The sequence below is a fragment of the Ceratotherium simum genome, chromosome 26 (genome assembly GCF_057802395.1).
Source record: "Ceratotherium simum simum isolate JZ-2026a chromosome 26, ASM5780239v1, whole genome shotgun sequence".
NCBI classification, from domain to species: domain Eukaryota; kingdom Metazoa; phylum Chordata; class Mammalia; order Perissodactyla; family Rhinocerotidae; genus Ceratotherium; species Ceratotherium simum.
In genome coordinates this window covers 43,509,409-43,562,394 of record NC_141925.1, presented here as the reverse complement: position 1 = coordinate 43,562,394, position 52,986 = coordinate 43,509,409, and the positions used below count along the sequence as shown (strand labels likewise).

Genomic DNA, 52,986 nt, shown 5'->3' with positions numbered 1-52,986 from the left:
AAAATTATATGTGTTTAAGTTGTGCAATATGATGTTATTATATACATATACGTTGTGAAATGATTACCACAATGAAAGTAATTAAGGTTTCAGCCATCTGACATAGTTGCTTTTTTTTTTTTTGTGGTGAGAACACTTAAGGTCGACTCTCAGAAAATTTCAAGTATACGATACAGTATTTTTTTTTAATAATTTTTATTTATTTATTTATTTTTCCCCCAAAGCCCCAGTAGATAGTTGTATGTCATAGTTGCACATCCTTTTCTAGTTGCTGTATGTGGGACGCGGCCTTAGCATGGCTGGAGAAGCGGTGTGTCGTTGCGCGCCCGGGATCCGAACCCGGGCTGCCAGCATTGGAGTGCGAGCACTTAACCACTAAGCCACGGGGCTGGCCGACGATACAGTATTATTAACTACAGTCACCATGCTACACATGAGATCTCCAGAACTTACTCATCCTGCATAACCAAAACTTTGTACTCTTTGACTAACATCTCCCCATTTCTCCTACCCTCCAGCCCCTGGCAACCACCATTCTACTCTCTGCTTCTATTAGTTTGACTTTTTTAGATGCCACATGTAAGTGATATCATGCAATATTTGTCTTCCTGTGTCAGGCTTATTTTACTTGATATAATGTCCTCCAGGTTCATCCATGTTGTTGCAAGTGGCAGGATTTCCTTCTTTTTTAAGGCCGAATAATATCCCATTGTATATATACCACACATTTTCTTTATCCATTCATCTGTTGATAGATACTTAGGTTTTTTCTATACCTTGTCTATTGTGGATAATGCTGCAGTGAACACAGGAGTGCAAATGTCCCTTCTAGATACTGATTTTATTTCCTTTGGATGTATACCCAGAAGGAATGGAATGGCTTGAAAACTTTTGCCAGGGACTCTCAACCCCAGTGTTGGGATCCCCGGCCCCCAGCCGCTCGAGGCTTTGGCCTCTTGCCTCCCTGGCTTGCTTTGTGCTGGCTCAGGGACTTAGTGCCCGGGCTGAGTGGGACTTGACTAAATCTTATAGCTATATTGACGCCCACAGTTGGGCTCTGCACCCTTCTCCAGGCCCCTGTCAGCGGGACACCGGCTTTACCACCATGGGGAACGCCCCAAGCATCCCCGGAGACTCACCCCTCGGGTACATTTTAACTGATTGGAAACAATTTCTGTTAGATGCATTATGCCCCAGAAACTTCATCTTGGGGATAACTTGAGTGGTTTCTCTGTTCCTTTGTGATGAAGTTGGACAGGTAGATCCACCTATAATGTCATTTGAGTTACAACCCAATTTCTGAGAAATTAAGAGCAATTGTCCTTAAAAAAATCCTTGTAAGACTGGAAAAGCAGCTCTAGAGGCAGTCCAGATTCCAGCCAGTTCCTTTATCTCGGAAAGGATTATCGCCTCACCTCCCTGGGAGGTGTTATCTAGCTCATCACCAATTCCTAAGACTGAAGAGAAAAAAAAGAGTAAAAAGGCCAGACATGGCCATAAGAGCACCCTGGCCAAAAATCTAGCATCTCGAGTGTCTGCTCCACAAATATTAGTAAAAAGGCTTAAAACAAAAATTTGGATTCATAACTAGGGAGCCTTGCACCTGATTCATGGCAGTAATAGCTGTGCAGTCTCTGTGTATGTGTCTATATGTATGTTACATGTGTGATATTTTACCTCCGGATGGTATGGTCAAAATTAAGAGCTCTATTCAATTAACTTGAAGTAAGCGCTTACAAAAATTATTTCTAAATACAGTTAACCCAAATGTCTTTCAAGTGAACATGATATAAATTAATCTTTGGTAAATTAAAGCTGGTTTAAGTTTGTTGGTTTGATTGACCATTGTTGGAAACAAATGATTTAGATGGATGAAAAATAAGTAAAAGTTTTTGGGTATAATAATTATGTTTTATAGTCCGTATACCTGGAAAAAAAAAACAGCTTCCAAATTCCTTTTGGTAACTTAAAACTTCAGAGTTTTTGATAAAAGTTCGTTGAGTATCTGGGTCATTTTCAAATAAGATAAAATACTGAAACATTATTGCTAAACATATCTAAGTTTATCTACTTCTGGCTTATTACAGAAAAACTAAAGAGTATTTTGGGTCTATTAGTAAACATGTCTTGTGTTTTATTAAAAGACTATACTATAAAGCAACATGTTTCCAGAAATTATAAAAAGTGTTTGCCAATAATTTGCCAAGGAATAAATTTGCCAAGCCACAGAATGCTGATGTAAAGGAAAGTTTATAACTGCTTACTTCGTTTTTACTTAGAAGTCAAAGTCTATAAGGGTTAAAAAATTCTAATTAATATATGTGATTAAAGTTACTAAAAATTAATAAGGAAAACAGCTCTGTATACAGGGAAAGTAAGATGTATATTTTCTGTAAAAAAGGTACAAAAAATAAAATGATTGGTTAAAAAAGATAAATTTGTCCCAAAGTACTAGAAGGGAAGAAATGAAGGCATAGGACAAATTCTAAATGTAAAAAGAAAGTTATAGAAGGTTTGTAGAAGAGGAATTCTAGAAAAAGAGTTTTGTACATGGTCAAATTGGCTGGGATTAGAGTAAATCCACTGAGTAAATGAGTTTTAATATCAAAAGTAAGCTGGTACAAAATTGAAATTTGGTTTTCTTTCTCTTAAAAGGATAATCTTGAACTTAACAAAGAGGTTAGAAAAGATTTTTCTTCACCTTTGAGTAAGTCTACCTAAAAGACAGAAAAACTGTTAAAATAATTTCCTATGTTCAAAAGACTAAGGTCTCTCTATTAAGGCTTTTTAGACTGTTAATGCCCTGTTTGCCCTTGACTGTTTACATTTTTGACAAGCTTCTCAAAATTCATATCTTTCTTTAAATTTTTTATTTTATTTTTTTGTGAAGAAGATCAGCCCTGAGCTAACATCCATGCTAATCCTCCTCTTTTTGCTGAGGAAAACCGGCTCTGAGCTAACATCTCTTGCCAATCCTCCCCCGTTTTTTTCCCCAAAGCCCCAGTAGATAGCTGTATGTCATAGTTGCACATCCTTCTAGTTGCTGTATGTGGGACGCGGCCTCAGCATGGCCAGACAAGCGGTGCGTCGGTGCGTGCCCGGGATCCGAACCCAGGCCGCCAGTAGTGGAGTGTGCGCACTTAACTGGTAAGCCACGGGGTTGGCCCTCAAAATTCATATCTTAAATAAAGTCTTTTTTTGACTTTTTTTCTTTGAGAATTTTCAAAGGTCCCTGGGATTTCTCAAAGAAATTTACTCTCTTCCTATAAGGAAGAAGATACTAAACTTATTAGGCTTATTTGTTATGTTAAATTACACGGGAAATATTTTCAGAGTGATGTTAAACCTTCTTAGGTGGTATTATGTGGGTGAATGTTATTGATATAGGTGTTTTGAAATTGTATAACATTACTGAAATTCTTATCTGTCCTGGTTATCAGTCTGGTTCTGGTTATTATTTTAAAGTGTTGTATGTCACAAAATTAACCACATTTCTTTGTCAATTGCCATTTTGAGGCCTTGTTGTTTATAGACAGTTATTGTTTGATGCTTTTGCAAAATATGTTTCCTCTTCAGAGACATTCATAGAAAGGACTCTGGCGCTTACTCTAGAATACAGGTTTCTGATAAACTTTCAGATTATAAAACTAAACTGGGTAAGAAATAACAGAACTCTAACAGAGAAACTGCTAACAGAAGATTAAGATCAAGAATCAGTTTCACAGGACTAAATGAACTGATGGGGATGATTATAATTTTCATTTGAAATATTGCTGATTTTTGAAATGTTTTGGTTTTTCAGATTTAAGGAAAACTTTTTCTCTTTTCTGCTGAGCTAGCTAAGACGTACGGCAATCTGGTAAATTATACCTTTATAAGCAGAATTAAAACATTTATTTTTTTCTCCCTACCTGATCTCCAAGATTTAGAAACTCTTAGTGAGTAAATATTGTTATTTTCATGGCAATATAGTTATTTGCATAAGTTCAATAAGAACCTGTTCTTCTTATAGCAGGACACAATTAGAAACTGGTTATATTACCAAAGCTTTGACTAGAATGTGACAAGACAGCTTTTGAGAGACAAAGATTGGACTTTATAGAATAAAGCCACGTGGAAATATTGACCTGGTACCTTATGTTCAGCATTCCAAGCAGCATTTACAGGATAAGTAAGGAATGTCACTTATCTGGCAGGTGCAAGCAACCTCAAAATATTTTGGGGAACCTCAAAAAGAGAGGAATTCACCCAAATCTGTAGGTATTGCAGGTGAAGTCTGATGACAAAATCCTTGGCTTGGCTTTCCTGGCCTTAAGAGGCCTTTGAAGTTCAATCTGCGATTCCTTATAATGAGTTCCAGCAGAGCGGAATTAAAAGAGCCCATATGATTAATGGCTATTCTTGCTGTACTTAAGTAAATAATTGGGCCAAATTTATTGAAACTAAACTTATTTTGCAAACCAGTTAGTTTTAATTTGGCTATCTTTTATAAAATGAGGGTGATTTTAGAAGGAAAAATATATGTTTAACAGAAACAATAGTACACATTCATAGATATTAGCTTCTAGTTTTGATAATTGTCTTTGAGGTTTCTGTTTTATATCTGTTAACTGGACTGGATCCTGAATTCTTCTAGTCTCCTGAAATATCTGGCTACAAATCTCCAAACTAATGTTTTTGATTTTTTCCATCATTTTCATTTGGAATCACTGAGAACCGAACCTGCCCTTTTTCCTGAAGCCTTGCAGACTGAAGCTGGTGGACTTGATATAAACTTAAGAGAGATTCATGTCTGTTACTGTGTAAGCCGCTCAGAGAGATACCTTAAATCCTGATGACATCATCAGAGACATTTCAAACTGCAAAAGATGCTTTGACTCTGACATCTAAAAATCTTTTTGACTGGCTGTCCCCTGGACTCAGAAACTGGTTTATAATTTGCTCCCACCATTAACTTTTTCTTTTTGTCTTATTAATTACCTGGTTGCTTGCTTCCACAATATAGGCATAACTTTCGGAGGCCACCTGCATCACCGTCTTACTAAGAGACTGGTTCAAGAAGGTAGACCAAGAGGATGTCCCTCAAGATTGAGGGTTTAAACAGCAAAGGGGGGAATTGATACTGGCTCAAGACAAAGTTGATATGAGGGAAGCCATGTTGTAAAAAAGAAACCCTACTGTAACTTTGAATGACCTCTGACAAACTAACCCAGCTGGATCTGCCCCCTCCAGGAGATCTAACTGCTCTGTGGATTTTACGACGCCTGCTTGTGCAGGTACCTCCCAGCTGTGGTGAGATGATAACTTTGTTCTTTTGAGTTCCTTAGGAATGTGATGACCCCCGAACAGAGAGTCTATGCTGATAGCCGTCATCAATGAAAAGTAAAAGATCTGGTGTGGCACTCCCAGTCTGTAACACCAGAGGGTCAACATTCCTGACTCCCTCCCCAATAACCCATCGGCCTATATAACTGCTGTAAGATTTTGTGCCCCTTAAGATGTTTTTTTTCAGACATTAGTCAGCCATCTTCCCTCTTGCTAGCAAGCTGTAATAAAAAAGTCCTTTTACTCCTACCACCTTGCCTCTTGACTATTGGCATGTCTTGCGGCAGGCAGAAGGCCCCACATTGTGTGGTAACAATAACGGCCCAGTTTCATTCTTCTGCACCTGGATATCCCGTTTTCCTGGCACCACTTGTTGAAGAGACTGTCCTTACCTCCTCACGTACTCTTGGTACCCTTGTCCCAGGTCAGTTGGCTGTAAATGTGTGGATTTGTTTCTGGGTTCTCTATTCTGTCCCGTTTGTCTATATGTCTGTTTTTATTATTGTAGCTGATGCATGACCTGTAATATATTTTGAAATCAGGAAGTGTGATGCCTCCAGCTTTGTTCTTCCTGTTCAAGACTGCTTTGGCTATTCAGGGTCTTTTGTGGTTCCATGTGAATTTTGGGATTGTTTCTATGGGGAATGTGGGCTGAAGACCTCCCATTCTGCCATTTTGCTGATGTCACTTCTCTGTAGTTTCTTCTTCTTGCAGTGTCTTTGTCTGGCTTTGATATCAGGGTAATGCTGGCCTCTTAGAATGAACTCGGGAGTGTTCCCTCCTCTTCAATTTTTTGGAAGAGTTTCAGGAAGATTGGTGTTAATTCTTTAAATATATGGTAGAATTCACCAGTGAAGCCATCTGGTCCTGGCTTTTTGTTGGGAGATTTTTGATTTCTGATTCAATCTCCTTTTTTGTTATTCGTCTGTTCAGATTTTCTATTTCTTCATGATTCAGTCTTAGTAGTTTGTGTTTTTAGGAATTTATCCATTTCTTGTAGGTTATCCAATTTGTTGGCATACAATTCTTCTAGCTTCTAATAAGGATACTTGTGATGGCATTTAGGGCCCACTGGGATGATTTCCCACCCTCAAGATCCTTAACCTAATCACATCTGCAAAGACTCTTTTTCCATAGAAGTGAATGGTTATAGGTTGAATTGCATCCCCCCTAAAATTCATATGTTGAAGTCCTAACCCCCAGGACATCAGAATGTGACTGTCTGGAGATAGAATCTTTAAAGAGGCAATTAGGTTAAAATGAGATCATTAGAATGGGCCCTAATCCAATATGACTGGTGTCCTTATAAGAAGAGATTAGGACACAGATACCCAGAGGGAAGACCATGTGAAGACACAGGGAGAAGGGGGCCATCTACAAGCGAAGGAGAGAGGCCTCAGGAGAAACCAACCCTGCCCACTCCTTGATCTTGGACTCCAGCCTCCAGAGCTGTGAGAAAATAAATGTCTGTTGTTTAAGCCCCCCAGTCTGTGGTCCTTTGCTATGGCAGCCTGCACAGACTAATACAGTAATATTTATGAGGTTCCAGGGATTAGGACCTGGCTATCTTTGGGGCTACTATCAGCCTAGCACGTTTGTTACCATTTTGCTCCCAGAGTGTGTAACTAATGGAAGCAGAGAGTTTCTCTGTTTTGTTCTTAAAACACTGTCTCTCCACAGGGAGTGTGCAGTGTGGTAGGGAGAGTCAGACAATAAACAAAGAAGTGAAGTGTACTGTGCCCTGATGACAGGTTCTCTGGAGAGAAGAAAGGCAGGGGCAGAGGAGGGAGCGCTGTGCGGGGAGGTGGGGACACTTTGCAATTTTAGAAAGGGGGTCGAGGTGGGACCTTCTGAGAAGGTGACCTTTGAGTCAAGACCTGGAGGAGACGAGGGAGCCAAGCACGTTGATGGCTGAGGGAAGAGCATTCTGGGCAGGAGAGACGGCAGATGTGGAGGCCTGCAGTGGGGCGGCCTGGCACCTGCAAGGAGAGGGAAGAGGGCCTGGTGGAGGCTGAGTAAAAGGATATGAGGTCAGAACAGCTAGTGCAGCTCAGGGAGGGGCTTTTAGGCTGCTGAAAGGCCTGTGGCTTTGGCCCTGAGCAAGACGGGAGCCACCGCAGGATTCTGAGCAGACGCGTGACCCGAGCTGACTTATGTTTTAAAAGGATTGTTTTGGCTGCTGCATGGAGAGAAGGCTGCAGGGGAGCCGGGGCAGAGTCAGGGAGCCCAGGTAGGAAGCTGTGTCAGCAATCCAGGCAGGAGCTGCTGCTGGAGCAGGCGTAGCCCCTGGGGGTTGTGAGCCGTGGCCGGACTCTGGGTGAATCTGCTGTGGGGAGCAGGAGAGGAGTCAAAGATGGCTCCAGTTACTGAGGTGCGGAGGGTGTGTGTGTGGGGGGACACATTCTGTTGGGGAGGAGGGAAGCCCTGCTGTGCAGGCATGCCAGTGAGACTTCCAGGTGGGTGTTAAGAACTGGCCCTGGGCGTGCAGGTCTGGAGCTCACGGAGAGGTCTGTCCTGTGGCTGTCAGTTTGGAGGTGCCAATGCATAGGTGGTATTTAAAACCGAGAACTATGAGAAGCCCAAGGGCTGAATGCTGGGGCTGGCCAACTTTTGGAGGCCGGAGAGCTGAGGAGGGAACAGCAAGGATGTTTTTGTTGAATGAATAAATGAAAGAATGAATCTCCTTTGCCACTACTCTTGGGCAGGCTGTCACTCTTCACTGTTTGTCACAGCAGCCCCCTTGTGGGTCTCCGTGAACCCACCCCTTACCCTCTTCTGATCCATCCTCCATCTTTTCTTGGCTCTGCCCCCTCCCACCAGGCACTCTCGCTGTCCTGCCCTCTGGGCCTTTACAGGGGCTGCTCTCCAGCCTGAAAGGCCTGATTCTCCTCCCTGCTCTAGGCTTTGCCTGGTAAATGGTGTTTTGTGCTCTATTCTCCTCTGGGAAGCTCTCCCTGAGCATCATCCCCGTCACTTTCTCTTTCCATCCCAGTTTCTTCTGGCACTGTGAGCGTCCTTGTGCGAAAATGCCCAGCTTCGGCAGTCTGCCTGGCAAACCCCACCCACACTCCCAGCAAACAGCTCCCTCGCCAGCCTTCTGGCTTAGGGGTGTGCCCACTGGCCATGGGTTTGCTTTCAGGAGGACAGACACAGGCATGAGGCCATGTGGGCCCTGGAAGTGGACTTGATGGTCTGGGGAGAGAATTCCAGAATCTGGTACCCAGAGCGTGGTCTAGAAGGGAGTTGCGGGCTCCAGGTGGGCATGTCCACAGGCCCCAAGGATTTCTGGCCCTGAGGGGAGGGGGCTGGCCCTGGGGATGGGGGCATCTAAGGATGGTAGTGAGTCTCCCAGTGCCACCTGCAGGATTTAATTTGTTACATTTTATACAGAACTGAAGCAGTGTCATGTGTGAGAGTGGGTCTTCCCTAGATGGGATGGTTCAGAGGGAAGTACGTCTTCTAGTTTGCACAGATGGGGCCATTTCTCCCCTCGCTGCATGGCTGTTCACCAAGGCCAAAGGTTTGGTCTGGACAGAAGGGTCAGTTTCATTTCTTCCACCCCTCCAGCTGCACCCTCAGCATATGGAGGCTGCCCACCAGGCCCTGTGCTCAAGGTCTTGGACCTAAGGGGCGAGAGGACTGGGGAAGGTGTGGCTGGGCAGGTGAGCCCACCTCCATGGAGGAGACCCATCGTTGGCGGATGTGTGTGGGGCTGGCCGGCCCTGCTTCCCCTGCCAAGGGGCTTTCATTGTTAAAGGACACGCTGAACTTGGAGAAGGATCTATGCGCCAGAAGCCAACGGCAGGTGATTTTGGTAAGTAGCCCCGTATACACCTTGAACAGTGGCGGTCCCCAAGGCTGAGCCCTGTTCCCTACCTGCGCCAGGAGCTGGAGGCAGATGCGAGAGCATCAAGGAGGCCAAAACAGTTTCCTTTAAAAGATTTTCATTTATTAGTCTTTTCTGAAGCAGTTAATTCTCTTTTCTTATTTAAAAAAATGTGTTTCATCCAGAGTTATACCAAAGTGATTAAAATGAAGTTTCTACTGGGGATATAGTTCCCCAGAGCAGAAAAAAAAATTTTTTTTTTCAATGAACCACAAAAATAAAACCAAAAGAGAACATCAACAATCAAAAATAATCCTCAAATATCCAGGACAAAAAATAAAATATTTATTGATCTATCACAGCGAGACACAAAGAGATGGGCAGGGCAGGGCAGGGGGTAAATGCTCTGAAGTACAGTGGCTCGAGGGAGGGACTGGGGATACAGTACTGCGTGGGGGGAGACCCAGGTTGGGGGAGGAGATTCCTGCCACCCTAGCCCCTCACACCCTGGGCTCAGGGCCCCTTCTTAGGCGTGTGTGTGGTGGGCGGAGGCAGGGCACAGGCTGCCATGACAGGTCAACCAGGTTGATGGTGGGGGCGCCTGGCCAGCTAGTGGTGCCAGGCGGTCAACTGGGGACAAGGATGGATGGACGGATGGACTGATGGGCGGATGGGTTCCACAAGAGCAAGGGGACTATTCCCGATGGGGGTCTTCTGCCACGAAGGTACCCCAGACATGGGGAATAGCAGTTGGTGGGGGAGAGGGAACAAAGGGGACCAAGAGATGGTGTGACCGAACCCAGCTTGAGGCTTTCTGGGCTTGGGTACCAACTGGACCGCAGCCAGAGGTGGGTCCTGGTGGGCAGCGGGAGGTGGGGCTGCCTGGGAAGTGTCGGCACCATCTTCAGAGGAGCCCCAGGGAGGGGGTTCCCCGGGGGCTGCCCTTCCCTCCTCCCTCCCCCAGGAAGATGAGAGCACCAGCACGTAGCACCAAGGTCCCCTGGAGATGGAGAGTGTGTGGAGGGGGAGCTCCTGGGTGGGAAGGGGGTGGGGGCAGGGGGCCAAGCCCCCCACCCCTCGCCTCTGAAGTCGGGGGCCTCCTGGGGCCCGCTTGGCCACCGGTCTCTTGTTTCCTTGCCCCGGGGATTTCCAAGTCCGCCCGGCCCGGCCTGCCCTGTCCCCTCCCGGGTGGGACTTAGGAGGGCATGGGGTGGGGTCACAGAGGGTGTACATTCTCCACCAAGCAGTAGCACCAACGTTGATGAGGTCGCGAGTCAGGGGTCCGGGGAAGCTCACTTTCTCTTCCGGCCGCAGGCTTTCCCCAGGCAGGCCCCACCTGCGGGGGCACAGCCGTCAGTCCGGCCCTCCTGGGTGCTGCGCAAGCCCCGCCCTCTCTGACCAACCCCGGGCTGTTCTCACACCCACGTCATCGCGGGGGGACAGGGCTCCCAGAAGCACGGGAAGCCTGGCCGGACCTCAGGCCGAATCTGAGCCGTTCTGCTGCGCAGACTCCCACTGCGCGGGCGGCTGGGGGCAGCGCCCGAAACGCGGACGGGGCCAAGGCTCAGAGAGGGCAAGGGGCCCCGGCATGGGCAAGGTCTCCACGCTCTGAGTCCACTGCCTCTGGGAAGCCTTTAGCAAGCGGCTCAGAGCAGCCCCCTCCAGGGAAACAGGGTGAAGGGAGAGTTGACAGTGTCTGGAGGAGATGGCCTTCCTGGGAAAGATCTACAAACGTGCAAGCGCATCGGATAAATAAACTGAGGCCCAGAGAGGGAGGGTCTTACTCCGCCACAGTCGGTGGCTGAGCTGGGCCTCAAACCCAGGACTCCTGCCCTCTCCTGGGAACTGACTGGAAAACCTTGTTTCAAATCAAGGCACCATTGTCGGGGAGGAGGGCCTGGTGTGGCTCCTACCCCTGCAGGAGCTAGACGTGGCTCATCACCGCCACCTGGCGGCGGCGAGCAGGCGAGTGGGGCAGGGACAGGCATCCCTGTGAAGCTCGTCGAGGGTGTTTTGAAAGCAGGGCCACCAGCATCAGCTGGTGCCTGACTAAGCGCTGGGCACCCCGGAAAGGGTCAGCCTGGTTTGCCTCTGCCTGTCCCCGCCCTGGCCTCGGCTGCCTGATTTATGTAGTGGGCAGCAGGTGGGAGTGCAAGGGAACCCACAGCCTGAGCGACCACGGGGAGGAGCGAGGCTCTTCCCCTCTCCTTCTGGCATGGGCATTGTTGGGAGGGGCCTGGGGGGGTGGTGATCAGGACTCACACCACACACTCCCAGAGGCGTGTCTGCATCTTTGAGCAAGGGTGTGGCTCCATGCCAGGTGGTGGCCTCTGCCTGCCCTGCCCAGCCCGGACACCTTGAGTCGCCTTGCCCAGCCCTCAAATTTCTCTAACTCTAGGGCTCCTGTTGTCTTATCCATTCTCTCTCTCTGTCTCTGGCCCTCTGAGTTCTTCTCTTCTCATCCCTTCTCTTCCCCCTGTCTCCTGCCTGCAGGGCGTGTGGGCCCAGGCTAAGGGACTTCGGCAGGGACAGCCAGGCCTGGCCCGGGTGAGCGTGGAGGGTCCTGGGCCCACCCCCAGCTCTGGGCGTCTGTGTCGGAGGTAGAAGAAGGAACGGTGAGGTGTCCAGCTCCCCCCACCTCCCCACTCCATGCCAGGCCTGGTCCAAACATGCTGCCCCTCTGCCAGGCCCAGGCTGATGGGCCCCCTCCCTCTGCCTCTGTCTTTGCCCCTCCCTCCCCTGCCCTCTTCCAGGGGCGAAATCTCTGCTCACCTGGGAATCCCAGGGCTCCCAGGGCCCCTCCGTAGGGCTTGGGAGGTTTGCCTGTGGAGGGAAGGTGTGGACTGGGGAGGGGCCAGGCTTTCCCGCCTCTCTCAGTGCCTCCCATATATACCGCCTCAATCCTGTCACAGCAGCGCCAAAGGCCTCCCTGCCCTCGCTGCCCTTGAGCCCCACCCCGCCTGACCCCTCCCATCCAGTCACCATCCTTGCAGATCCATCCTGCCTGTGGAGGTCTGAGCAGCTGTGTGGGCGCCCCTTCCATGGTCAGATTCTGGCCTTGCTTCCCGCTTCCCGGGCGCAGCCCTGCTCCTGCCAACCTGCTCCCGCTAACCTGCTCCCACTAATCTGCTCTGGCTTCGGCCTCCCTGACCACCTGCTTGAAGGGACCTTGCTCTTCTCTTAGTTTCTTCCCTTTTCTGTGGGACCTTGTCAGTCTCTCCACTTATTTCCCAAGCCCCGTGGTGACCCAGGTCCCTATCTTGATCCTGGTGCCCCGTCAAGTGCCAGGCTGGGAGCCCCAGGAGTTGGGATCCTTGCCCCCTGTCCCCACATCCCAGGGCTGAACTTTCAGCTTCCGGATTCCCCTGGGGGCCCCTCAAGCCCCTGCCCCCCAGGGCAGCCCAGGGCCGTGGGCACACCAGCCACTCCCTCAACAGGACTTTGCCCCACTAGGAAAGGCGCTCAGGGCCCTGCTCGAAGCAGGGCCCCCTGCCCGCATTTAGGCGCCCTCTTCTTGCAGACTCACCACCAACTCCCAGGCCCCCAGCTCCGGCACCTGCAAGGCAAGGAGAGGGGCTGTGAGCGCTAGCTTCTGGGGGCCCCGCCAAGCCCTCCCCGGCAGCGTGGGCCTCGCCTGAGAGGGGCCAAGTTCCCGGCTTGGGGATCGGGAGGCCTGGGCTCTGCCTCCCTCACTGTGTGACCTCGGACAGGTCCCTGGCACTCTCTGAACCTCAGTTTGCCTCATCTGGAACACGGCATTTTGGGAAAGCTGATGCCCCCTGCCCTTGCAAGGGAGGCAGAGAAGAGTGAGGGGAGGCCCAGCCTCGTGTAATCTGAGGTCATGGGGTCCCTGCCCAGGCCTGGCTCAGACATTCTGAGCCTGAGATGAAGCAGGGGCGGAGGGAGGACGGGCCCAGAGCTCCGGGGGGGCCGAGGGGCAGAGCGCCTGGGCATACCCGGGAAGATGGGAGACAATCCGAGGCCAGGTCTCGCTGCAACTCCTGCGGGAGGGATTTGGGTTGGCGTGGGGCAGGCCCCACTCCCGCCTGGCCCCCTCTCGCCCCTCTGCCCAGGACTACCTCCCCCCGCCCACTCCCATATCCCCTGTCGTCGGAGCAGCTTTCTTACCAACCGTGTCCCCCCTGGCATCCTGGGCTGGGCCCTACAGCCTCAGCCTGGGGTCTGAGGCCCATGGTGCGACCCCCAATCCCAAGGCCTGCTCCTTTGCCCAGGGTGTTTGTTTCCTTCCCTGGACTGTCCCCTCCACCCTTGCTCTTGTCGTTGCGCTAGCCGCAGCTCCAGGACTCTGCCGGCTAGCCCGACAGTCTTCCTCTAGACTGGGCAGAGCTGAGCGCTTCACAGCAGAGATGGCCCCTACCTGCACCTGGGAATGGCCTGGTGACCCCTAGGACACCTCCAAGGCCAGCGGCACCTGAGAAGTGGGCAGATGGGGGCAGGACAAGGCACAGTTTAAGGGGCCCTCTGGGTCCTGGGGTCAGGGATATCCTGCACAGATCTTCAGGGGTACTGTGAGCATGCCTGAGGCCTGAGCCGGTGGGGGGATCTAATGCCGGGATAAGCAGCCTACAGGCCTGGGCAGAGGGGGCGCCTCAGGGTGTAACTCACCATATTTGGCTGCTTTAGCGGCCACAGCTGGAGACACACCTGGGGAGATGGGAGCATGAGGGCTCAGGACTGTCACCTCCCTCCCAGAGTCATGTCCCCTCCTGACCTGCTTGCCACTTACCATCTGCCCACAGACTCATCCTTCCACCATCCCTCCACCCCTCCTCCATCTGTCCATCTTTCCAAAAGCCTTTATTAAGCTCCTACTGTGTGTCCTGTCTTGTGGAGCACACAGGAAGATTTTGGGCCATTTTAGGTACAGAGACACGATGACCCAGAGAAGAGTCAACACAAGGCCTGCCAGGATGGCAGAGAATTTGGGAAAGTAATTTCCCTTCAAGCTTTGGTTTTCTTCTCTGGAAAATGGGCATAACCGTCATTATCCTAATAAGCTCCCACTCGAAGTGGTTGGGTGGATTCAAAGAGAGAGGAGAGGGAGAAGATGGGGATGCCCATCTGTCCAGCTGCCAGAGGCAGTCCTGGATTCCGCTTGCTCAAGCCCCCTCTAAATGCTTCAGGAGCCTGGAGAAGGGGCGGGGCCCACTACAGCCCTGAGTTGCAGATGAAGTGGGGTGGGGTCCAGGCAGAGAGGACAGCTTGAGCAAGGTGTGGCAGGGCGGGCAAGAAAGTCTCTCTCTCTCTCTTTCTCTCTCTCATATGCATACACACACACACACACACACACACACACACACACACTCACACCACGCACACATGGATCCCAGAGGAGTCCTTTACCTCCAAGGCCCACGGCCCCCGGGACAGCCCCAAGCCCTCCAACTCCCAGATCTCCAGCTCCGAGCCCTGCGACGCCCCCCAGGCCTGTGGAGAGAGCTGTGCATTAGTCCCCCGCTGGTCTGTCTACAGGGGGGTGGAGGGGTCAGCCTGGGACCCAGGTGAGAGTGCAGTGGGACCAGGAGGTGGGTGGGCCCTGGGGAGAAGATGCCCTGGAGGGTCTCAGGGGCAGGTCAGGGAATACATGCTTCATGGCACACGGTCAGAGTGCCCCCAAACCCCGGGGCCTTGGCGGCCCCCAAACCCAGTGCTCACCATACTGGGCAGCTTTGGCAGCAGCTTTGGCAGCAGCAGCCAAGGCAGCAGGTCCGGCTCCTGGGGACACAGAGGAGCTCAGGGAGGAGCTCTCCACCAGTTAGTCTCCCTCCCTGCCCAGCCCATCCTGGGGTTTCAACTCACCTGCCACACCGCCAGGGACCCCTACTCCGCCAAGAGCCCCGGCATCTCCAAGGACCCCGGGCCCTGCTGCTCCTGTGGAGAGATGATGGGAAGTCAGTCCCCCCATTCCTGAAGGACGGGGTCTTTCTGCCCCAGGGACACTAGGCAAGCAGACAGGTAGCAGAGGCCATGCGACCCAGTGCAAGGAGGTCTCAGTCTCGATGAATCTGAGGCCTGACTCTGCCCTGGTCCTTGAGCCCTGGCTGGCCCACCTCCTCTCTTTCCCTGCGGGCCAGCACTGGGAGCCGCAGGTGGCCACAGTGGTGGCTACAAGCTCCTGAGGTTGGAAGACTAGTCTCAGGTTCTGACAGCCTTGAGTTCAAATCCTGGTTTCTCCACTCATTATAGCTGTCACCACTGAGCCCCAGGGCCCCATCTCCCTAAAGGGGATGATGATCCTTACCCTGCCCACCCTACGGGTGTTTGGAGAGTAAAGACCTGCCCTCTGAGACTGTCTGCTGAGCTCTGAACCATGGCCCGGACAGAGCTGCTGGGAGCAGCAGTAGAACAGCTGACACGTGTCGGAAGCTTACAGTGCGCAGTGCTCCACACGCATTAGGATGCCCATTACTCATCGCAACAGGAAAGGTAGGTACTATCATCCTCACCATTTTCCACGTAAGAAAACCGAGGCACAGCAGAGGTTAAGCAATGTGCCTCAGGTGCCACGGGCAGGAAAGGGCTCCAGAGCCCACACCTTTAACTGCTTTGTTTCCCTGGCAACATCTGTCAGACTCTGGCGGCAGAGCAGCCAGCAAGGAACAGGAGAGGGCCGTGGGTCACCGGCCCGCCGGGGGTGGGAGCTCAGGAAGCTGAGATTTTCCGAGTGGAAACTGGCCCCAAGTGGACCGGCCAGAGCCGGTTGGCGGTTCCCTGATGGAGGCCCCGGCCCAGCTCCCAGGAGGCCAGGAACAAGGGGCCACAGACAGAGTGGGTCTGGCCAGGCGGGCTCCCTGAGCGCCACGTGCAGGGCCAGGCAGCTCTGCCACGTCCTTGCAGCTCGTGGCGGGCGCTGGCATGCTGACAGGGCGTGTGCGGGGGCTGGGCCCGGACCAGGAGTCCCTACTCTGCTGGGGAGGAGGCAGAAGCCACCCGCGGACAGCAGCCCCAGCCCCTCCCTGGCCTCAGGTTCCACAAAACTGTCAGGGCCAGAGGGGCCTTAGGGGTCATGGTCCTCACTGAGGTGGAACTGCCCCCAGGGGGGCTGGAAATGTGAGGGCGTTTTGGTTGTCCCCGGTTGGAGGCACAATAGGTATTTAGCTGGCAGGAGCTAAGTCTGCTAAACTTTCACTAATGTGTCCTAGAAACTGCCTTTTCCCACCCTGACCACCCCAGCCCTGTGCTGCAGGCTCCAGAGACCGGGGCTCAGCAAGGGAACCAACAATGGGGGGGCCCAGTGTATGGGGTGTACTCACCATATTTGGCTGCTTTAGCTGCAGCCAGGGGTCCAGGTACTAGAGTAAAGGGAAAAATGGGGTGGTCAGCAGCTGAGCTCTGTACCTGGAGGTTCTGCTTCCTCCTCCAGGGAGCCCTCCCTGACTTCCTCCACATGCTTTGCTCCTCTCAGGGCCCGGAAGCTGTGGTTCCCCAGCAAGGAGTTCACCCGGCCGGGTGCAGAGCTCTGGTATCTAACTGTGATTCTGCCACTCTGATCTGGGGGTGCTTGAGGCTGAACTGTGCCTCCTCCTCCCATCTGTCCCCTCTCAGCCCCTCCAGGCTCAGTGTGGTCTGCCTGAGGCTGCACACAGGGCACTCGGTGAAGAACCGGAGCTCCTCGTGGCCCCCTTGCCACAGCGCACTGACGAAGGGGAGCCAGGCTGGCCCCACCCATGCCCGCTGACCCCAGGGGTCTCCAGCCTCCTTCCCTGGGTGGTGGGCTTTTTCTCAGTTTGGAGCCCTGTCCCCTCTACACTGAGGAGGTAGAAACTCTGAAATCTGGCAGCCCGGGGCCCCCTTCGCCTGGCCTGCCCCCATCTGTTACCCCAGTCGTCTCTAACTGCTCAGGAGAACCTAATGGGCAATTTACTATGGGCCCCTGAGTGAGGCTGCTGGGGGGTGTGCTGGGAGGAGAAGAGGTCTCCCTCCTCTGAGCTCGGGGGGGAATTCCTGCCCAGCTCCTAGAAGGCCGCTCACCCGCACCTGCCCCGAAGCCAGGAACACCGACTCCAAGTCCGGGAACGCCAGCAGGAAGCCCGGCTGCAACCCCTGGGGGAAGTGGGCAGTGGGGTGGCTGTAGCAGGCAGGGGACACACCCCTGTGGGAGTGTCACGCCTAGGAAACTGAGGCAGGCCCCGAGGGAAGGGGCCCAGATCCACGGGGCCTCCTCCGCTTCATCTGCCCACTATGCCGCCACCAGAGTGGTCTTCCCAGGACTCCTGCTGACCACCAAGCCCAGCCCCTCTCTGCGCTGACATACAGGGCTGCACGTTGTGGACACCACTGCCCTTTCCAGCCTAACCTCCAGCTCTTCCCTCTTGGATGAGCTCACTTAAATCTCCTCACAACCTTCTGCGGCAGGTGCCATCAGCACCCACATGTCACACACGAGGTCAGGAAACTCAGAGGTGTGGGGCCCAGGACTTGAACTCGGGTCTCCCTCACACCCAATCTGCACTTCCAACCCCTCTGCCCGCTGCCTTGGGGATCTGATGAGGCCACAGGGCGGGTCTGAGAGGCTGCATTTCCTGGGGTCCAGCTCAGGCCTGGGTCACCCAGCCTGAGCTCGGTGGGGGTGAGAAGGCAGCAGGGCACTCACAGGACTGGGCTTTAGGGCCGCCTCAGCAGCAGTTTTGGCTGCAGCGGGGGCCCCTGCTCCTGGGGGGAGATGGAGGGGTTCAGGGACGGCCCCCATGGAGGATTCCGAGGCCCATCAGTCCACTTACTCACACGGCTCACCTGTGACACCGCCAGGGCCGAGGCCAATGCCGGGAGCCACACCAACACCGGGCCCTAACCCTGCAAGAGTGGAAAGAGCTCATTCTTAACCCGAATCAATTAGTCCTGACCAAGGAGGACAGAAGCTATTGGAAAGAGCAGTGGGCTGGGGGTCGGGAGCCTGGGGTTCTCATTCCACCCTGGACACAGACTTGCTGTGTGACCTTAGACAAGTCACTCTCCCTTGATGGGCCTCAGCTTCCTCATCCCTAATATGAGGTATGTGCTCGATCAGGAGTTCTTAACCTTTGGGGGGACAAGGACCCCTCTGAGACTTCTGAGGGTGATGGAGGCAGAGTCACGTAGTGAAAGGAGCTCTGCAGGACAGGCAGACCAGGCTTCAGAGCGCAGCTCAGCCACCATCTAGCTGTGTGACTGTGGGCAAGTGACGTAAGGTCTTGGAACCTCAGTTTCCACATCCGTAAAATGGGAATAACGGTACCAACTTCATAAGGTTGGTGTAAGGATGACCTCAGCAAACGGTAGTTTTATGGAAAAGGGTCATTTGTCATATGTGCGTTTTGGGGTCAGCAGACCTGAAGTTCAGATTTCTCTGGCCTAGACAGCCCTAGATTTTCTGCTCTGACTCCCGCTGCAGGCAGGCACAGGTCCCTAAAGCCCAGGCATACAGAGCCCCTCGCCCAGGGCCTGGCATACAGGTGGGCTCTGCAGTGGAACCACTGTGATTTGCCATTTTCAGGAAGATGTAGGTGCCTGGGGCTGCCGGGGGGGCCCTGAGAGGTAGCAAGAGATGGAGCGCCTTGTCAAGGAGCAAGAACACTGCTGGCGCTGGAACTGGGATGTGGCGGGGGCTTTGGGAAGGATGGGGAGTCCTGGAGGGCTCGCCAGGGCCTGTTCTCACTTTGTTCTCCTAATCAGAAACTTCCCTACAACCCTCAAAGTGGTCAGATGGGCCAAATGCTGTGAGGAAGGCCCACGCCCAGAATGTGACAGCCTAAGGGGGCTGCTGGACCCCAGAGCAGGGGCGTTGAGGGAGCAGCGCTCTAGGACACGGGTTGGAGGCAGGAGTGGGGGCGGGGGGGCGCTTACCAAACTGAGCGGCCTTGGCGGCGGCTTTGGCGGCGGCAGCTGCTGGGACCCCCACTCCTGGAGAGGTGAGGAGGGGCGTCAGGGAGCAGTCCCCAGCACCACTCCCCACTCTTCCCCACCCCCACTGTAGAAAGAGCTCTCAGAGTCCACCTCTAGGGACCTGTCCCCTCTCCCTAAAGACCTTCTCCCTCCTCACGCCAGAAACAGAGGGGGACGCACGCGGAGCCCAGCCCGCGGCTGGCCGCCTGGGCTCCAGGCCCAGGTGCCTGGGTTCCCACTGGCCGCTCTGGGCACGTCCCTTCCCGAGAGGCTGCTCTGAGGCTGTGACATTCTAGCTCTGCCTGTGATGGAGGAGCCCAAAGCTGTGACTGGTGGGGTCACGGGCCCCCTCTCCTAAACCTCAGTCTAGAAGATATGTGGGGCTTTCTGCAGAAGGTGATGTTAATTTAAAAAAATTCTAATCGTGCCCGTATCCAAAAATATTGGAGGAAACAGCTCATTTCTTGGGGAAACTCAAAAGGGGAATTTTCTCCCAGAAAGAAGAAGGAATGCAGAAGAGAAATATTCTGGTGGGAAAAACAACCAAGGAAGGTTGTAACTTAATCTCATTGTGACTCTTCATCTCCTCCCTTTGGGCTCTGACTGGAGGAGAAAGAGTTCAGGAGAACCAGAGGCTGGCCCGGCCCTCCCACCTCATCGGGGACTAGACAGGCCTTGCAGGGAGTGAGTGAGGCCACCCGACTCTGGCACAGCAGAGCTCTGGCCACCTGGCCAGCTGACACCCTGAGCGTCCCGGACAGAGAGGGACTCGAGGGGTTCACTCAGCAACCTGGAATCCCACGGAGGGCTCCTCCCTCCAAACTGAGGGAAATTGGTTTCTCTCCTCCCATCTCTGGGCTCCGTCTTGCCGTCTGTAAAATGATGCCCTTGACCTGGGTCGACTCCAGGGCCCCTTCCACGAGACAAACCAAACGCGCCCTTGGGTTGGGGCCACAGCTCACCTGGCACCCCCACAGTGCCCGGCACCCCTGGTACTGGGACTCCGGCACCCGGCACCAGCCCTCCCAGGGCTCCTGCTCCTGCAGGACCTGGAGGAGAGAAGAGTGTCCAGCCTGCCCCTCAAAGCTCCCCGTCTTGGGGTGCAGAGGGTAGAGGTGGGGAGGGGGCAGAATGGGTGCATGGGCATCTTCAACTTGCTGGTTTGGGGTGGGAGTGATAAGCAGGGCACCAATAACCCTAACGGTGGGCATCTGAAAAGTGCAGAAAAGTGCAGTGTGGCATTGGAGGATGGGGCCAGGGACTAGGGGCCTTGGCCCAGGCCATTTCTACCCCAGAGGCCTAAGTGTGAGGTTGCTCTGCCCTCATGCTGGAGAATTGCTCTGAGCTCGGAGCCTGGGCCCTAGAGGAGAGCAAGGCCGGGGTGGGGAGGAGAGGCAGCGGTCCTGGGTGTGGGGACAGGCGGGGCAGGAGCACTTACCGTACTTGGCTGCCTTGGCGGCGGCTGCTGCCTGGGCTGCAGCTATGAGGAAACGAGAAAGAAAGAGACTCTCAGAAACCTTGCTGGATCCCAGCCGGGCTGTGCTGCCAGCTGACCTGCTCCAGAGGCACTGAAGGCCCAGCCTGAGCTCTCCTCCAACTCCTCCCTGAGCACACAGGAGCCCAGTCTACACTCCCCACTCCCCTGGATAGCCCTACACTCCTTCTCCCGGTTTCCCCAGATGGAAGGAAGGCTCACGGGAAAGGCCAACTCCAGGAACACCGACACCGAAGCCGGGAAAGCCCCCAGCACCGACCCCGTAAGTGGGAATGCCTCCAACTCCCACTCCGGCTGTGACCCCTGCAGAGGGAAGAGAATCGAGTGGAAAAGAATCTCAGTGAGAGACGCTGGGGAGGGCTCTGGGGGATGCTGGTTGGCGGGGAAAGAGGATGCAAACCTCCCCGAAGTCTGGTCCATGAAGGACAGGAAACCGTGGAATGCCTGGGCCCCCTGCCAGCCTCCTCCAGGAAGCCTTTACTGACACCCTCCAGCGCCCCCCCACTCCCTCTCTTCTCTGAGCACGCTGGAAGGGCCCAGGCTGTGGAGGGACTGTGGGCAGGTCCCATTTCCCTAGCCAGGCTTGGGCTTCTCGAAGAGAGCCCTGGCCAAGGCAGGGAGGGTCAGGGACACTGTCCCCACTGGGAATGCCATACTGGGACTCTCTCATCACTCAGCCCCATGGCCTCATGGTGGGAGACAACTGGAGGAGACATCATCCTGGGGCCCAACAGGTCCAAGTCCCAACTCTGCCAGTGACTTGCTGCGTGACCCTGGGCAAATCACTCCCCTTCTCTGGGCTGTACAATTGGGGAGTAGAAGATGAGGGTTCTTTAGTTCTGGCAAGTAAAAGCCAGAACAGGGTGGGGCAGAGCTACTAGCACAGCACTTACCAAATTTGGCTGCTTTGGCAGCTGCTTTAGCAGCTGCAGCTGGTGACACAGCCCCTGGAGAGACCAAGGGGGACACAAATGCTCAGGAGAGAATGGAGAGGAGAGTCTCAACATATATCCCTCTGTCCACCCATCTGTCTTTTGGTCCATCTTCTATCTATTGAGTCAATGTAGAGTTGTCCATCCATTCACCCACTCATATCTCCATCTACCCATCTATCCATCTGTCTACTCAGCCACCCGTTCATTCACCCACTGACCTACCCATGTCTGTCCATTTTTCTGTCTATCCTTGGACTTTGATCCACCCACTCAACCACTTATCTCTCTGTCCACCCATGCACCCATTTATCCATACACTTATCCACTGATATGTCTATCTATCCATTCATCTATCTATCTATCCAACCATCAATTTTGCATTTGCCTTCTACCTACCCTTAGAAGGTGCTCATCCTATTCAGCTGCTCATCCAACCATGTGCTTATCCATCCATCATCCATCCATCCATCCATCCATACATCCATCATTCTAACCACTTATCTAGTCCCCCACATGCCTATCTGTCTGTCTTTCCATCTACCCATTTACCTCTCCATCCACCATTTTACCCATTTATCTATCTATCCATGTATCCACGCATCCTTGTATCTTTCCATTCATCCAAACACCACCCACTTCCTCATCCACCAATTTGTTTACTCATCCACATGGCCATTCACCTACTTACCCAGTTGTCCATCTCCCCATCCGTCCATCCATCAGTCTATCCATCCATCCATCCACCCACCTACTCACCCATCTATCCACCATTTACTGAGCACCTACTCAGCTAAGGGTTGGGAACATAGAGATAAAAAAGATATGGCTCCTGCCCCCAGTAGCACATTGACAGCCAGAAGGTGAGCTGGAGAAGATGATGCTGGCAGTAGCTAATTAGGAAGTGGTTATAGCCCAAGGGAGAGAAGACGAAGCATGGCCAAGGGTATGAAGAGAAGAGGATAGAGAGGAGAGGTATTAGGGAGAATCCAAAAGTCTTGGCAACGGTTTCAATATTTCTCTTTTACGCACACATACACACACACAGCCCAGCTCACCTGGGACTCCAACACCTGGGACTCCAACACCTGGGACTCCAACACCTGGGACCCCAACACCTGGGACCCCAACACCAGGGACCCCAACACCAGGGACCCCAACACCAGGGACTCCAACTCCTGGGCCAAAGCCTGGTGCCCCAGGCACCAGGCCTGCAGCAGCTCCTGTGGAAAGGAAGGATTGTTCTCCTGGCCTGGCCTCCAAGGGCATGGCTCTGGGGAGCTGTGGGATGGCAGGTCTTGAGTGCAGAGTCCCAGGTGGGCTGGCATTGCCTCTGCATGGATCCAGCTCATCCGAGAGATGGGAAGGGACTGGGAGAACCCCCACAGAGCTCTAAGGGTTTGGATCTGTGGGTGGGAAGAAATGGTCTGCGTCTAAAGCAAAGTCAGGACTCTCACTACTGGGCACCCAGGCAGTTGGTGCAGCAGCTGTGGGCCGGCCTTGGGGGTAGGTGGGAGGAGCCAGATGCTCCACAGGCCCCGCCCCCACTCTGCTGGGCCAATCAGTGGAGAGAACATTGGAGATGGCCTCCCAGGCAGCTTGGCCACAACCAGCAAAGGCAAGGAGGCAAGCACAAGGCATGTTTGGGAGGGGAGGGAGGCTGCCACAGATGGATGAAGGCAAAACCCATCCAGCCTCATAGGATTGGGGTCTCCAAAGCCCATACAGAGGCCAGGGCAGGCCCCGAGGGTCTGGGCAGGCTGGAGCCCTGGGTCTACCACTCCTGGGGGCACTCACCATATTTGGCCGCCTTAGCGGCCGCCTTTGCAGCAGCAGCTGGAGCCCCGACCCCTGGAGAGACAGCCACAGAGAGTGAGGACCTTTCCCTGTGGCCCTCTCCAGGACACCCCTACCCCCTGCTGGAACAGACGTTACCTGCGATGCCTCCAATCCCGGGAATTGCACCGGGAATGCCGCCAGCTCCAACACCAACGCCAGGGAGAACTCCGGCTCCTCCAACACCTGCTGGGATGGAGACAGTGCAGAGGTGGCTCCCAGGGCCCTTCTGAGGCCAGGAAGGAAGGCCTCTGGGAGGCCAGCATTTTCACCAGCACAATCTCCTTGGTGAATGAGGCGCCAGCGCCCCCGGCTGGGTCTGCCTGGGAATGCCCCCACCCCACTGTTCTTGACTCACCCCCAAAGTGTCCATTTCAACACGCTCATTAAGAGACTTGTATGTTTTCAGACAAATCTCCTTCTAATCACTGCCGCATACTGAGAAACCACAAGCGGCCGCTCCCCGTGCCAGAGGGGCCCCTGCAGGAATGTTCAAGGCTTCCTCTCCCTGTGTTCCGAAGACGCAGCCAAGTTTGTAATCCAAGCGCCTGGCGGCCTGGCTCTGGCAGCCCCTCGCCGCCCCACTCTCCTGCTCCCACATTCCAGCCAGCCCCTCCAGCCTTGGGGGCCTGCAGGGAGGGCCTGTGGGGCCTCCATGGAGCAGGCCTCCAGCTCGGTGCTTCTTCCCACATGCTCACCCCCTTGGGCTGGTGGGGAGATGTCTTCTGTCCCACCAGGGCTATGGGAGGGGCTCCTTTGGGACTGAGGATGAAGGTAAGGACATCAGCCCCAATGATCTGACTCTGAACTGGAGGGTTACCTGGGGGGGGGGGCAGATGCCCACTCTGCCCACCGCATGGGCACAAGGAAGGCCATGCCACATCTGTGAGCCAAGGGATCATGGGCTTGAGGAGCTAGTTAAAATTTTTATAGTATACTTTAAATTGATACTAAACTATTAAATTGTTTAAGTGCTCATATATGTACCACTTAAAATTATCATCCTAACCACCATAGTACCCATTCCCTCTGCCTGGGCTCCTCCTTCTTGTTATAACCACATGGCAAACTCCACCTGTATTTTCAGGCCTGAATCAAATGTCATTTTGTCTGAGAAGCCTTCTTGATTTTCCCCAGGCAGAAATAATATCTCCCTCTTCTCGATTCCCACAACAGTACCTACATTTTCCAGCAGAGCTCCTATCTGTCCCTGGTCTCTGACATGGATGGATGGATGGAGGAAGAGAAGGAGGGAGGGAGGGAGGGATGGATGGATGGATGGAGGGAGGGAGGGATAGATGGAGGAATAGAGGGAGAAATGAATGGACGGAGGGAGGGAGGAAGGGAGGAAGAGAATTGTGGAGGGAGGGAGAGAGGGAGGAATGAACAGATGGATTGAGGGAGGGATAGATGAATGGATGGAGGGAGGAGGAGGGTGGAGAGAGGGAGAAATGAATAGATGGCTGGATGGATGAAGGGATGGAGGGAGGAATGAACAGTTGGAGGGATGGAAGGAGAAGGGATTGACGGATGGATGGATAGATGGAGAGCTGGATGGAGGGATGGGTGGGTAGATGGAAGGAGGGATGGATGGAAAGAGGGATGGAGGGAGAATAAATGAATGGATGGGGGAGGGAGGGAGGGGAGAGGGAAGGATGGTGTTGAAAATGGTGGATAATGGGAGTGGGGCGGGCCTGGGTTAGTTACCTGTGAGGCGGGCTCTCAGTGTGATAGGGATGAGGGGTTAGCGGGCTGAGGGCGGGCAGGTGAGGCCTCCAGAGGTACTCACCAAACTTTGCTGCTTTAGCTGCCGCGGCTGCTGCTGCAGCTGTGCCAACCCCTGGGGGAAGGGGAGGGGGAGAGACTCTGAAAACTGTGCCCCTGCATCTCCAGAGCCCACCTGTTCCAGCCCCAAGAGAACCGACCCTTTCACATATGGCTGTGGGTGGGGGGCTTCATAGCAAGCAGAGGCGGATAGAGCCGGCCCTGCCCAGATCCTTCTCCAGGCTCTGAGGGGTCTGGGTTCAGAGTGGGCTGGCCTGCTTTCCGGAGAGACCCTGGCCAGCCCCAGGGCTCTGGAGCCTGGAGGATTAGTGTTCCTTAGGCTGGCAGTGGGGTGAGGCTTTCTTTACCTGTCCCCGTTGGGTACCCGGCCTTGCCTGCTGCACCAGCCACTCCTCCGGGCCCATAGCCTGTGAGACAGAGAGGCTCAGTGGGCGTCTGTGTAGATGGCACCAAGGCTGTCCTCCTTCGAGGCCCGGGCTGCCCCGAGTCTCCACTCGGTCCCCCCAGCCAGAGTTAACACAAAGACAAACACGTGCGTGGGATGGCTATTCTCGTTTTACAAAGGAAGACACTGAGGCTCAGAGAAGAAACGGGTTCGCCCAAGGCCTGGTGATAAGCCTGAGGGCCAGGATTGAGAACCAAGCTGTCTGAGTGGAGTTCCCTCTTCCTTCCTTAAGGGATTCCCACTCCAAGACTCCACCCCGCCCCAGCAGGGGGCTCTCCTAGCCCAGGGCGAGGGCCACAGCTCCCTTGTTAGCACTCTGCAGCTGGAAAGAGCCAGAAGCCCAGCAGTCTAGGAGGGCCTTACTCACCATAGGGCAGCTTCCCAGTGGTGTAGGGCAGTCCATAGCCACCTGAGGAGGGGGCAGGTGGGCTCAGGGGCTGCTTCATGGCAGCCCTCTGCCTTGCTGGGCTCCCACTACCTGGGTAGATAGACCTACTCCCCCAGCTACTGAGGCCTAAGACCCATTTGAGGGTCCTGAGCTGCTCACAGAGGCTCTCAGGAGAGCAGAGGCCCGGGGTGGAGGAGGGAGAGGGCACCCCTGCCCTTGGGGCCCGATGGGACACCCATCCCCCTATTGCTGCAGGCCCTGCCACAGCCCTAGAGTCCAGTGTCTTCCTTACTACCCTCCCCAACAGGAAACATCTCCTGCGTGAGCTGATTGCAGGGGTGTGTTGACGTCAGAGGGGTCTTTCCCATGAATGGTGTTTCTCGCCATCAACACAAATGGTTTCCCATCTGGGCTATGGGTCTCTGTGTGTGTGCATGTATATGCATGTGTGTGCATGCGAGTCAGGTCAACTCCTGCAGGAGGGCTTCCCCATGCTTTCCTTTGCTGATGACCAGAAGTGGGCTGCAAGACCCAGGTTTCTTGGCCTGCCCCCCAGGGATACCAGTAGCCAAACAAGTGCCCCCCACAAGCTGGTTTCTTAGCAGTGAGGCCTGGTGGGTGGTGCCTCTTGGATCCTCCTTCTGACTTACCTGGCAGCTTGGGTGCCTTGATGGGGTACCCCAGAGGGACTCCAGGCTGCTGAACCCCAAAGGGACCAACTCCTGTGGGAACAAGGAGAGCAGAATCAGGCCCTGGCAACTTGGGCCTGCAGCTCCTGCTAAGCCGACAGCCTCACACTCCAGTTTCTGCTCAGACAGCATGACCTCCCACTGTGTCCGGAATCCATCCTGCCTGCGGGGCCTTCCTGCCTCTCTGTCAGCATCAGCTGAGCCCTCCCCAGTGGGGCCACTTCCTCTGGGACGCTGTGGGACTCTCTCCCTCCTGGGGCTTGGGCCACAGTTGGGGCCTGTAGCCCTCACCGCATTTGGCACAGACAGGTGGGTTTTCTGGGCATTTTTCTGCTAGACAGAGGGGCGGGGGAGGGGGGAGCAGGCCTGTGAGTGATGCCACTTTGTGCTGAAGCCAGTCCAAGGCCGGAGCAGCAGGCGTGAGGGAAATTAGACAGGCCTTGCTGGGGTCCCCAGCCCCGCCCAGGAGCCTCTGCCTGGCTGGCCACCCTCTGGCCTGCCCACCCCCCTGAGGGGACCCAGCTTTGCCTCACCTGGGATTCCAGCAAAAGCTCCTGCTGCACCTGCAATGACGAGGAGCAGTGCTGCAGCCCTGCCACCCTGGGCACAGGGCACAGGGGCACCACTGGTCGGCGCCAGGCAGCACTGAGGGGCGGGCAGGCCTGAGAGTGGCCGTTCTGCCCGGACCTCCCAGCTCACACTGCCCTCACATGCACTCGGGGATTTCTGAGAAGCGTGCTGCCCATCTTGGCCGGCTATACCAGGGCTGCAGCACAAGAGGGGCCCACCTGGAGGGCCCTGAGCCCAGGGTCCCCACCCCCCACCCCCACCCCAGGCCAGAGGGCCTGAAGGTGGGTGGAGATTCCCACTGTGGGCCCCCAGCCCAGCCAGTGCATACCTGGGGCCTTGGCCTTGACTCCTGCTCCAGTGGGAACCCCAGGGAGCACCCCTACACCCGGGAACCGAGCTCCTGAGGGGGAAAGGGGGGCCAGGCAGTGAGGGAGGGAGGGCAGGCCTTGCAGACCCAACCTGGCACCCGCACTCCCCTTGGGTCACACAGCTGGTCTCCTGCACTGCCCCTCAGTGATGAGCATGGCTCATGTGGTGAGGGAGGGCCCCTTTGGTGGTAACTTTCCTTTCCTGTCCGACCCAAGGCCAGAAGACCTGAGTTTTGATCTCATGTCCTAGCCACGTGGGCTTGTGCTCTGTTGGCCTCATCTCTAAACTGGGGTTCATTTCAAGCCGCCCTGCCCACACCCCCAGAGCAGGTGGACAGTGAACGCCTGCATGAGTGGGAAGCCCGTGCCCTCGGGGGCTCTCTCTCGATGTCGTTCCCAACCACACCAGCAGCCTTCCGCTATGGCTGGGAAGCTCCACTGCCGGCGTCTGGTGTTCCCGTCCCTCCTGCCTCCCCTGGGGCTGGGCCGTCGCGGCGGGAGGGACAGGGGGAGGGACACTCTGTCAACAAATCCTGCACAGCAGCCAGAATCTGGGCTTTTGGGGGAATTCGGGAGGTCACATGTTGGGTGGGGTGGCCGGGCCCTGGCAGGGAGAGGAGGATGAGAGGGCAGCTCAGAGGGTCTCCTGCAGGGCGGATGCGCTGGGCGGGCCCCCTGGTGACTCATGGCTTTTGGGAAACAGCTGGCCACACTGGGGACTTGGTGTGTCCTTGGGGGCCCACCTCGGGCTGTGACGATGGTCTGGGCCTGGGCCTGGGGTCAGGCCTTGGGTGGGGTTGGGAGGAAGCTGACTGGCCTTCATGGGGAAAGATGACCAGGGGCCTTTTGTCTGCTAGCCTGAGCTTTGATGCTGGTCAGGACCCAAGGTCCCTGGTGGCCTTGGCTTGGGGGGAGGTGAGGGGCCACCAGAGAGGCTGCCAGGGATGCTGTCCTCACTATGGGGTCCCCTTCTCCTCCTTGCCCTCACCTGCGCCTGGGAGCACTCCACCTGGGTATACACCTGGTAGCCCCACACCTGTGGCCAAAGAAGAAGGAGGAGCCATGAGCAGCAACAGCCTCTGGAAACCCCTCCCTGGCCCTCTTCCTCAGTGGATCCAGGGCTCCCGGACCAGTCCCTGGGTGCCCGGCAGGAACAGCCAGGGACACATGTGGTGGCTGCAGCCCTCCTCCCACGAGTCTCAGAAGGCATCTGCAAACCCTCCTGTGTCTCCTGGAGCCTGTTTACATGGCCGATCCAGCCCACCTCTGGGCTAACAGCTTCCAGATGTTCCCTCCCTACTGTGTGGCCAGCCTTTTGTTTAACCTGAAGTCACTTCCTCAAGGGCCTGGTGCAGAGGAATGAGGCCCAGATGGGGAGTCAGTGCCCCTTGGGCACACCCCAGCCCCGCCGTGATCATTGAGGGCCCTTCTGCACTGAGCCTCAGTGTCCCCACCTGTCACCTGAATGCCTGCCACAGAGCCTGCCTCTGAGGTCTCTTTCTGCTCCAAGATCCCAGAAGAAGGGCATGGAAGGTAGGCCAGGGCCCCTCTCCCCAATTTTAGACATGGCACCTCCCTCTGGGCCTGGCTGTCTTCCCTGCCCTGCTGCAGCCAGGCCCTGCCCTTCCTGCCCAGTGTGGAGCTGCGGGCCTCTGCCCCTCCCTGACCTCCGCCCTCCAGCCGCAGGGACTCCACACTGACCGGGCACTTTCCCAGGCTTCCCTACAGCTCCGGCTCCGACTCCGACTCCTACTCCAGGCTGAGGCACCACCGCACCTGTATGGAAGGGGCCGCGTCAGGCCCCGGTTCCACTCGGGCTTGCAGCCTTCACCTGGGCCATTCAGAACTAGCCACCATACCTGGAGACACTCCTAAGCCGCCAACACCGGCAACACCACCAAGCCCGGCGCCTACAGGGCCAGGAGTGGGAGAGGCGAGGGGTCATACAAGGAACAGTGGGAGGCAGGAGGGCCCTGGGCTGCACGCTGAGGGCCCAGCCTTGAGGTCTGGTGTTGCCACCACCTCACTTTGAGACTTGGGCATAGCCGGTTGCCTCCCCAAAGCCCAGGAGATTAGAGCTGAGGATTCTGCCCACCTGCCTCCCAGGAAAGGTTCTTTGCAAACTGGAGAGCCCAGGAAGGCCAGAGAGCTTATGGCACGCCCCAAGAGCAACACTCACCAGCCTTGGCGGCTTTATAGGCTGCAGCAGCACCAGCCACTCCGCCGGGCACCGGAGCCCCTGGGTAGATGCCTGCAGGAAAGGCCCCAAGCCCTGCAGAAGGGAGGACGGGATGAGGTCCTGAGCCCCAGCCCGCCCAACCCTGCCTGGCCCGGGAGGCCCATTTGAGGCTCTCCTGCTGTCTGCAGGACTTCCATGCCAAGCAGCAACTATCGCTCCCAGGACTGAGTTCGATGTTGGGGAGCAATATGTACCAGGCTGCTCTGCTCAGCCTGACAAAACTGCAGGGATCTTTCCGGGTCAAACTTCTGCACCCCCCTCCTCCAGAAAGCCTTCTGGAAGCCCCTCTGAGTTGAGCGACTCCTCTGGACTCCTGGGGCCTCTTCCATCCAGCCCTCATCACTTCGTTACAACAGCACCCAGGACCCAGCAGTGATTCCCTCGTGCCCTGGGCAGCTGCTCCAGGCAGGTGGTCTCAGCATCACCCCCACACCAGTACCCAGGACAGGCCTGGCCTGCACCTCTGTACCCCAACTTCCCTCCATAGTAGGCAGATGCCCTGGGCTTGGCTCTGGCCCCCAGAGGGGCATCTCGCCTGGATGTCAACACTAACCTGCCCCAGGGCCAACGCCTGCGAGCCCTCCGACACCTGCAGGGAGAAGGAGACAGAGCCAGGTGAGGAGAGGCTGGTGTGGAGCATCCTTCCTGGGTCCAGGCTGGGAAGGGTCTCGGGGAGTGGGGGCAGGAACCTCGCAATGCTGTGGCCACTCAGGCCCCTAAGCTGGACTCAAGCCTTCAGTACTTGGGGGCCAATCCTGATAAAATAGCAGCCACCGTTTAGTGACCAACTACTATGTGCCAACTACATGTGATTGCGTTGAGCCCCCCCCCCCATGACAAGCCTGGACCAGGCCTTGCTTCCCCTAGAAGGCCCACCAGCTAATGGGGGACCCAGCGGGGCTTTCAGTAAAGACTGGAGCTGAACAGAATCTGGCAGCAAGACCTCACCCAGGCCAGGCCCTGCTTGCTTCCATATTAGCCCCCACCCCAGGCCTCTCTTCTGCTTCCTTGCAGGGGTCCCCTGGCTCAGCCCCCACCCCCTCCCCTATATCTGGAGCCCCTTCTGTCCCCCACCATCTGTCCATCCATCTAGGCTGCCCTGCACTGCAGAGCCTCATTGCTTGCAGGCAGATGCTGAAATGTTTATGAGAAGCCAAATGGGTTCCTCTGGCTCTCTCCTCACATCTGGGCCCCATTGCTCCTTTCCCCCTCCAGGAGACATTCCACGGCTCTGGCCAGGCCCGATGGGCAATCAGGTTGGAGTTCACAACCGTGCCGGGTTTGTTTCCAATTATGTGAGAATCTCTCCTGCCAGCACCAGTCCTGGCCGCCGGGGTCCCGAGCCCAGGGGCAGCCCTCTCTGGGGACTGACCCCAAATGTCGGGGACTGCTGAGCCCTGGAGGGTCTACCTGGCTTTCACTGGGTGTGGTTCCCACTCCCCCCATTTCCTACTTGTGAGCTGGCCCCGGCTGAAACTCAGCCAGCCCCTCTATAAAGTGGGCCTCTAAATCCAGCCAGTCTCTCTTCTGGCAGGTGCGGTGTGGGGGTCAGGCTGGGCCTGAGGTGTGGCTGAGTTTACTTCCCAGCATGACGGCGCTGCCCCTCCCTAGCTCTGTCAGGGGCCCCTCTCAAGCCAGGCCTGTTTCCTGAGGTCCAACGGGGCAGGAGACGCACTCGGGCCTTTCCTGACCACAAAGAAGCTGGGAAAAGAAGACGGGGACCGAAGAGGAAGTGAGAAGAAGCTGTGGCAGGTGGGGTGGGGGCAGACAGCCCCTCTGCAGCCATCTGCCCTCCTCACGCTGCCCTCAGCTGTCTGGTCCCAGGGCCGTCCTTGAGCGTGACCAGCCCCACTGTGGCTTGTCCTCCTTCCCGTGGACTCACCTGGCCCAAACGCCCCAAGGAGGCCAGCCCCTGGGAAGGAGGAGCAACCGTGAGGAGCTGACCACAGCTGAGAGCCCAGGACCCCGGCCGGCCCACCCCTCTCTCTTCCCAGAGTCAGAGAGCTCTGGAATCAAATCCTGCTGCCCCTACCTACTCTTTGCGTGTGGGAGCGAGTCACTTCACCTCTCTGAGACTCAATTTTCCCACCTACAAAATGGCCAGTGTGACCCCGACCTTCTGGGACCAGTGGGCTTGTGAGCAGAAAGCACCCAATGTGTACAGCCTGCCAGGGCGCCCAGCAGGTGTCCCAGCTCCTTCCTGTCCTCTCAGGTGGGCGGCGGGCCTCCAGCTGGTGCTGGGGGTGTGGGTGGTGCTGGCTCCCAGCTGCCTGGCCCCCCACTGAGAGCCCAGGCAGGGCCCCGGCCAGGCCACCCGCCGTCTACTCGCCAAGGGATTAATTGTTCCCAAGCATGACACATGCTACCTGTGCCCCGTTCCATCCTGCCTGGGCAGGCCCGGACGTCCCCAAGGCCCGGAGGTGGGGAGCTGCCCTGGGCCGGGGGCACTGTGGCCCTGCCTAGCGTTCATAGACCTGAGGCTGAAAGATGACCTCAGGGAGGTCATGGAATCCAGCCTCTTTTCATCCAGTCAGATGTTCTGACTTTCTTTCTGGTCTACGCCTTCACCCCGAGCTGGAAGTTCTTTCAGAAGTGTAAACTAAATCTTTCATTAATAAAAGCTTCACTTTAGCAACCATCCATTGTAGGACGCTGAATGCAGTTGTCTCAGGCTTCCCTCCAGTGTTTAACCACCACCTGCCGTGTGTCCCCTGCTGCCAATGGGATCAACCAATCCCCCCTCTGGCTTTGCAGTCACAGCCTCCACAACTTAGGTTTTCTTGGCTAAGTTCGGTCCTAATTCCGTACCTTCGTTTATCTAGGCCTTCCTTGCATTCTCTCCACCATCAAAGACCCTGTTAAGATGGCTCACCCTCCAGGAAGACAGGATGCAGGATAAGCGTGAATCCCAAGGGCTCCCGGCCTTGCAGACCCACGGACCCCAGGGAAGCCCTTGCCCAGGCCTCCTGCCCCTGCCCCTCTCTTGCCTGGCCCCAGCTCTGGAGTTTCACAACCCAGATGGGCTTGCGGGAGGGGAATCTGGGTCTTGAAGATTCGTTTGCATTTGGATGATCGCACATCAGGATTTCGTAAGAGCTGTTGGACATGCACAGTGTCCTGGGGCCTCGGGCTTCAGAGCCAGGGAGACACGGAGCAGGGCAGGGTGCCAAGGCTGCATGCGGAGCATCTCATGCTGATGGGGCTGTAAATCTGGACGGAGACGCCATTTCCTCCACCTGCTCCTTATCCACTAGTGCTTCCCAGAGGGACCGCCCTCTCCCTTTCCTGTAGGTGTGTTCTTTGGAGCTGATGGTGGACCCTAGTGGCAGATCCGGGCCCCATGGGCAAGGCCAGGACAGATCTAGCCATATCTTCTTGTTGGAGAACTCCATGGTCTGGACACAGCTGGAAGGGGCCTGGGATCAGGAAGGGAGCTCATCTGGGGCCAGGGTCAAGAATTCAGCCCGGGGTTAAGTTCAGGGCTTAGTCCGGGGTCAGGATAAGGTCTCAGGTTGTCATCAAGGTCAATGATATGTAGGGTCTTGGCCTGGGGTCAGAGAGGGCTTGGTCTGGGGTCAGGGGACCATCCAGGCAGACTCTGGGCCCACCACCTGTGTCTGAGTCCCAGAGTCACGTTTACAGGCTCGGCGGCCAGTGGAACATCAATTCCTACCTTTGCCCCCAGCCTCAGGGCTGTTTCTGAGACCCTGTGCAAAGGAGACAGGGCAGCTGGGTACATGGGCACTGGCAGGGTGGATGCTGGACCCTCCTCACATAGAGGGGACATCAAGCTGCCTCCACCTCCTGTTCCTGGAGCCCTGGGCTTGGTCCCGGCCTGGTCATGCCTGGGGCTGGCGCTGCCCACTTCTCCCCTCCCTCCTCGTGACCATTGGCTCCCTTGCTGGGCTCACAGCTCTGTGGCCCTCTCTTCCCTGCCCCGCCCTCTCTTGGTGCTCTGAGGCCTCGGGTCTTACCTGGCTTGGGAGGTTTGACTCCAGGCCCCAGTGCTGGAGAGGAAAGAGACAGGAGTGAATGGGAAGCCCAGCTTGCCTGTCCCACTGTTTATCCCCCCAGGGCAGAGTGAGGGCATAGTGAGTTCTCCCTCCCCAGATCCTAAAAGGGCAGTCGGGGATGGCCCTCTCCTCAGACAGGGAGCTGCTGGGAGCCCCGTGTTTAGACACTGGTTTGTGGTTTGTGCTCTCTCAGACCCAGTTTCCCAGCCTCTGACGGGGATGATGATACCCACTCAGTGGGCTGTGCAGGGATGCTGTGGAGGACCAAAGAAATATGAAAGCAGGCGGGGCCACCAGGGAAAGAGCTGGGGGAGGGGCGAGGGAGGCCCGCGGGTTCCAGCTCTCAAACACGTCACTCCCCACTGGACCCTGGGTCTGTGTAACGAGGGGCCCTCGGTGCCTTGACCTTTGGGGTTCTGAGGTCTGAGGACCTGTGTGTGCTGCTGGAGTGACGCTCAGACCTCGTCAGTGAGGGACCAAGTTTGGTTTCTGAGCTCACCTCCTACTCCCAGGCCTCCGAGCCCAGCCCCTGTGTTGAGAGAGAGACAGAGAGTCAGTGCCCTGGCAGAAAGCCGCCCCTCGACCACAGGCGAATCCATTACCGCCCAGCTACACGACCTCGGGCAAGTCCTAAGCTCCATGAGCCTCAGTGTCCTCGCCTGTCCCAATGGGCCAACAGCCAGGTGCCAGTTTGTGCCTGGAAGCGTGTTGGTAGCTGCCCTCACTTCCATATTGGTTCTGAACACTCAAATACTTTTCAAGTATCGAAAACATTATTTTTGATTTTCAATCGACTTTAAAGCATTATGCTTTTTTCTAAATTAAAAGAAAAGATGCCCCCCCCCCCGATGTCATTGCTCCATCGTTCCAACATTCTGCCCATTTTCTTTTGGGGGGGGCTCCCAGTCTCCATCTGCACACGGTCATTGCTTTTAGATTGTTTTTGCCTGAAAAAACACTTCACCGTCTTTCACGACAGATAGCGTGTTCATACTTTTTAGGAGCTGTGTATGATTTCACAGTTTACTTAATCACAGCCTCCCCTCAGGTGGGTTTCCTGTTTTACATTTTTTTTTTTTAAGATTTTTTTTTTTTTTGTGAGGGAGATCAGCCCTGAGCTAACATCCATGCCAATCCTCCTCTTTTGCTGGGGAAGACTGGCCCTGAGCCAACACCTGTGCCCATCTTCCTCCACTTTATGTGGGATGCCACCACAGCATGGCCTGACAAGTGGTGTGTCGGTTCGCGCCTGGGATCCGAATCCGGGCTGCTGGCAGCGGAGCGCGCGCACTTAACCGCTATGCCGTGGGGCTGCCCCCTGTTTTACATTTTTGCAAATAATACTCCTATGAACCTTGTTGCAGATCATTCTTTCTTCTCCTTTTCAATGATTTCCTTTGAATGGATTCCCAAGAGTGGGGTTAGTGACTTGAAGACTGTGAAAGGCAGGGCTGCATGAAGGTGCCCACTTTCCTACAGCCTCATTGTGTTTCCTCTTTCAGAAAATCTATGCTCTTAGTTGTAAAACAGTGCCACAGAAACTGCTCGTTAAAGTAGAAGTGACTTGCGGGTCCTCTGGTAGGTGGCCAATGTCCTTCCCTTCTGCAGGGTCAAAATGTGCTTCTCTCAGGCATGTTATCACAATCTGCCTCACTGGGTGTGTGGAATTTTCAAGTACGTTACCTGGGTAATAGACTCCTCCTGGAACGGCACCAGGAACAGCCCCTGGGACCCCTGGAAGGAAGCAGATAGAGTCCTCCGTTAGCCAGAGCTAGGTCATGGTAACAACGCGGTGATAATTCTGCACGTCTACAGAGTGTTTCCTCAGTTGTGCCCCTCAAAGTGGCCCCTTGAGGCTGCAAGTGCAGGGACTACTATTTCCACCTTAACAGATGTGGAATCAGGCTCAGAGAGGCTGAGATGTGCCCAGGGACACACAGCTGGAAAGAGATGGAGCCTGGATTCAAACCCAGGCCACTTGTCTGAGGGTGACGGTTTGCACGGCGTTACCTGCCCCTCTCCCCCAGGAGAGGGCTCGGTGTGGGGCTGCGTCTGAGCGCCTTTCGCCTTTTGCTGGGCAGCCAGCTCTTTCCAGCCCTGAGCAGCATAGGGAGGGGCCAGAGTTGTAGGAGGGCAGGCTGGGCTGCGGCAGCGGCAGCGAGCCGAGCTGTAAGGAAATGCGGCTGCGGCTAGAAAAATGCAGCCATTCCCACACTGATAGGACGGCTCGAGGTCAGCGTCCTCAGCCACTGGGCAGCAGTGGCTGGGTGGGGTTCTGGCTGTCTGACACAGAGCTGTCTTAGGAGGCGCCGGGGCCTGGAGTGGGGACACCATGAATGAGCAAAGTGAATAGTTTCCTCAGGAAAAGCTAATTCACTGGCCAGGCCAGGGGCCGTCTGCCCGGCCAAAATCACGGGTTCAGTCCCCACGGACCAGTGAAGCTCTCACTGGGGAACGCGGTGATGCTGGGCCCCAGACCCAGGCCTGAGCGTAGTCATGGCAACAGACGATCCTGGTGCAGACGAGTTCTGACTCTACCACCACAGAATGGCCCCAGCCTTGACAAGCTGCCTTGCCAACGCCCCGGCCTGAGCCCCAGCACCACCCTGCTGAGAGGGGCATGGGTGGGGTTGGGGGGACAGTGTCTGGCGGCCCTGTAGTGTGTCCAGAGGCCTCCTGGCCAGACGTCTGGCCTCTGTGGCCTGGTGATGCTGCACAGCTGGGTCTACTGGCCCCAGGGCCCTGTCAGCCTCAGCCTCAGCCCAGCAGGATGAGGGATGCCAAGCTGTCACGGCCACCCAGTGCCAGAGCCCCAGCACCACCCCTCAAGGGCCTGTGGCCCCCCAGGAACTGCAATCCAGGCCTGGAGTGTGCAAGAAATCTGGTCAGAGCCTCGAGGGCTCAGAGCGGTGGCCCCAGGAGGCTGGTCCTGCTGGGAATGAGTGCTCGGCCCTGTCATCGGCTGCCAAGCGCACACATGGCCTGCCTCAGGCCTTTGATGCCTTCCCTGGCTCGGGCCTCCAGCTCTGAGCACTGTCTCTTCTGTGCTTTTCCCTGTTGTGCTCCAGGCCTTCCTCTGCCCCGGCCTCTCTCCCTCCTCCCCTTTCTCTCCCTCTCTGTCCTTCCTTACGGAGCACCTCTCTGCTCCTGGCTCCAGAGCAGACTGCAGGAGCAGTGTTGGCAGGGAGGGAGCAAGGGGCTCAGGACAGACCCATCTGGCCTCTGATCCTGGCTGCACCACTTCTTACCCTCTGTGTGACCTCGGGCAAGTCGCTTAAGCCCTCTGAACCTCAGTTTCCTTTTTAGCAGCGTGGGGCTGATAACCACTGCCTTGCAAAGTTGTCGCGAGTGGTCAAAGGGTCCCGGTGAGAGACCTGGCCTGCCCTGGACCTGGCTCACAGTGATCGCTCAAAAACCAGATAGTGACCCTCTGACTCCACTTTGCTGCATAGTACATGGCCTGGGGCCAGGTATACTGAAGATGTTCAATAAATGATGGATGAATTAGGTGGAGTGGAGGCAAAGATGTTGCCTGTAGGTCTGAGTCCAACCTGTTCCATCCTCAACCGCCCTAAGGGCTCCCTACCTCCGGCTGGTCTAGCCCTTAGGCCTGGCTGAACCCCCACACCCTGGGGTTCTGTTCCCCCACACCCACCTGTGGCAGGGCCCTCCCTGGCTTCCCCTCTCCCCAGCGCCTGCCCCTCTCTCCCCAGATCTCTCTTCTCCCACTCTCCATCCCGCAGTTCAGATCCCAACCGCATTTGCCAAACCCTGTGCCTGAGCCACGACAGTCTGGGGAGCTGGAGATGTTGATGCCCGCTCTGCAGTGAGGAGATGGAGAAGGCGTGCTGGGTGTGAAGGGTTCTGCTCTGCCTCCTCTCGTTGAGTGCAGGAGAGGTGAGAACAGAAGAAGACAGTAGTCCATCGTGGGCCTTCAAGAGGCAGCAGCCTCCTCTCACGCTCCAGTGGCTCATCTTCCCTCCCACCTCCACTCCTTGGCCTGAGCAGTTCCTCCTGCCAGGAATGCCCTCTTCTCTCTCCAAGTCCTGCCCTTCTACCACGACTGAGCTCAGATTCTCCCTCCTGCCTTCTCCGAGCCTGAGGTTCTCACCGCTCAGCTGGCCCCAGCTTTTGGCCTGGAGCACACTTGTCTTGTTTCATGTGGGTTTGGCCGGTTTCCCCGGCTAGCCCAGGGTGGAACTTGTCTCATGCATCTTAGAATCATGATCCTAGACTCTCAGGGATCATAACAGTCTTCTGGCTTGAGCTGAAACTCCTTCTGTAAACATCCCCTTGTTCTCCTGCTTGCATGCCTCCAGTGACAGGAAAATCACCACCTCCCAATGCTGCCAGCCCTACCTGCAGAGAGCTTTTTCTTCTATTGAGAGAAAATCTGCCCTTTGGCTCTCCAATTTTGCCTCCCAGAGTCCCACAGACTGAGGCTCACCTCTCATCCACAGACAGCCCCTCAAACATTGACCTTTTTTTCAAGGTCTAACCTCCAATGTGAAGCCTTCCTGGATTTCTTGGGATTCCTTCAGGCCACCCCTTCCCCCAGTCCTGTCTGCTTCCTCCAGCACGGCACGCTGCTCCCCACTAGCCAAACATGGTGTGAGTAGCCAGAGAGAAAATTAAACCTTATAAATGTGCACTAATTACAAGGGTCGATGGGCCCAAGTTGGCAAATTCTGAATAAGAAGATATATCACTTAAAAAATTCACATTCCCAGAGATCTCATATTTGATGCATTTTTTGCAGTTATTACATTGCTGGAGCCTCCCATTGGCCCTAGGAGATAAGTATGGCAAAGATGTTTCTTCCCATTGTACAGCCAGGGAAACCAAGAGCCAGCGAGATGAAGCGCCTGGCCCAGGACCCACAGCCGACCCGAGTCACATGCAGGGCCTTCTGCCTGGGCTCTGGGCTCCAGGTTCAAAGACCTGGGAGAGGGCTGTCTGGGAGTGAGCAGCGGGCCAGCAGGCCTGGCAGGGGGCTTTGCCAAGTCCAAGTCCAGGGGGCCGGCCTGGGGAGCAGATAAGACCGCACGAAGCTGTTTGTTGTTTGCATGGAGAAAGGCTGCCAAGGGCTTTTCGAAAACAATCTGTCCTCCAGTGGGTGGCTTGGTCCCCTCCCTTTCCTGGGCATGTCTGCCCTCCTGCCTGGGCCCCAGCAGATGCAGAGGGCAGGATCAATCCCTGAACCAGAGGTCCTGGGCCTGGAGGCTCATCGGAGTCACCTGGGCAGCCTTGACAAAACCTCCATGTCCAGGTTCCTCCCCAGACCAAATAAAACAGGAATTCTTGGGTGGGACCCCAGCATCATTGTGTAAAGTTCCCTGGGTACCTCCAATACGCAGCCAGAATTGAAAACCCCTGTTCTAAATCACCTTCAGTTCTGAAATCAGGAAAAAAAACTAATAGTATTTCTGGGGGATGGGAGAGAATTACACTTGATTTAATTCTTCTCTCTCTCTCTTTTTAAATGGCATAGGGGTTAGGGGCAGCTGGTCCTCAAAGCTACTTTGGACCCATCCTAAATGGGTCTGGACCACCCTTTCCATCAAAGTCCACCTGGGGAGCTCCTTTCTTGCCTCCACTGGCAACATGAATCTTTGGAGCTGGGAACTCATGGGGGTGATGTCCTCTTAGGGTCGAGGAAAGCTGGGCTCCCCCAGGACACCCAGGTGGGTGGCTCTGTGTATGTGTGTGTGTGAGTGTGTGAGGGTGGGCGTGTGGGTAAGGATGTGTGTCTGTGCCCCTCTCGCCCCCTGATCTCTCTAGACCTCAGTGGGCTCTGAGCACAAACCCCAGAGGACCTCATCAATTCGCACACCCCTTATTTGGACCCAGCACTCTACCACCTGGGACAGAGCTGAGATTTACGTTTGCAAGGAAAGGGACAAGGCCTGCTGAACGTTGAGCGGCATCACTGAGGGCACAAGGAGAGGCTGCATTCTGCTCTAGGGCGTGCCCACCCTGGAGGACTCAGCCCCAGGCCTGCGCCTCCCCAAACGTTGCCTGGTACCTGGCCCCCACCCCCTCATCCTTTGGCCCAGGGCAGAGAGCTGGCTGGTACTAACTCTCTGGGCTGCCTTAGCCTGTCTGAGCCTCGATTTCCCCATTTGTAAAGTGCAGATGATAATTCGGCACTCTCAGGGTTCCTGTGGGGATAACCGCCGTGCTCTAGGTGGGAGCTCTGTCTAGGAAGGCAGGTGTTCAGAGGCATGCCTGGGGAAGGAGGGGTTCAGGCAGGCCCAGAGCTGCTGCTTTTAGGCATCAGGGCGGCTGGTCCTCTGGGGTTGTCTTGCTTCCCCTGCTGGGCCCCACCTGACGGTGTGCACGTCCCTCGGCCTTGTCCAGGCCCGGGAGCTGACCTCTGCGCAGGAAGCCCCTGCTCCCAGCTGTCCTGCCCAGCCGGTCAATCTCACGGAAACAGCTGCCGCTCCTGCCCAGCACCCCTACTCCAGCCCTCCGGCCTGAGCCTGCTCCACCCTCTGCACCCTGGCCCCCTCTGGCCCCCACCGAAGGTCCAGTTCTCACGGCAAGGAGCACTCCCACAGAAACCGGACCCCACCCAGGCCACCGCACCAACGACTCTTCCTATGGCCAGGAGCACCTTCAGGGGCCTCCAGTGGGCCACTCCGAGGGTCCCCCGAGGTGCGTAGCAGCCCCATGGGGGGCACACACCTTATGGGCCAGGACGGCCCTGAGATCCACCGCAGCCTCTGCCGCCAGCCACACCCTCTGCCGGGAGATGCACCCCTTCCTCAGCTCCCCTCTCCTTGCTTGTGCTCCACACCACACACACAGCCACACTCAGAGCCACAGTCCACACCAGGGACGCACCTGGACACCAGCTCCCCCCCAGGATGTGCCTGTCGGGTGGCAGACTTTGCATACGCTAACACGCCCTTTCACATACCCTACTCCCCAAACACACACATTTGTCCAGGGAGGAACCTGGACAGACATTCATCCCCTCCCAGAAACCTCTTCCACTATTTGGTGACGTATTTGGGCATATACACACATACACACCTGTGCGATAGCATGCAACACACTTGTTCACGTGTGTATGCATGCGCACACATGTATGCACACACACACACACACACACACACACTCAGAAGTCCCAGCCCTCCTCACCAGGGACAGACCACAGTGGCAACTTTCCAACCTGCAACCGGGTAATCAACTTAACCCTGACCTTCCTCGGAGGGGGGTCTTGACCTCTCAAGGGACAAGGAACCTGCTGAGGTCACAGCTCACGGCGGCTGGGCTGGCCTCCAATCCAGGTCCCCTGCCCCCAAGGCATGTGGGCACACCTGCCAGGTCCACAGGTGTGCAAAGTGCCGGTGCCCAAAGCCCCATGGGACCCTGCCGGCCCTCCCCAGCGTGCTCCCTGCTCCTCCCCGGGAGGACTCCCGGGACAGAGCAGAGGCCCCGCAGCTCTCCTACAGCAGCAGGACCTGGCCCCTGGTTGGGAGCATCCTGAGTCAGGAGGCATGTGGGTAATAGGTTCCTCCTCAGCACAGGCTGGCTCCCGGGACCAGCAGTACCAAGGATCCAGTGGCTGAGGGGTTCCCACCCGGGACCCCCAGAGGACACGGGGGTGAAGGCGCCCTCTCACCATCCATCAGTCCAGCCACCTGGCCGGGAGGCCCAAGGGCTGCGGGCAACTCTGGGGAGAGGGTGAGGCCTACCTCCAGGCTGCGAGGGGTGGACGACGGACAGCAGGAGCAGGAGGACTCCGGGCCGCAGGGCTGCCGCTGTCAGACCCGCCATCTCGGGGAGAAATGCCCCAGCCCGAGTTCCGCGCCTCGTTTTATCCCCAAAGCGTAATTGCTGCCTCGCCGGCTGAGGGAAGGAGGGAGGGAGAGAGGGCGGGCGGGAGGGCGGGAGAAGGGGGAGGCCTGGGGGAGGGGGCTGCGAGGAGGGGGGGCAATTACGAAACGCGGGCTCACAAGCCTCCCAGGCTGGGTCGGACTGGACTGGACTGTGGGCTTGTTTCCTTAAAACACACAGCCGCGCGCACAGTCGCGCGCGCGCGCGCGCGCACACACACGCACAGAGTTCTCCCCCATCTCTCTCGCCTTCCCTCTGTGGCTGTTCTCTCACTGCTGGCCCTGTTCCCGCCAGAAAGTGCGAGGGGGACCTTTGCCAGGACAGCCCTCCGGAGAGGAAGCAGGAGGGAGGGCCCTGCAGCCCGGCCAAAAATCCGGCCCCAGCCAAGGCCTGAGTGGCCAGGCCCCCGCCCCTCCGGCTGGGCCCTGGGCCCAGTGTGGGGACACAGGCCAGCTGTCCCGCGCCTCTGCCCCCACCCCAGTCCTCCAGACTCCCCCAACACCCCCGGCCCCGCCACAGACAGGCCCTGCCCCAGGCTGGGGAGGGAGGGTGTTGGGCAGGTCTGAGGTCTGGGGCCCAGGTCCAGTGTCTGCAGAAGCTGAGGGGCTGGCTGTCGGCAGAATGGCCTGGAAGGTGAGATCACATTGGTGCTGCCCCCTGGGGCATCGGGGGGAAGGAAGGGGGGCCTGGTGCACTACAGGGCTCCATTCTTCGCAGGCTAAGGTCACAGTCTCCTGCCTGCAGCTGGGGAGAGGGTGTTGGGCCGGTCTGGGATCCATGCCTGCAGAGGCCAAGGGGCTGCACCAGGGGGGTGGCCTGGGAGTTAAGGCCATGCTGATGTTGTCCCCTGGGGCATCTGGGGGACATGTGGGAGACTCTGACACACCACAGGGGGTCCATTCGTCATGGGTCAAAGTTGCACTCCCACGTGCAGGCTTGTGCAGGCCACAGTGTCTGCTGAAGGTCAGGCCGGACCCCCAAGTGCCCTGCAGGGGACCAGGGAGCTGGGGAGCCCACCCAGACTGGCAGGTCGCCCAGCCCCTGTTTATTACTCTGACCCCAACGCTGAGCCCTTCTGGCACCCAGACCAGACTTGGGAACCCCTAAATTACTGATTCTCGCCCCACCCCAGAGGCCCGGGGCCGACATTCCTCTGGTGGCCAGGAGAGGGCAGCCCCGCGCTGAAGCAGCTGGGCCTCGCATTTCCAGGACTTGGGTTGTTCACGCCTGCCTGAGCAGAATGAGGACCCTGGTGAGGCAGGGTAGGAGAGGGTCGTGCCGCTCCCGGCAAGTGGGGAAGAAATTTGGGAACCAGAGGAAAGCAGAGAGAAACTGGTACTTGCCCTGGTCACGGCCTGTCAGGGAAAAAAGTCGAGGTCGAGTTCTGAGAGCTTTTCCCTGCACCTGGATGGAGAATGAGGGGGACACAACAGGGGTGGCCAGGAGTGCAGGTGTCAAAGGCCAGGCATTGGACTCAGGTGGACCCAGGACCAAATTCTTGCTCTAGACTTTCTATGGGGGTAACTTCTTCCTAGAGCTTCAGTTTGCTCATCTGTCAAATGGTGATAAATAGCCTTGCCTAGGGGAGTTATTGCAAAGATAAGTAAAATGTGGTCAGCTATTTCCACACCATGACTGCCAGATCCAAAACGCTCCATCCTCACTTGGGGCTGGTACTAGTTCTGGGACACTATTACCACCACTACTTCTGCAAGCACCACCCCTGTTTTCAGTGTAACTGTTGGCTTGACTCTACGCTGGGCCACCTTGGGACCCAGGGCCGTCCCTCGTCTCCCTGGCCTCGGGCAGCACAGCTCCAGGATTGGGCCGGGCTTGGCATGCCGGGATGACTGGCTTGAAGCTGTGTGTCACTTTCAGTGTGTGTTATTTGGGGGTGCTTTGGGGTAGCTGATGGAGATTACGAGCCCAAGCCCGCTTTTGTTGGTGGGATAGAGGCTGCTCAGGGTCAGGGTCTGAGGCTCGGTGCCTGGGATGTGCCTGCTGGGGGAGGGGAGGCAGGGGGTGCATGTGTGTGCCCGGCCCCTCCTGGGAAGGTGAAGGCAGGGGGTGCTGGGGAGGAGCTGGGCCCCACTCCTCCCGGGGCAGTGACGTGGGCAGGAACCGGCTTTCAGACTTGCAAACCGCAGTCTGCTCAGAGTCTTTATTAATTCCAGGACCGGGAGAGAGGCTGAAGCCAGAGGCAGAGGGCTTGCTGTGGGGGATCCAGGAGAGGTGAGGAGAGGCGTTCTCAGGGATAGCCTCGGGGCTGCAGGGCCAGACCTCTCCCCGCACAGCCGGGCCCTGTGTCTTGCCCCTACCTGTGTGCCCACTTCTTCTTAGTGTCCCATGCTCGTTGCAGCAGCTCCACTAACTCATATTTAGCAAGGCTCTGTGTATCTCCAAAGGGAGCTTCAATTCAGAGTCGAACCCATGAAGCTGATTCTCCAGTGCAGTTTAGCGCAATGCATTCAGCACAGACGTAAGGACTGGGGGTTACAGTTATTGACCAACATTCGTTCACTCATTCGCTTACACGTTCAAGACAGCCAGCAGTCCTCTGCTCTGCGTAGCTGAGCAGAGTCACTTGGGTCGTAAATGGAGCGCTGCCCACAGAGAGATGCCTAGTGCGCTGAATGCCAGGTGGGCTTGGCCTCACCTGCCTTCTTGCTGCTGGGCATCCAGGTGAGTCACTGACAGGCCATCTCTGTCCACAGCGCCTCCAGGTGCACTTGTTGAGGAAGGACAGAGCCACCAGCCTCCACATGACCCTGAGCATGTCATTGCTTTACTCAGAAACCCTCAGTTGCCTTCCGGATCAAGTCCAGACTTGTGGGTATGGCCTTCAAGGCCTTGCATGACCCAGCTTAATGGCTCTGCTACTTTCCTTCCTCCTGGCTGGCCTCCCTTCTGCTGGCACAGCTGTTCCCCAGCCCTCAGACTCGTCCTGGAGGGCTGGGGCTGGACCTCTGTTGGCAAGGTTCCCTGGTCTCAGCTTCCATCCCTGCAGGTCTCTGCCCTCAGTGTCCTTGGCCCCCAGACTCCTCTTGGGGGCCTTGGTGTGGGCCCCTTGGGTGCCTCATCTCATTCACCACTGGCCTGGCCACCACTGAAGGCAGTTTGAGGATGGACTGTCTCCCCTTCTTGCAAGAGTGTTGGACAATAAGCACAGATGTGCCCTCCAGGAGATGGGAGCAGAGGCTGCTGATGTAGACAGACCTCCAGAATCCTGGGGCTGTGGTTTCTGTTTTCTGCCTTGTCTATACATGGTCTTTTTATCTGTTGAGTGCAGGATGTGCCTTCTGCATGGAACCTTGGACCAGAGGGAGAGCTGGGCGTGGGCCGCCTGGCTGACCTAGGAAGAGCTTGGTGTCAGCCAGATCCAGGACCCCTGCTGTGCTCCCCGCCAGTGCGTGGCGGCCTCTGCTGTCAGTCATCTACACCTCCATGTGAGTGCGGGTCCCTCCAGCCAGTCCCAGAGGAAATGAGGTCAAGGTTACATGAACAGGGGGCATGAATTTCTCCCGTGGGCCCAAGTGAGGCTTGGGACAGAAGTGAGTGCTGGCTGGCTAGCGTGGGTTCACGTGTAGACATCCAGGAGAGAATGAGCAGCAAGGTAGGGTGACGGACCTTCCTGGATCCACCCTCTCTCATCCATGAGACCCAGCTACAGACGTTAAGGCCAGAACTTGCCCTTCCTCTGATTTTAAATTTTCTAGTAGCCATATAAAATAAAAGAAAATGTAAGTAAAATTAATTTTAATAATAAGCTGTATTTAACTCAATACATCTAAAATATTATCATGCAAACATGTTATTGATATAAAAATTATTAACGATGTATTTTGCGTTCTTTAAGTCTTACTACTAGCGTGGAAGTTACACTTGGAGTGCATGTCAGTTTGGACTACTCACATTTTGAGTGCTCAGCAGCCTCATGTGGCCAGCAGCCACCAGAGTGGACAGCGCAGCTCGAGACCTTGAGGGGCTGGTGAGGATGGGCCTGACTTAGGGTGAGTGAGGGGGAAACGCTGAGAGCGGCTCCTGCTGCTCAAACGTTACAGGTAGCAGGTAGGGCGGGGCAGGAGGACGAGGTAGACGGCAGGGCATTCTTGAGGGCGGCAGGGGGTGGCCTGGGGCACACCCCGGACAGGCAGCCCCAGGGGAGAGGCCCTGCCCTTATGCTGGGGACCCAGCCTGAGAGGGCGGCCACCTACTGAGCGGCACCAGGCAGCGTCGGCCCAGAGCCAACAGTCCGGCTGGAAAACGAGAAAGGCCGTCTGTGGCTCATCCCTCCCCAGAGGTGGCCTGGGACCCCTCTGACAGCAGGCCAGGAGAGGAAGGGGCCTGCTCCGGGGCAGGTGTCAGGCTTCCCTAGAGGTCAAGGGTCTGCAGCCGACAACAGACAGACGCTGCTGGTCTGGGGCCCTGCTGAGTCTGGCTTCATCACGCAGGAGCCACCGAGGGAAGAGACTGTGCTCGAGCGGGCTTGGGACTTTGGGGAGGGGCTGGAATTACAGCACAGGGGGCATCTGCAGCCCCCAGGCTGGGGTGCAGAGCGAGCCAGTGGTTGTTGTTGTGGTGGGGACTGACATGATTAGTGTGTGAGCTTGGGTGGGTCACCTACAAATACCACCTGATAAGGGTGACATCAATGGTGATTAATCCCTAGAAGCCCCCGTTTCCTCTTATGGAGACAGGCGTCTTCATAAGCCTTTAAGATTGAAAACTCATGTCTAAGAGTCTGGTATACAGCAAGTGCTCAAAGGTGGGATGGGGTCCTTGGTGCCATTTCAGGCAACTGAAGCAGACAGTTGAGGCTGGGGAGGGGGAGTGCCCAGGAGGAAGCCCCATGTCCACACGTACCCTCCCCACCACCGCCCTGGGATGCCCCAGCTCCTGAGCTGCGCGCCTCTGATCCAGCAACCTCTGCGCAAGGCTGTGCCTCTGCCCGGGCCGGGTGTTTGCATGTCTGAGTCATTCGTCAGTCTGGGTCTTTGGCCGGTGTGAGCCGGGGGGTGGGTGTCCCGGACTGGCCGTTCTGCCCCGTGCTGTTCCCACCTCGCCTCATGGGCTGTCTGCTGCAGTCTGGGGGGAACATTGCGAGCCGGGCACCCCCTCCCCAGGGGGCCCGGGATGGAGGAGTCCAGAACACGCCTCTCATTTGTTTGACACTTGACAGTTTACAAAGCACATCTCCGTTTGCGATCGGGGATATTATTATCTTCGTTTATAAACATAGGGGTTAGGAGCACTGTCTACAGACTCCGGCTGCCAGAAAGAGCACTCTCAATATCTCCCTGAGCTCTATTTAATTTTAGGTCTGAGCCCCTGTCACATCGGCAGGCAGCAGTAAATTCCATCCCAGTTGCTAGGTCTCTCTGTCCCTACCCTCCACCCCCGGCCAAAATCTGGGCGTCTTGTGTGGGGCCTGGAAGTCTCGATGGGCCCTGGGGACTCCATGAGCCCCTTTTGGCACCTCTGTGCCTTTGTGCACCCCAATACTGTTCAGAGGTTGGGGAGCCTGGGGCCTGGGCCGTCTCTGGGGATGCTTGCAAGGTGTGATCCACTCATGGATCCCACTGGGGACTCTCCATCCCCAGGGCAGGACAGCTTCCCTCCGGCCTCCTGCCCCTCTAGGATACTCACTCAAAGAGAAGATGACTTCAGACTGCTTTGGCTTGCAGCCTGAGGGGCTGAGAGAGGGGCAGGGCTCAGGGTGGACACGCACAGGTATTCGAGAAGCCAAAATATCCTGCCACCCATGTGAGGACACTGAGCACACTGGCCCAGGGTCACCCCAAGGCATTGTGGCCTGGAGCTGAGGCCTCTGGGGTATTTCAGCCTGCCAGCCACACTGCTTTCTGAGGGGGCGATGGCCCCAGCTTTGGGGTGCACTCAGCCCCTAGAGAGCAGGGCCCTTTCTTTCCTGGGCCGGGCACCCCACGGGTCCTCGTGCTGGCTCTGGGAGCTGACAGAGCTGTCCACGCTTCCTCCCTCGGCACACACAGCAGTGCTCCCTCCTACTCGCCCTCCTCACCCTGCCTCCCCCCCGCCCACCGTGCCCAGGAGCCCTTCCAAGAGCCTGAGCTGGTAACACTGCCAGGCAGGGAACCCTCTTCCTCCTGGGCTCTGCCGGTCTCTATCCCTATACCACGTCTGGCCACTCTCTGCCTTGGGCAGACCCCTCCACCTGTGCCCGGAACCCTCAGCTGGCTTGATCCCTGTGGCACCAGGTGGGTCGTCCAGGCTGGGCCCGGCAGCTGCCAGGATGCAGGGTGGGAGGCAGCCCGGGCCGGGCCAGGGGCTCCTGCAGGGCCTGGGTTATCTGCTCCTCTTTCGTTCTGTTCTCCACATTCCTGAGCTGCCTGTTCTGGCTGGGCATCAGGTCCTGGGAGGGGGGACAGACAGGACATCGGCACCTGCAGTCCTGGGAAAGTGGAGGCAATCAGGAAGGCTTCCCGGAGGACGTGATGCCAGAGCTGAATCCTGTTTCCTTCTTTCAAAGGGAGATGTGTTCTGGGTAGCGTGTGCAAAAGCAGGAGGGCTGAAGGCAGCCCTGTCTGAGGCCCGGGCCTTTGCCCTTCAGCCCACCCACAGGCTGCCTGCCTGCCTGCTGGGGGAGCTTCCAGAAGCACAGACCCCAGCTGTCCCCACCCTGCTGAAAGCCCACTGGGAGGATGCTGGCCCTTCCTGCGCAGCCTGTCCCGCTCCGCCAGCACTATTCCAGTTGCGGGCTGTGACCCATCGGTGGGTGTCGAGTTGGTTTAGTGGGTCAGGCAGAGCATTTTTAAACGAGAGAAGAGAATAGACACCAGTGTGAGGCAACTGACCAAATCAGCCTTGGGTCTTGAATCTTTCTTCCGAGTTATGAGTGTTTGCATGTGAGTACTGGATTTTGATGAATTTTTTCCTGCATGTCACAGTCAGAAAGTCTGAAAGATGCTGTTGCAATGACTGTTTACAAATCGTTCTCACCTCTACCCTGGGGGCTGTGGTCCTGCCCGTGGGAAGGAGGCCCGCTCTGAAGTAGGCACCGCAATGTGGCTGAGCGAATGGACAAGTGAATAGGAGAAGGGAGACCCCCTTTGCTACATACCTCCCTGACCCTCTTGGCTTGGCCACATGTTGGGCTCTGCCAAGCTGATAAGAACTGGGGTCTTGGCGCCCAGGTTTGGGTCGCCGTTGTTCTTGGAGGTAGCTGTGCCTGTTCCTGGCCCCAAAGCCCTCCAGACTCCCCAGGGGTCCCCTTGAAGGACATCTTGGGGGAGATCAGCGATTTCAGAGTGTGCTCCTCAGAACCCCGAAAATAGAGATGGGCTGCTGGGCGGGCAAGGCGCCAGGCCCCACCCAGATGGTACCGAGGCAGACCTGGTTTTGTTTGGTTTGTACACCAGGCTTGTGTACCAGAGTAACATTTCATTTGAAGAAAGGCTTCTGGGGCTTCAAAAATCATGAAAACCACCATTCTGGTGGGACGGCAGGGTCCTCAGGAGACTGGCGTTCCATTCCCTGACCTGTGCCAATTGCCGTGTGACCCGGGGAACTTGTCCGCTGTCTGGGCCAGGAGCCCGCTCTCAACATTGGGGTGCAGACTGGAACAGTGCTTCTCAACCCTGGCCGTGCATTAGAGCCCCTGAGAGTTTCTAAATCCCACTGAACAGGCTGTGCCCCAGCCCGGAATCTCTGGGGCGGGGCCCAGGTGTGGGCATTTTTAAAGCTTCCCGGGAAGTTCCAGTGCACAGCAGTGTTTGAGAAACACTGGGCTTGATGGCCCGTCTCTGCAAGTGACCCTCCCACAGGGGGCTCTGGCTGTCAGGCCAGTGGTTCTCAGAGTTTAACGAGCATCATAATCAGTGGTTCTCAAAGTGTGGTCCCAGGACCAGCAGCATCAGCACCACATGAGAACAAACTTGTTAGAAATGCAGATTCGTGGGCCCCACCCCAGATCTTCTGACTCAGAGACTCTGGGGTGGGACCAGTAATCTGTGCTTGACCAAGCCCAGCAGGTGACGCCGATGCACGTTCCAGCGTGAGAAACACTGTCCTAACCTTGACCGTCAGGGTCCTCTGCATGAGGGCCGCCTGTGTCTCCCAACCACAGTTTCTGCTTCTGGAAGGAAGGCGGAGGTTTCCAGAGGGTGTGTTCATCAGCTCGGGCTGCCATAACAAAGGACCACAGACCGAGGGGCTTAAACAATAGGAATTTATTGCCTCACAGCTCTGGAGGCTGGAAGTCCAAGATCAAGGTGTTGGCAGGGTCGGTTCCTTCTGACACCTCTCTCCGTGGCTTCTAGAAGGCCGTCTTCTCCCCACATCCTCGCTTGGTCTTCCCTCTGTGTGTCTGTGTCCTAATCTCCCCTTACCAGTCGTATTGGATTAGGGCCTGTTCTAACGACCTCATTTTAACTTCACCACCTCTTTAAGGACCATGTCTCCAAATACAGTCACATTCTGAGGTCCTGGGGGTTAGGGGATCATCATATGAATTTTGGGGGACACAAATCCACCCATAACAAAGGCCTTCTGGGAGCTTGGGAGGAAGGAGGCGGCCCTGTCCCAGGCCCCAAGTGCAGGGAGGGAACCTTCTGGAAGGAAGCCCTCCAGACGCTCTGGTTGCTTTCCTGGCCATCGACATTGCTCATTGCACCCTTGCCTGAAAGAAGACCCCCCAGTGCTGATTCTTGCCAGGGTTTGAGGGGTGGGTTTCAGGGGGTGTGTGCACCCCCTGATACAATATTCGAAATGTCCTGTATAGGAGAGGTGTCCCCTCCCCTGCATGGACCTCTCCAAGGGTCTTTCCTGGTCCCGTTGTGTTACCAGATGATCTGAGCATCTGGGACGGCTTATGATTGTTCTCATTCATTTCTTTAAAAATATTCTTTGATTCAGGCTGAATTTCCCCCATCATTCTTCCCCCGTCAGCCCCGACCTCTGATCCCCAGAGCCGTGTGTGTGAGAATTCGCCAGTGTAGAAAAAACATCTGACAGTGCTACCAGGGGGCCGGGGCGTCAAGCAGAAGAGGTGCCAGGTTGGGTCAGTCTGGGAGGGCTTCTCAGAGGAGGTGAGATGCAGCTTCAGATTCCAGCTGTACTCTGCTCCTGCCATGTCGGGAGCTTCCGTGACAATAACTGGTTTAATCTCCAAACGAATTGGGAGATGCTGTTATTCCCCTGGATCAACCGTGTCTTTTTATTCTGTGTTTTTGATGCCTTGACATCTTGGGACCTTGTTGACCCTGAAGGGACAGCCCCTCCCAAGGCTAGCTAATGCCTAGAGGTAGCAAATGACTTGTCTGGGAGCGGGTCTCTTCCGTATAAAGCAACTGCCCTGGAGCCCACACCTCGACCGCCAGCTCTGTGGAGCTCTCACGCTCCAGCCACTACCCTCTGCCCTCATGGCCCCGTGGCCAGGTATCAGACAACTAGGGACAGTCCCCACACCCCAGAGCCCACTGAAATTATTCAAAGGAGCCCATCCTAAGCCTGCCCCACCTGTTCCTTCCCACAGAAACCACAACAGAGGCTCCTGCCCACGTTTCCCCCTCCCTCTGCCTCCCGACCGGCCCTGGTCCTTCCTCGTGTGGCCCCGTGTGGTATGGCATGCCCCCTTCTCTTGGGACCTGTGAGTATAACAAACTTTTTTCAATGCAGTCATCTGGTCTTTTGGCGTCACCATACCTGAATTATAATAAAGCCTATATTTTAAAACATTCTCTTCCCATTTTTCAAACAAGTAAAGCGAGGCCAAGAGAAGTTAAGTGACTTGCCCGAGGCCCCACAGCCAGTCATGGCAGAGTCGGGATTTGAACCTTGTTCCAAGTCCAGCATCTCTCCCCAGCCCCTGTCCTCAGACAGAGCAGGGCCTGGGACGAAGAAGAGTGGCGGTTCAGAGGGGGCTGGGCCACATCTCCTGGAGCTGGCCCTTTGCACTGTGGGTCCTCTGCTGCTGAGTCCATGGCCCTCTTCAGGGTAGCCTATCACTTCCTCTGCTCTCTGTGCTCCCTCCTATCTCTGGATTCTTGAGGGGACCTGGAGGGAGGGGATGAGACACGAACTGCCTGGGGAAGGGGAGGAGGCAGACCCGCTCTAAAGCTTGGCCCCACCCCTGGCTAGCTGGAGTCTCTATTTCCTATTTCCAGGAGCTCCTTGGGGCTGGTGCTATGTCTCGGCACCTCTGCATCCCCAGCACCCATCAGGGCCTGGCCCAGAACACACGCCTGGGAAAAGAATGAATGGATGGATGTCTCCTGCTCTGTCCCCATCTCTCCTGTTCTGTGGCTCTGTCTTGCTCTCTCTCTGTATCTCTGTCTCTTTCTCTGTGTATGTCTCTCTCTTTCTCCCGCCAGTCTCTCTGTGCTCCTGCCTGCATCTTTCTCTGCCTCTCAGGGGTTTGCTCCTACAGGGCCTGAGGCTCTCAGGTCCCCAGCTTTGCATGAAATTGTTTATCCTGAGCAGACCCAGCAACATGAACTCTCGTTCCAGGCCCCAGAGGAGGAAGTGCGCCCAGCGGGGTGGTCTCCGTGGCCCCCCCGGCACGGGATTTGGCTTTCGGCTCTGGGGGAGACACATCCTTCCTCTACCTCATGCTCCACACTCAGAATCTTCAGAACAGCCTGGATGGCCCCCCTGCAAACCCCTGTTGGCTACAGAGGAGGAGACCGAGGCCTGTCGGGGAGGTGGTGGTGAGGGCGAGTAGGTCTGTGTGTCTCTGTGTTGTCTGTCTGCAGGTGTGTGGCGTTGTAGGTGTGTGTTGTCATATTGACTTGCACGGCAATGTCTGCTCAGCCAACAGTTAACTCCAGTTCACAAGAGCATTTTAAAGGGGGAATAACACACGTGGAGTAAAGTGCACAGAGCTCGGGGGTGCGGCTTGAGGACCTTTGTGTGTCTCTAGACTCATGTCGCCACCACCCACATATCAACATGCGAGACATTTCTAGCCCAGCGGGCTCCTTTGTGCCCCTTCCCAGTCTGTACCCACCAGGAATAACCACTCAGCTGATGTCTTTCACTGCAGATTGGTTTCACTTCTTCTTGAACTTTGTAATGGGTTGAATTGTGTCCCTCCAAAAGATATGTTCAAGTCTTGATCTCTGGTTCCCATGAAGGTGACCTTATTTGGAAATAGGGTCTTTACAGATGTAATCACATTAAGATGAGGTCATATTGGATTAAGGTAGATCCTAAATTCAATGACTGGTGTCCTCATAAGAAGGCCATGTGAAGACACAGAGACACAGAGACACACAGGGAGAAGACGGCCATGCGAAGACAGAGGCAGAGATTAGAATGAATCACCTATAAACCAAGGAACACCAAGGATGGCCATCAACCACCAGAAGCTAGAA

General features: G+C 56.1%; 1 protein-coding gene across 9 annotated transcripts; it reads right to left on the bottom strand.

The window, feature by feature from the left end:
- Positions 1-9,474: 9,474 nt before the first annotated feature.
- Positions 9,475-41,830, bottom strand: ELN (elastin). 9 transcript variants are annotated; one of them, XM_087417748.1, is made up of 34 exons: positions 41,497-41,830; positions 35,477-35,527; positions 34,293-34,322; positions 33,755-33,787; positions 30,334-30,369; positions 29,721-29,813; positions 29,401-29,451; positions 29,243-29,317; positions 28,530-28,577; positions 27,502-27,573; positions 27,137-27,166; positions 26,565-26,636; positions 25,894-25,935; positions 25,429-25,488; positions 25,086-25,136; positions 23,396-23,485; positions 23,258-23,311; positions 22,519-22,683; positions 21,422-21,475; positions 20,730-20,831; positions 20,472-20,513; positions 19,996-20,082; positions 18,995-19,051; positions 17,906-17,965; positions 17,150-17,215; positions 16,426-16,464; positions 14,972-15,043; positions 14,828-14,887; positions 14,516-14,599; positions 13,778-13,816; positions 13,108-13,152; positions 12,678-12,707; positions 11,924-11,974; positions 9,475-10,487 (listed from the first exon to the last, which is right to left on the bottom strand). In XM_087417748.1, exons 1-34 carry the CDS (start codon positions 41,576-41,578, stop codon positions 10,444-10,446), a joined length of 2,067 nt encoding a protein of 688 aa, XP_087273874.1. In that variant the 5' UTR covers positions 41,579-41,830; the 3' UTR covers positions 9,475-10,443. The 9 variants fall into 9 exon arrangements, with proteins under 9 accessions (XP_087273874.1, XP_087273875.1, XP_087273878.1 ...); XM_087417749.1 differs by having other exon boundaries at positions 23,396-23,482; XM_087417752.1 differs by lacking the exon at positions 13,108-13,152.
- Positions 41,831-52,986: the final 11,156 nt, after the last annotated feature.

Bases quoted from the DNA above. Each gene is read 5' to 3' on its own strand.
- ELN (XM_087417748.1), bottom strand. From the start codon at position 41,578: ATGGCGGGTCTGACAGCGGCAGCCCTGCGGCCCGGAGTCCTCCTGCTC. The intron at 29,814-30,333 runs GTTAGTGTTGAC...TCCCTTCTGCAG, and splicing joins AGGCGTTGGCCCTGGGGCAG to GGCTTGGGGCCTTTCCTGCA. The intron at 10,488-11,923 runs GTGAGCAGAGAT...GTGCCCCCGCAG, and splicing joins GGGAGCCCTGGGATTCCCAG to GTGGGGCCTGCCTGGGGAAA.